Source organism: Serinus canaria, chromosome 1 (assembly GCF_022539315.1).
Source record: "Serinus canaria isolate serCan28SL12 chromosome 1, serCan2020, whole genome shotgun sequence".
Classification (NCBI taxonomy): Eukaryota; Metazoa; Chordata; class Aves; order Passeriformes; family Fringillidae; genus Serinus; species Serinus canaria.
In genome coordinates, this window is record NC_066313.1 from 100334435 (window position 1) to 100405003 (window position 70569).

Consider the following 70569-nt stretch of genomic DNA (forward strand, 5'->3'; position numbering starts at 1 on the left):
GCCTAAGAAATATCAGCTCAACACTATTCTCTTCAACAAATTTTCATAGTAGTGACAAGTAATTTAGTAGTCTTAGTGATGTGTAAACAAGAAAAGAGTCTGCCACCTACCTAACACCCAGTAACTCTCACTACACCTCTACTGTATTAAATTGTGAGGATAAAAGGAGTAAAGTTAAATCTTATCACTAAATATCAGAAAATGCAGATCTGAGTAGATTTTGAAGGGAAAAATAGTCACTTGGCATTATTTTGCAGCATATCATTGCCTTTGAATACCCTCTGGGATTCATAGCTCCATGACTTGCAGAGTCATCTGGTGAATGCATGCAGCAGATGAATTAGTAAGTAAATAAGGAGGCATATGTGCATTTCACATGATGGATTCAGTGTCTGGCAAGTTAGGGCCCTCTACATTGACACACATGGCATAAAATTATTATTTCTTGTGTATAGAGATCCAAAAGTTATAGCATAAATGCATTTATTTGAAATGTAAAATCTCAATATAGTTAAAAATAGACTTTTGTGGCATTGCTGGAAGCTTGTCTAATTAATATGCTTCCTGGCACAACTTACTAGTTTTGAAAGTGAAGTTGATGGTTAACAGAAATGTGTATGTGTCTTACTTCTCCACTGAGATATTTCACTGCATAATGTCAGAACTGTTTTTTAAAGCTGTCACTACTTAATACATTTACGTAAATGTTTTGCTTTTTGAGAAACCTCATGAGCATAGATAAAACTTCCTGAGTGTGCCAGAAGAACTTATTTTTCTATGAAGTCCACAATGTTTCAGTGCAATGCAAACAGTATAATACAGTTGAAAATGCAAGTCCACACATAAGAAGTCCCAACCTCAGCTCACCTGAAATAAGACTTCTTCAAAGTAAGAAGTTTAAAAATACATTTCTGGAGTTTTGCTTCAAATTACCATGTAGTAGCAACATATTATAGATCTTTAGAAATGCAAAACTTTGCTTCTCTGTCTTAATCTTAGCTCCATAAATTTCAGTTTATTATCAAGGAAGAGTAGTGGGCCCACAATATTTGGCTAATTAATTCCTATATTTATGTTCACTTGAATTTTTTAATGAAAAATATGCAAACTAAAGTTGCAGTGTAACTAGTATAACTGTTCTCCTCAGTCAACACACCAAAATTACTGGTCAAGATAGAAAAATAAAAACCTGCTATGAGACAGATTTATCAGAGGACTTATGCAGAGGATCCTGAAAAAACACCCAGATTCACCATCCATTTTGTAAGTCACTTAGGTTTTATTTGTAGTTTTGGGCTCTTTCCCTTAGTAAAGATGCATCCATGTAATAATGACTTGGCACATAGACTTGATGGAAGGCAGAGACTTTTAGCAATGGTACCCAGTCACATGCAGTCAGACAGAACTACAGAAATTTAAAATATATGGAGCTATCAATTTTACCAGGCATCACAAACAATTCCTATGCTTGATTTTAACAGAAAGCAACTTTGAATCATAGATTGCAGAAAGAGTATCAAACCTCAGTGATTTTTGTCAGAAAAAATATTGTTTGAGGAAGTATCATCTACTGGTTGTATATGTCTTCCCATTTTGCCCAATCTCTATTTCTTAATATCAAGAAAAAAAAAAATCAACCACTTGCTCTTGAGTTTCTACTTGTATAGTTATACCAACAACAATAACATCAAGTTATTTATATAATGAATGACATAAAATAGCATGCAAAACTGTTTGCTGTTATCTAGTAGGCAAGAAATCAATACAAAACATATCTAAATTAGCTGATTTTGTTTCCGTGGCATTTCTGGGCTACTAAATATTAATTCAACTCCTGCACACTCTCTTTCTTTTCCATAGAAAAGCATGATGATTATTATCACAGACTGTTCCATAGAGAAATAATTAGTCTTGTATTAAGGAGATGGTCTCATTAGAGGCTTGCAGTGACCTTGTTCTGAATTTCAGAATCATTAATAGTGTTGTTAGCATCATCTACCAATTTGTATTAAGTTCTGAAAACTGCCTTATGAATACAACCCATACAAATTCTAGAACATCATAGCTTTGACCACTATTACCCAAAATCCATATTCTCTGTTGCTTTGTATTGTGTAAAATTTCTAGTTATCCAAATGTTTTTGGTAATGGAAAGATGATGATGATGATGATGATGATGATGATGTACAGGTAAGAAATTTGTTTCCACTTTTCCCCTTGTAAATTTTAACCAGTATATCTGGCAAAGCTGGTAGCATAAGAAAGAGCAAGGCTAATGGCAGATTTTGAATATGAAATTTAAATTACATGCTGATTTTTGTAAACATCCTGTCTACTGTAATGATTCAGAATTATTTGGAAAAGAAACAAAAAACATGACACTGCACCATCAGATACTGTTCTCAGCAAGTGATTTTGACAAAACAGGAACTGACTAAATCACTGTTGAAACTTTCAACAAAGAGACTACTAATTGTTTTCAGAAACAGGATAATTCAAGTAAGCATGTACTATCTTTTTCAATCCCATCACGCACGTATTTGATGATGCTGATCCCCATCTGCTGATCATATCAGCTGTGCACTATTAGATCTTGTCAGATGAAGACCTTACCTGACTGCAGCAGGGAATTTTGCTGTTGACTCAGCCCAGAGAGAACTAGGTACAGATGTACCAGACGACATGGGGACTCAGCTCCACAGAAAGTACCTTATTTATCTGTTGTGATAAAGCATGACCAAATATTGAGAACAATAACTAAATTCTCCTGATTTCTCATCTGAATGGCATATTGAGAAGAAATACATGTTTGAGACATTAAAAATCTGTCTGGAAGAAAGATGTGCCCAGAACAAGTAAGATGAGGAAATGGGTTGGAGGAAACAGAATTTCAAGGACAATATAAATAAGTTAATGCCTTTAGATAAAAAGTTACCAAACTCAAGTACGACTGCACCAACCTGCTGAATTATATGTGATTTATCAGTCACTATCTTTGGTTTGTACCTGTTGGACAGAAAATAAAAGATGAAAATAGTTAAATCGTGGGTGTGAAGATTTTTAAAGTTTGAATGAGTATCAGGACACTAATCTTAGTTCTCAAGAGTCATAAGGAAAAAATCCTTACCTTTTCACACCTCCAATGTTCTGAAAAACAAAGCCATTAAGAATGAATGCTTTCCATAGTGAAGATTTGAATAAATCTACTAGTCATACCTATCTATGAAGTAGTCAAACATGATCTCCATTTAACCATAATTTTATTGAATCAAATTTACTTCAGGAACATTTTTCAATCATCTGTGGCCTCCTGCCATATAAATATTGCAATGTTCAGAGAGAAATTGCCAAAAGAATTCAGTGTTGGCACAGAAAGACAAGTCCTCCAGCTGCTCCACTGGGCAATGATGTTTTCCAACACAGTATCAGATTCTCTTAGGAAATTACACAAAGTAGTTTTTAAAATCTTCACATCTTCCTTTACACCCCTATGAATTAAGAGTTGTGGACAGGCAATATCTCCTCTACAAGGATAAAAAAAAAGCCTGGAAAAAAAAACTATATTAAGCTGTTTCACTCCATCTCCTCTGGCTGCCCAACACAAGCTCTTTAAAATACTGCTCAGTTCTCAAGATCTGGAGCTGAAAGTGATGCTTGAAAATCATTTGTCTTGGAAATTACTTTCGAAAACTGCAGACTGCTCTGTGTTTCCTGTGCCCACCAGCTACTGGTGAGATACTGAGTATACTCTGACTAGAGTATCCATGAAGATGTTCCCTGTTTTATTGCAGCCAACTCTCAAATTATTTATCTTTATTAGTAAGAAAGGAAATGCTCTTAGCTTAGGCTCCTAACACAAAGTGGTCTGTGTAAGGCAAACCCACAGTTTTGTCAAGGATAGTTCACAGGTGCTCTGGCTGACAATGGGCAGTGGATTTGTAGTACTGGGACACTGTTTAAAATTAGTTTATCCACTGTGTGAGGTGCTATGTAATCACAAAGCTGCTCCCCTCTGTCCTTGAGGTAGAACAAAGCCAGTGCTGGTTTAACTGAGTGCTGTGCTGCATGATGAAGCAATTCAGGAGCTGCTTCAGCTATCTGTGCAGTTCAAGTGAACAGATCTGGGGATATCCTCACTGGGTCATCCTGTGCAAGACATTCCTGTTGCTCAGAACAGCCAAGTATATCATATGCACAGATTAATCCAGACTGGATGGGGCCCTGAGCAACCTGGTGTAGGGCGAGGTGTGCCTGCCCATGGTGGGGGACTGGAACTAGGTGGTTTTAAGGCCCCCCCCAACCCAACCCAATCTATGCTTCTAAAAAGAGAGATATTTCAGGCTTTAACAGCCTATGAAGTTATGAACTACAGACTACTTTGTCTCAAACTCTTACCTCACTTTGACTTGCTTGTGCTAAGGGCACTTCTTTCCCTTTCCCTTCCCTAGGGTTTAAGGCTTCCCTACAGGTTTTGAGGTTCAAAGTTGATAGGTGCTATCAACGTGCATTTATTTCAGGTTACAGTAGGTATGAAACAATATCTGTTAGACTGAAACTATTCAATTTATTTCACATTCTGCAGTAGAATAGGGGATTGTGTCCATAGGAACTTCACAGGTAATTTAAAGCAAAAAAAATCCCTCAAACCTTGAAACAATTTTTTGATATTATGCCCTTTTATGGTCTACTCCTTCACTGACTAAGCCTTTTATTTCCTGTAATTTAGGTAAACTCACTTTCATGGATAGATTTTTAAAGTTGTAAAGGGCTACCAACATAAGAGCTAATGCTGAGTAGCTGTTGTCCAGTAGATTTTCCTAATGTATAACTTCTAAATTTTTATAGAGGATGCAAGCATGACTATAATCTAAAAATGGGTAGCATAAGCCTGAAACTAATATTTTTATGGAACTGTATTCTAGAATAATATTCAAGCTGCAGCTCTCAAGTTCCTCCATTTCCTTTGTTTTTCTTTGATACTTATTTCTCCTTGGAATGCAACAGCTTTGGAGGACCCTCTCTTAGATGGAACTCGAGCTGAGATTTGCCTAACAGAGTTACCACAGAGGGGTAAATGCTGCAACCTGACAGCAAGGAAGAAAAACCTATAATTTGTTTTGCCATAGATTAACACTGTGAGACAGCTGGTGAAAAAGCACGTACAACTATTATTTTTTGCATAATAATCTAGTAAAGGAATATTTCTAGGAACATTTGTGCTTTACCTATGTTTTCATGTGAATAGTGACTTAAGAACAAATTTCATTTGTTTTAAGAATCAAAATCCCACCTTTCCAGCAAGTATTTTTGGTAAGCAGGTTAAATACTGCAAACAAATCCTGAACCTTAGCAGAGTATTTTGACCTCATTTCTATTTAAATAAAGCAAGACTGTTTCATACTGTAACTGGAACATAAAAAACACCCAAACCAATAAAATAGTGTAACATCCTGCTATTATCTGTTTTAAACAGAGCAAAGATGAAAGGATATTTCTTATTTTCTTGTTTGGATTTCAGTTTAAAATATCACACATATAACCTATTTCCATAACTCCCACTACCTGAGTTACTCCCTATCTTGACATTTTTTTAAACAATAATATTAGTAAGGTAATGAAAACATATTTTTCCTTCATAACTTTCACAACCAATGCTACACGTCTCTGTAATGTGCCAGTCTCTGTATGTCTCCTTCTGTGAGTCAGATTTCTTCTTTATTCTGATCTCTTTATTTCTTCCAGAAGCAATCTCCTAACCTGCAGAAGTGCTAAATGGACCACCTTTTTAATAATTTCCCATGGATTTCTTCTTTCATGCATTCTAGTCTGTACTTTAAATTCTCAGGTAGGCTTGGAGGCTCATTCTGGAAACATTCCTGTACTCTGTGAAAGCACCCCTTCACTTTCAGTTACAGTGGCACATAAACACTTACAGAATCACATTTCATCCCAGCAGTCCTTTCCTGTCCTTAGCTCATCTCTATGCACAATAGTCTAGAGATGAAGACCACTCAGAATATATCTAAAACCCCATTTTCCTTCCCTGAGGCTCAAACACTTATCCAATCAATTCATGTTCTGATTGTATTATCTTCAAACTGGAAAAAAATCACAGCCTCTCCTCAACAAAATCAACATCTTAGCTGATTTTAGGTCTGAGCTTGTGATGAACTGCAATTGGGTACAATTTCCCTGAAGCCCTGCAAACCCCTCTAACTTAAAGAGTTTTTGATAGTGCTGTTCATACTAGTTTTACTTTTTATTATGCAACATGTCTTTTATGGTAATATCTGAATAATCACATATCTCCTTCAAGAATAGATCAAAGCTGAAGAGATTAATTATTAGACATATTATTAATTAATCTCAAGATAAACAAATTTACCATATCTAGAAAAAGATGCCTATGATATTAAATCACTAATTGAACTTGAATATCTTAATTACTATATTATTAACAGATTCTATTTGGTATTTACTTGATAAATTATATTTAATCAATAGTATTGTTTATCAGAGAATTTTTTTCCCGTCCAAGCTTTTTGCATGAACTCAGATACTCCTGTATGTCGACTGATGTTTAACCTTTTCCAACATTCTTTGGTACTTGCCCTGTTGAGGTCCAGCTGTGCCCTCCCCTGATGCACCCCTCAGCTGTGACTCCTGACACTGTGACAGCTGAGCTGCTCTGGAACAGTGTGGGGACACTGTGCACTCATGGTGACTGCAGAGCACCCTGCTCTGGCCACTGCTTCAGCTTAATACCAGCTCTAAGTAAAACCAAGCAGGGGGAAATGTGTATCAGAATCTGTGCTACCTCCTGAACCATTCTAAAGTGGAAATCTTTAATCCTGAATACCTTTACTTTAAAATGTAACCACTCCCTGTGACATGTCACAGTCCACAACATTTAACTCCATGGGAACAAGGATAAACTTTGCCTCTCTGCCATGGGCAAAACACCTGCTCTAGTTATTCAAGTCAGAACTGGGGCTGGCAGTTCACTCAGAACTCATGGAACTGTTCATCCATCTTCTGCATTTTAGAAAATTCTTGGTTTTGTTTGTTTTCTGGAGATAAACCTTCCAGCAGTAAAATACAGACTGTGTATCTTATTTTCATTCCTTTTTTAGTTGCACTTCCAATTTCCATAAAAACCTAATAAAATTCAAATCTGTATTTTTATGGTACACTGACTGAACATAGAAGCAAAAATACAATGATGTTACAAAACCTGGTCACCGACTGGTTAATTTAAACATGTCCATTTTATTTTGCTTTATTTCAGCTAGGATATAACACTAGGAAAAGTACTTGTGTTCACAACTGTTTGAATACAATTCCCCTTCACTGCTTCTGAAGACCACCACTGGTTTACAGTCTGTATATTTATATTAAATTCATGTAGGTCTATGTAACAACTTGAGTTTTCAACCAGTAAGGTGTGGAATAAACCATATTTGCACAATTTCTCAATGATTTGATAAATTTTTTAGACTGGAAACCAGTGCAGAAAAAAATCATTATCAGATCTCAATATGCTGTTACTGTTTGTAAGTCCTTTTAGATGCTGGGGACATCCCAAAGTCATCTATGTCAGCGCATAAACGCAAATTTGGTTGCATGAAGGGCTGGATACACTTCTTGTAATTCTTCAGCTTCTATGTCCAAATGAAGTTCTTTCCAACCTTCTCAAAAGGCATCAGTCAACATGGATGGCTTTCATCAAAAAGTGGAGTTGTTAGAATTATGGAAAATCTAAACGTAAGGGGTAGATAAGCCCCGAGCTGAGATGCAAGACAAAGGAATTGAGCAAACAGAACAAGTGAAAACCAGAATGCACTTCTAGCATCAGCTCCTGCTCTGTGCCCACAAATGTCAATGCTGAGAGGCTGCCCAGGGCTGTTTTCTCTCACTTGCTGTGGAAGTCAAACACTGTAAATAACAAATGCCTCCTCCTCCTTTGCTTAGGTTTTTTTTAATCTAATGCCAAATGGTATGGAATAACCCTTTTTAATTTGGGTCAGCTGTCCGGGTAGTATCCTCTTCCAGGATCTTGCCCGCTGATGCCGTGCCACACCCCGGTGTGTCACCAGCACCTTCGCAGGCACCGATGCAAAGCCGTGAGGCTGCCGAGGGAAAGTGAGCTCCGTGTCAGCCTGACCCAATACAGGCACACGGCCGCAGAATTAGCATTGACAGCGGCCTGCCAAGGTAACTGGGGGCCCAGGAAGCATCTGCTTAAAAGCCATGCTCCCAGGCAGCCGCACAGAATGATTTTGTTGTGCACCGAGGTCCGTGCTAAACTTCTGACAGAACGTCAGCGGTTAAAGGGAGCCCTATTACTCTCTCGTTACTGAAGCGCTTCTACAATGTGCTTTGATCTTGCCACCACAAACGACTTTTATTCTCCCGCGCAATCGCCTGATGGCGGCCAGCAGAGCCTCTCCGAAGAACCAACTGGAGGAGGCAGGTGAGGGAAATTTAGCCAGGAGAGAGGGAACCGGCCCGCTCGGCCCCCGGCGCCCTCAGCCCCCGGCGCCCTCAGCCCTGACGCCGCCCCTCGGCCCTCCCGCCCCACTGCGCACGCGCCCCGCCCTAACGCCCCGAGCGCTGCCCCGCGCCCCGGCCTGTGACGTCATGCCGCCACCTGCCCGCGCTCTACGCGCCGCCCGGAAGCGTCCGCCCGGGCAGCAGAGCCGGTCGTAGAAAGGTTCCGAGCAGGTTGGGTTCCGGGGCTGCCGCGCTGAGGCGCGGCGCGGCCCGCGATGATCCCGGTGCCGGTGGTGGTGACCGTGCTGGGCGGCTGGTGCGCCGTGTACCTGGCGGACACGCTGCTCAAGGTGAGGGCCGAGGGCGCAGGGCCGGACGGGGCCGGGAGGAGGCAGCGGCAGCCCCGTTCCCCCCGCGCCGGGCGGCCCAGGGCCCCGCTGCCGAGCCCGGGCTGGCGGAGCGGCCGCGCCCGGCCCGGGCCCGCTGCGCCCCGCGGGCTGAGAGGCGATCCCGGCCCCCGGCGCCCCTCCCGCCCCGCAGCCGGGCCCGCGGGCCGCACGGTCCCTGCTCCGCTTCCGCCGGTGCTGGGCTCCAAACGCCGCCCGGGAGAGTGCACGGGCTCCGGTCTGTGCTAAAGGACCGGAGCCGCGAAAAGTTGGGGGAACCAGCTTTTAATATACTGCTTAAGCCGCTCCGTGCTAGTTTAACGTGCTGTCTGGAGTTTATTATTAACTAAACATAAAATCCAGCCTTGTAAGTTTGCGGTGTAGAGTATATGCCTTATAGTGATGATTTTCCTAAAAAATGTAAAAAGCAATGCATAGTTATTTATTTTGAATGTTTTTAGTTTTACTGGAGAAAATTTGAGACTGAACTCGATGCAAATACTTTTTTAAATAAATAAAGTTTTGGTCCTCGGAGAGTATTAGGAGACTCATCCTTTTCCTCCTGATATAAAGGGGAAGTTTGAAAAAGAAAATACACTGAGACATCATTTATTGTATCTGGGATTCATCTATGGATTGCTCAAATTTCATTAAGTGGTGTGGCATTGTTTTGTGGGTTTTTTTTTAAAGATTCAGAGGTATGATTTCTATTACATGAACGAAATTGCAAGGAATGCATACAAAGTAGGCTGTGTGCTGGTTAAATATGAGGGAAAATGAAATGAGAGGTTTGATCTGTAATTCTTAATTTTACAGTCCAGGAGCTGCATCTGTTTCTGCCAAGGCAGATAAGGCTTAGTGATATGAAAGTACAAAATGTGCATTTTGTCACTCCTGTAAAATTAAGAAAGAAATACAAGAAAATTCAGGTGCTTAAAAAACTTGGAAAAGTGTCTCCCCCTGCAGCTAATTCGAGAGCAAATGTAGCTCTGTTAGTGATAAAAGCTGATAATTGCAAAATATAGTCTGTACATAATGACAATAACAAATACAGTCATTTACCTGAAGACGTCTCAAATTTTCTTGCAGCAAGTCTATGTTAAGTATTAAAAAAAAAAATTACAGCATTGTTTTGAAACACATGAGATTAGCCAGGTACTAAAAGAACATGCTCTGACTGCAGTGAGACACACCAGGAAGGTCAGCCAGGAGTCTGCTTCTCTTGGCAGCAGCTTTGTGTCTGGTGGAGACTCTTGGGCAGTGAAGCAGGAACTGAGCTCAGGTACCAGACCTGTTGTGCCATGATGCTGAGACCATTTGCATCTCTTAGATTCTGATCTCTTTCTGCATTTGACCATAAAATCATTCTCTTCTGTAATTAAGGAGAGGCACTGCCTTTCTTGCAGCAGCAAGGGAAGAAAAAAAAAAACAAACAACCCTACACTGGAGCCTACTTAATGCCTGATTTATGCTGATAAAGAAGGGGGAATGCCTAGAATTCTACAGTAAGCATGAGAATCCAGGAGTTAAATTTTAATTCTGATCTTTTAAGTAAAAGTTGACCAAGGTTAACTTAGTCAACTTTTGTCAACTAATTCCTCAGGAATTATATGGGAGCTTTTGAGTTTCAGTGAATTTACTGGTAGATCTGTTGTACATCTCAGTCATAGATTTCACTGTGAGTACCACAGTTGAAATAGAATTTGGATTAAATAACCAGATTTATATCATTAGGAAGCTCAGGTTGCTTGGTTTTGTGCTGGTACTGTAAATCTCCACCGCAGTCACAACCCAAGGCTGCCAGCAACTGCAGCAACATTGTACTGTTTAATTAATTGTACTGTTTAAATCTCAAATCACTTTCAGTGTAATTACACCAAGAGGATGTACAGAGCATGAGTGAAAAATAACATGGGAACACTTTTCCATGTGTGGTCATGTTGATATTTTTGGCAAGAGAAGGATGTGTGCTGTAACTTGCAGTTAATGTTTATTCTGTAAACCTGTTCAATGTGCAATATTTTTTGCTCAGTTTGTTCCCTTACTGGTTTTGTTCAGATTTTAAATATTTTATTTTGGCAGTCTCACTCCTAGACTACAATATAGAAAGTATATCTGTGTATAAAAGTATTTTTGCCCAGATAAATCCACATTTTATAATGTTGCTAGAACTAAAAGATACATTTGTGTCAGGAAACTAAAGCTATGCGAAATCAAGCTGGAATTTTGAATGTTAAGTCCCCCTTGTTGCTCCTTGTTGTACCACTGCCACCAATGTTTTCATTGAAGCTTGGATTCTGTAAGAGGGAATCACTCAGACCCCTAAACTCCTTCTCCCCAGCATCCTAAGTCATCACATTTCATTCTGCCTGAGAGATCAGGAACAAGTGAAGTGTAGGAGGTTGTCCCTCCTTTTGCTGTGAGAAATAAAGGTTGCATTGGACACATTCAGTCAAGGTTGGGTCTCAAGCTTTTAAGGTCAGGAAGCTGAAATTATTCAGAGCTCTTGAACAGATTTTGCCAGCAGAGAAGAATGTTAAGGACACCTGCTTGCTTGCAGATACCTGTGGAGCTCCTGTTTAGCAGGTGTCTAGCATTTTAAAGGCATCACAAATAAATAGGAGCTGCTTTTATAGTAAAACTAATCTAACAAAGATCTCTTAGATCTCAAAGAAGCAGGGCCAAGGCCTGTGTGGAAGCAGCTTGAAGTGAAGCATGCCAGGGCATGAGGGTATGTGTTTAATGTGGTGATCCCACTGGAATCAGGACAGAAGGAGCAAAACTTTGCAAAGAGCTTTTTAATATATTTTGCAAAGGTTTGCAGTCATTTGGTGATTATAAGTAATGTTTCCACAACTTGTGAGGAACATAAAAAAGGAAATTTTTTGTTACCTTTCTTTTCCACATTTGACAGCTGTATGGTCAGTGATTCCATATTCCTCATGGAAAACTTTGTACTTATTTGTCTTGCTAGGACAGTGGGGCTGTGATGTTGTTGGAATGAATTCAAAGGGATGAATTTGTGGCAATTCTAGGGAAAAAAGTGAGGTTTGCATGAGATAGAAGGAACACATTTTCAAGTGTCCAATCAATGTATCTGATTAACTTTATTAGAATAATGTATTAGGATTGTTTTGAGGGTTTTTTTGTGTGAATGAATAGGACTTTTTTTTAATTCACAAAAGACAGTTTCTCATATCAGGGGTTCTTAATGATGTATGTAATTTTGTTCTTAATTATCTGGTAGATTATGTGAGGTCTTTTTCTCTGTTTCCTTGGCTTATGTATCGCTAATTGTGTACAAGTCTAATGATCTTCATGATCTCTTCTGTTAAAATTAGCAAAAGCTGATGTGGTCGTGGAAACTATACTTAATGGTGCCATAGGAGTGAGTGGTGTTGATGGGAGTGCATTACAGTGAAAATTTCTGTTGGTGCCCTCAGCTGATGGGACAAAAATGTGGCTAAAATCAGTAAGGTGAAGAAGAAGGAAATGATACAGAAATGTATAAGCAGAAAGGATAAAGGGTGTAATGGGTGATATGTAAACAATGGCTCGAGTAAAGGGGTCTCACAGCTGAGGATATGTTATTTGAGATAAACTTTTAGTGGTCAAGATTTAATGAATTTGACAAAATGAGAAAAACTGTTAATAGAAGTGTGCAGTATGAGAACCTCAACCCCCACCACCACTGTGGTGCAGGGCAAGAGGAATGCAAGGAATTGGCAAGTTCTAAATTTGTTCAAAGGAGCACAGACAAGAGACAGAAACTTGTGGAGTTCCTTGTTGGGGAGGAGAAGGGAGCCTGTTGAATTACACATTTGGATGTCTTCAATAGGTGCTGCTGCTTGTGGGGAACCTTGGGAACAGTGCTCCAGTTCTGACAGCTCCAAAGACTTGTCTGGATTGTGTCAGACACTCCTGCCTTGGGAACTGCCCAATGTCAGAATGCTCGAACCTCATCTGTGCTTTTCCTGAGCTCTGAGTTCCTCCAAGGAAAGTATTCCTTCATCTGGGTTTCTGACACAAGCTTCCATGAAGCAAGTGACTAAAGCCTACTGAGAATGCAGGCACCAAAAAGTAAAGCTGGCAATTGGAAAAACCATGTCTATTGGTCTATAATTCAAGATAATGGTGCAGATAAGTATTCATAGGTCATATTTATAGGTCACATTTCTTATCAAGAGAAATCTTTGGAACTACTAGAAGTACCTTGAAATGCTGGGAAGTTACCACAGTGAAACTGCTAATGCAATACAGGTTGATAATTTTAAATTCCTTGTGGTTTTTGTTAGCCTGATCATATATTCCAGACCCTCTTTAGGCATAGTATTTGTTTTTGAAAAATAGACCTTGTTTTTATCCTTACGAATAGGTATCTGCAATACTGAGCCATATCTCATCTGTTTTAGAAAGTTTTTTTCAGCTGGAGACAAAAGAAGCATTTTCCATTATTGTAGTTTTTAAAATGTTTATTGGTATATAATTGCATGTTGAGAGACTACCATCAACAGTCTCTAGCCTTCTAACCAGAAAGTAGAACTACTAAAAGGGATTTAACACTAGGAAAGATGATGCAAGACCTTGTTTGTCAGATATCTCTGGATACCCAGTCTCTCTCACAAACCTACAGTTGTTGGAAATAACATCAGAACAGTGACGTAACTTTTTCACATTACATGTCACAGCTACCTATATGTCAAAACGTAAATAAGGTGTAGGACATCTACTTGAAGTTATGTATCTGTTTTTATATAAACAGATCACATTTACTGCTTGGTCACATTACAGAATCTTCCTAGAATGTTTTGGTCAAACTGGTTTTCTGTTGTTTTGCAGTCCTCCAACTCTCTGAAGGCATCGTACGAGGACTGGCTGCTGACATACGGCCTGAGCGTCTCTCCCTTCCACCTGCGCTGGCAAACCGCGCTCTTCAACCGCCAGTTCTACAACTGGGGCAGATGGAAACCCAAATTTCTCTACTTATGGTACACATCCAGCCTCCTTTTTCTTCTGTCAGAGTCAACAATTGAACCACGTTGGTGCCTTTCAACATTAGAAGGGCAGTGGGTAGACATGGATATTTTAATAGGCTAATGATTAAACCAATTGGAGTGGTTGCTCTAATTGTACTGTGCCACTATAAGTATTTAACTTCTTCTAAAAAATTCATAAATGTAATACGAGTTGCCTATTGAGATTCTATAAAACTAGAAATCCTTAAACTATTTTTATGTGTGGTTTGAAGTAGGCATAGTTCTGAAGAGTACAGGTATTATATGCAATACTGCATACAGAAGTAGGTCTGAAAGCAGCTGCTCGGATCCTAGATCATTCCCAATGCCAAGTACAGTTTACAAAGTATTCAGAGCTAGCTATGTACCTGTAGTTAATCATTGCCCAGACATTCAGCAATGATACCTGCTCAGGAGCACCTTGCTTACCTTCTGTCTTTTATCTGCCTACACCTTTCCATGCAAAGGGTGCACAGTGCTGGGAATGGGTAGATAAGTAGGGTGGTCTAATATGGGTGCTCCTGGACTGGTTAAGAAAACTATCGTTCAGTTGCAGTTCCTAGCATTACTTTGTATCTGCTCTGATAATATAAAATAAGTAAGGTTTGAATTTCTTTTCATTTCCTGTATTGCTACCCTCAGTGAGATAGTGATAAAAGAGAGGTCTGCTTCAAATTGGTTTCTCTAGTATGTAATGATTTTGTAATAATCAGTCTGAAATAGCTCTATATCAATTACAATTTTTAATGTGTATAATTTATTACAGTATAATGTTTCCACTAGTCTCTTTAATTAACATTACAAGTACATGTTGCTTAAAATAAATCTACTAATTCCCAGTGAGCTTCATTAAGGCTGATAAGAGAACAGTTGAGCTGTTATGAGAGGAGGAAAGATTGGTAGTGAGGTGTATGTGCTGGATTTGCATCATCGAAGTTTTTTTTAGTTAGAAAAAAGAGTTATCACATCCTTCAGCTATAGGACAGTGTAAAATAAGAATAATAATATTAATGCTGAATGAAAATTTGTCACTAGGTGGAGTGACATGAATTGAAATTATTTTCAACATTGATTTTAATGAAAGATTGGTGAGAAGAACAATGTAGCTTAAGAAATTGGTGTTGATGTAGTGGTCTTGCAATTGTATGTTTTAGTTATTCTTTAAAAAAGATTCAGTCACATTTATTGTTCCTGTTTGTGAGAATAATGCAAAATGTACCAAAGAAGCTTATATATATAAGTACAAAAGCTGCCCCATAATTTGATCCAGGTCTCTAAATATGTGATGCTATGGTGCAACATGGCCAATTATAAATTGTTAGTTAAGTTTCTATATTCTTATAAACATATATATTGATAGCTACAGGCAAGTTACACGTGTTGGGTAACTGAATAAAAGTATTTGAAAATTGATCAGGATATGGTTTGGATGTAAAACATTTATTAAACAAGGACAATATAAGTTTCTAGTGTATATTATTGTTGTTAGTTGCCTTTAGCATTTTTGTACTGGATTGTTGATGAATTGTGGTAGCATCAGGTAAGTTTTGCCCTGTGTTTTGTGCAGTAACTTGTGCAATAAAGCAGATATTTACATAGCCAGAGCTGATTCCCTTTTTGTCTTGTGGCTGTGTATTGCTGAACTATTTGCTTCTCTGTGCAGGTTCAGCATAGGAATGGTGTTTGGAATAGTTGCCATGTTTGGCTCTGTTATTCTTCTTGGAAAGACCCTGCTGCAAACACTGACCCAGATGCTCACCGAGGCTCCAAAAGCCCAGAATGATCGAATGCTGCAAGTTGTGGTGAGTGTTTCCTCCTCAGGTCTTTGTTTGAGAACTGTGTACAGATCTAAAACAGCTTCTTAATGGGGTATGGGATGCTAAAATACTCCTATGCAAGAATAACCCAACTCCTGATGTTCATCTACAGGAAAATGTGCTGGTTTTTTACCAGCCTTAAAAATGGGAGAGTGGGTATAGAAAAAGGAAAAATGAAGGCAAACATGTGGAAGAGTTTGTGTTAAAAATCCTCAGGAGAGGGAATTGGATAATCATTTTGCAAAGCCCTAAATTATAGTGCTAAGAATAAAATTATAGTACTAAGCATATAAAACTGAGTTAAGAACTCGCTTCCTATAAGCTGTGCAGTAGGCTCTGGTGACCTTACAGTTTGCAGAGCTCATACATAATTGACAAGAAGAGACAAGTTCTGTTTCTTTTAATACAATAGAAAACAGCAGTGGAAAAGGAAAGAAGGGCAAAAAACTTTGTGTGATAGTAGAAGCAGTGAATCATTAGTGAGGAGGTATTTTTTGATTCTTCAAGGAATTATGACTTAATTTACTATGTTAAATTTCAAGGGCTGTTTCTGGCAGTAGCAAAGTCCAATGATATATTTAATTGTTCTATGCATTTCTGGTGCTGGTCAATATATTGTATGGTTTTAGAATGGAATGTATTTCACAGGATAGGGGAGATTGCAAATACTGTCTTTTTAATCTCTTTGCAAGGCAGTAATGGAAGAACTGACATTGCCTTGCAACAGTTTTAACCTGGAAGGATTCCTAGTCATCTTTTTTATACCACGAGTGCAATGTGGCCAGAATGTATGGTCATTTTCCTGAAATTTAGAAATTTATGGGGTTGCTCTGCCTTCTGCTACATGGCTTAGAGCAGAGGTGCCCAGCCATGTTACTCTATTTAAGTACTCAGCTCTTCAAGTGACCAGATATTGAGAACTGTGTGCATACAACAGACCTTAGTAAGCACTAAACTGACTGCATGCAGCTAGACTGTCATGAGTGCAGGAAGCCTAATTTAGCATGTGCCATAAACACAGTGCCTTTGGATGGCTGGGTCTGTTTCCCACCAGCAGAGTGAATATGCAGAGTTCAGCATGTGTTGGAAAAAGCAAGCAGTGAAACCTGAGGGGGGAACCACTGTCACTGCCACTGCTGTCCCCTGTCCAGAGCCTGCTCCTGAATTACCTTCAGGGGCAGACAGGAGTGGACAGTCTGTGCATCTGGGAGGGCATGAGCTGAACATGAGACAGAAAATTTTGTAATTTACATTCCAACAGGATCTGTCCTAACTATTCTGGAGTTCCTTTACATCTTCATTTTCTGAGGTCTTTGAATGGATCCATCCACTTTTGTGACACCAGACTAAAGTGGTCATTGACAATATATTGCTCTTTGGAGAAAATAACACAGACACAACCAAAGTAAAGATGAGTCTTTGGAATTAATCTGGTGTGAACTGGAACAGCGAAAGTAGAAAAGTAGGATAGTGTTCACAATTTCAATGTGGACTTGTTTCATCAGTGACTGCTTCCTGGCAATATCACTGCATTCAAACCAAGGATTGACTGGCTCTGAAAACAGTTTAATAGATAGGGATAAAGTAATGTCATGTGTGGGGATAAGGTTGCTTCTCCTGAGTTGTGGTTCTCTTCCTTTCTTACCTCATTCCTTCATATTTGAATGGTCACAGTTGTATAATTCTGCCTTTAGCAAGTTTCAGTATTCTTTTTCAGGGGAATGTGCTAGTGTAAATTGACACCAAAAAGAGATTTATGTGGTTGCAAAGAGGTGAAGAATGACTTAGGAGGACCTTCTCATTTAAATTATTTACTTGTATTTGGCTGTCTGGAACAGAGCAAAGTGGTTTAAAAAAACCCAACAAAACCTCACTTTTTCTTTGTAAACTTAATTTTAGCCTGTGGCATAAAGCTGTTTAACCTTTACCCTCTGGGTTTGGAGAGAGGGAGAAACAGTTGTACTTACATTTTATTAAGATTTTTGTATGCTTCCTCTTTTGTTCAGTCACATAGTTGATTTAAAATACCTGTCAGACATAGGTAACTGGGCTCTTTCTCTTCAGCTGCCCCCTCTTGTGTTGGTTACCTACTGACAAAAGTAGGAAAGAGGCAGATTAGCTACAAGCAAAGGATCTTCTTTTACTAAAGGCATTTCCAGAAGGCCATAAAATACAAGACAGCATGCTTTTTAACAAAATTCTGCTATTGATTGCAGAGCCCTTCATGAGAGGTAACTTCAGTTTTAGGTGAATCTTAAAATAGCTTCTTTGACGTAAAGTCTGAAAGCATCTGGTGCTGTGTTCTAGCACGCTGTAGTCATGGTGGAATTGAGATGGCAGCTCTTGCTGTTGCCATCTGTGCTCCCACTGCAAAGGCAGCACCACTGAAGTGATGCATTAGTGCCACCAGCTGATGCTGTAATGCAAGCATAATGTTTAAGAAATGAAGCGTGGCTGTCTTTCGTGCTGTGAGGTACCACAGCTGAGCCAGTTAAGGTAAATTCCTTGGTCACCATTACACTGGACAGAATTTGTGAGGTGATTAACATTATTGAATCCTTTTGAAGGATTTAATTTAGCTAGATTGTCTCAACCAACTGTTGTAGAATTCTGCTACATGGGTAGGTAAATGCATAGAAGTGAAGAAAGTGTAGGACTGAACAAAGGTAGAATCCAGCCTACCTAGTTGGATGTGCAGCATTTTGTTTTCCATGATGCTGGGTTTTATAGAGTTCTCTAGACAGGCCAGGAGTTTTTGCCCACAGCATCTCTTTTGTGTGGCTGGATTGCAATTCATGTTGTGCTCACATCAGTTGTTAGTGAGTGTACTGAAGTGCAGCCTGCCTTGAGTAGAAAAAGCTGTAGATCTGACAGGAGAAATATCCCAGAGCAATCCCACTGCAGCCCAGCAGCTGAGGGTGATGGAACTGAGCAGGATAAAGGTCCATCAGGAGGAAGGAGGGGATGATTCCTCATGCTTTGACCAATGACCACTTTGAAGCCTGTCTGGAAGCAGTTGGTGTCTCATGACAAGCACAGTGAAGGACCTGGGAGTGGTGGGAATCCACAGCAACAGGAAAAATATGAGAGGCCTTCATATTATGTCTCAGATAAATTAAAATAGTATACTCATTTCAAGGTGGGATTTTTTTTAAGGTTAAATTGCCATGTGTAGACTACCAAAACCTGAAGAATAGATGAAAGTTACTTTTTTTTTTTTTTTTTTATGCTGTAAACTGAAATAATTTTGTGATTTGTATAGGAAGAGAGAAGGAAGAGACTGACTGTTCAGCAGTCAACTCATTTTTGAATTTTTCATGTTCATACTTTTTGGAGTGCCTTACAATTTTTATTATTTTCTTTTGAAAGGTGGATCTTTTCTATAGTTACGTGACTGGCTGCAGGAATTGTAAACTAATGCTCACAGTGCCAAGCCTGTTTCATTTGAATGGAAGTCTGTGTACGTTTTTATAAACTTCTCGAGCTTAATATAGAGTAGGACATGTTTGGTCAGAGCTGTGGGGAATATATAGGGCAGGGAGAGGGCTTTTATGCCTGGAGAGCTGTTTAACGTGCCACAAAAGAATATATATTTAATATACTTAAAAATATGCTGAATAAGTTGGTAAAAGAGGTGCAAATTGATTGTGCTGCTTTGGGAACAGCCCCTGGTCTGTCGTGGACCTGAAGAAGTGAGTGAGAGCAGCAATTTAGGAGCAGAATGATTTGTCTTTGTACCTCTTATTTTCCTCCTGTGTTTTGTTTTGTTGTCATGCCCACATCAACAGGTGCCTGGTGTCAATTTGCCCATCAGCCAGCTGACCTATTTCTTCTCTGCAATCCTCATCAGCGGTGTGATACACGAAGTCGGCCATGGGGTGGCAGCTATTCGGTAATTTCTGTTTTGCTTTTCTGCTACTCTGACAACAAAGCCAAATATGCCAGAGCAGTTACCTAGCTGTGAATGTTGTTAGCACTGCTTTGTTTTATCTAGAGAGTCTGTTTAGTCTGTAATTCATAGCTTCCTTAGATTTGAAGTTTGGAAGGGTGTACAAATTAGGGATAGAGTTTTAATACAGTGTCTGTTACACAGATCATGAGAAGGGACTTCTGCTTTGCAAATAAAGCATCAGGTTTAAGACAATTTTTTTAAAGTGGCCCTGTTTTTTACACAGCAATTTAATTTCTGCACTTGTGGCACTTGAACTCATGTGCTATTGCACAGTGATACTTTAAAATTGATTTTTAATTGGTTTGTTTAAACAGAGCTCGTGAAATATTATATGAACAGGTTGAAGCAATAACTTGGTCAAATGTGACTTGTCCCTGTTAACCTCAGTGATTTATTAGCTCTGATCAAAAATTATATTTTTAACGTCCTTAACTATGATGATAACTTCACCAAAATTATTTGACAGGTTAGTCATTACTGTTAAATGCCATTTTAGCATAAGAAGGTTAAGCAGTGATTACTGGGACTGATGATCAGGTGTCCTCCACATTTCTCCTGGGCAGCAGCATTATCTCTTCTTTGAGCATAAAGCCCTAAGTTGTTTCTCTGATTTTCCTGTGTGTAGGGAGTCATGACTGCATTTTAACCCATATACTACCTTTTTTGTAACCCCAAAGGTTGTCACTCAAAGGGATGGTTTGAGAACCTCTGGGTTTCATATGCTCTGCTTGTCTTTCAGCTTTCTTCCCTCAAATGTTCACTGGGAATTTTCTGTGGAGGATGAACCTTTTGCTTATCCCATCACAGGAAGAAGCAACACAATTTTCTTTCTAGTGCATGTTGCTGGCAGACTGCAGAGAAGCTAGGAATTACTACAGCTCTCTTTTTAAGCAGAAAGGAAGAATAATTCTTGTATCTTGATGATGTGATATCTTTATTTATGCTCTAGAGCAAAGGCTTTGAATATTAAATTTTGGGTTATATTTTTGTCAAAAAATTATTTTTCCAGCTATTTCCAGAGGAGAAATTAGTTGGTCCAATGTACATTGGCAGCCAATATTGCTGCTGCTGTTTTCTACTTGACTTTTTTATTCTCCTTCTGGCACAGGTTGCATCTATAGTGCTGTTACTGTAAATTCTCAGGGTTTCAACATCTCTAAAAAGCTGTGCTGTGGGCAAATTTTATTATTCTGGCAGGTCTTAGCCTTCCTGAAATCTAATACCTTTTTGCCAATTTCGGTTCTGGAAAGCATTAGCTGTGAACCAGAAGAACTTAAATATTTGAGCCTTAGCTTAGTCAAGGCTGGTACCAAACAAGTCTTTTTCTTCCTGCCTGTGTGTCTTCTACCCAAGTCATGAAATCCTGAACAGGCATTAAACTGCCTATTATTAATTGGTAGCATGGCATAAGTTAACTCCCCAGTAATAGTGAGAGACTTAATTCTGAATAATTTTGTATAATTGTTTGTTTTCTTTTGGTGTATATACACATGAAATAGATAAATGTAAACAAGGAAAAGTTTAGACCCAGTATATTGTCTCAGTAAAGATATGGGATTAGCTGATCTGTGCCTGGTTTGTCTGGGAACACAATTTTGCCATGCCTCTCTTAAGTCCCTTGTACAATTTCTAGCTTCAAAAAACCTTTATGTGTTTGTTCCAAAAAATTCCATTTAAAAGTAATTGCAAAACCCTTGGGGAAAAATATTATCTGCATAATAGTGTCAGCTCCTAATATATGTCAGTAGAATCATGGAGTGTTAAGGTTTGGAAGGGCATTACCATTAGCCCTTTTAACTTCTTGACTTGTTTTCATATTTTGACATTTCCCTAATTTTGACATTTTCCTCATGTTAGTTTACAACATACTCTAAGATCCATTTGGGAGAAACAGAATTAAAAATTCCAGAATTGTGGAAGTATTTCTTTAAATGGAAAGCAATTGATTCTTGCAAATATTTTTACATAGATGAGTTTGAAACTGCTTCCTACAGGCTGCAATTTTTTTACTTAAAAGAGCAATTACCCCAAATGTTGAAATATATGTTAGCATGGAAGTTAGGTAGGTTTTTAAAAAGTATTTTACGTGTTACTGTTACCAGGAGACAGAAGATGAATTTGCCCTTTGTGTTTTTACTAAACTTAAAAATGTATAGTGCTTAGAAGTGGCAACTACTGCAGAAAAAATCCTTTAGTTTATTTATCTTTCAATTACTGTAGAATAAAAAATTCATTAGTTTGATAATTAAAATTTAGTCATTCTTGTTGTCAAAAACTGTGTGCTTTGTAGAATCTCTCAGGTTTCCTTTTGTTTGTTTGCAGTTACACCAGTTCACTTTGCTTTTCTTCTTTTTAAGAGAACAAGTACGATTTAATGGATTTGGAATTTTTATCTTCATTGTCTATCCTGGAGCATTTGTTGACCTCTTCACAACTCACTTGCAGTTGATATCTCCTGTTCAGCAGTTAAGAATATTTTGTGCAGGTAATAGTTTGTGGTTTTTTATTAAATCTTTGCTTAGCACCATTCCAAGGCATCATTGTGAATCTTTGATTGAGTATTTAAAGTTTAGAATTAATAAGTACCAAAGCTTCTCTTTACCTAATGGTGATCCTTCTGTTCTGAAGCTGTGTTGGGATCTCAGAGAATCATTTGATCATTAGTGTCCGTATCGAGCTGCTTTCTGGGCTAGAGATTTCAGTTTCTAGGATCTTAAATGAGCACAAATTTCCTGCCTTGAGAAACTTTATTCTGTTCTAGATCCAATTTAGAATAGTTGTGCATAAGAAATTCCAGCTATATGGTTGGGGAAAAACTGTGGTTTCTGATATTCCTCTCATCAGAAAGGGCTCTTGCACTACGTGCAGAAGTTCCTCTGTGCAGAAGTTCCTCTGTTTTTTGTTTGTTTGTTGTTTGGGATGTTTTTCCACCTTCTCCACGGTGTGAGACCTTGGAGCACACAAGCTGGGAAACACTGAGCCAGAATGGTGCTATGAGAAAAATGACTTCCTGTCAACACAGGTCAACATCTTTGAACAATTCACTCCTGTTTTCTGCAAGAGCAATCTATTTTTCAATAGTATTATGAGTGATTTTCACTGACCTGTGAGTTGTGTTACTGTACAGGTCACTGTGTTTTGATGTTGCCATCAGGAGGAAATAAAGGTTAAAACACAAACATCCAAAGAGGGTCGTAGCTTATGGCTCCAGATAACCTCCAGATTTTTTTGAATTGATGTTTTCTGAGGTCTCTGGCTGCTGGGAAGTAGAGCCTCATTGCTGTGAGAAGTCAAACCGAGACTGTGTCATTCTGCCTGAACCACTTGTATGATTATTTCTAGAGACAAGGTGTCTCCCAAAGAACTGAAACAGAGATAGAAAAGCTATCACCTTGGTTCAGTTCTTGATGCTGGTTGTCTTTCTGTTGCAGGCAGCAGCAGCCAGCCTGTTGTAATGTTTAGTTATTAACATTGTTTCTTGAATATTGTATCTAAAATGTCATATAGAGGGTGGACATATAGAAGCCTTTAGCATGCATGTTTTCAAGCTTTCATAAATCAAGTAAATAATTACAAATATTAGCTAAGTAAATATATCTGTGTTCCAAATACCTGAATCAACAAAAATCATTCACATACAATAGGCTAACTTCTCAGAAGCCCTGTTTCTCAAATTAATCTGTTTCCATTTCCATCTACTGGGAACAGGACTTGAAGAAAAGGCATACCAAATTTCAAAATTATTTGCTTACATAGATTCCTGAGACATTATCTAGAAAAATAGAATTCTAAGCTGTAATAGAAAATAATTGTTAGCATGTTTTGATGACAATCAAACACCTGTAATAATTTGTCATGGTTCTCAGGAAACCTGAGATAGGAGAATACAAGGCAGGAGCAAACATGTTGCAAGACTGGTCAGCATGAATGGCTTACTTTCAGTCAGGTATAACAAAGAAATGCATTTTTTCACAGTTTATGACAGATATGCTTCAGAACTAGGATGTTTGATAATGATAAAATGCAATATTCAGTAAACAACCAATTTCTTTTATTTGTCAGAACAGATGAATGAACCTATTCCTGGTATTCAGAAATTTGAATTTAGGGAGACATACTCATATATTTTTGTAAAGCACCTAAGTAACACAGCTAGACTAGAGGCCAATACCAAATATTCTTTTTGTAGTCCAAGCTATAGTCTGGAGATTAAAAAATATATTTTTTGTACAGCAGATGGCATCATATGTTCAAGAATAGGAAATGAGTGTTCTTATAAGACTTGTGATATTTGTAGCATAATTCCATGCCTACTAGATAGATGAAAAGGGATTCTGTGCTGCACATTCTTGTAATTAGTTCAACTATTTTATTCCTTTTTGAGATAATTTTTAATACATTTCATCTTGTCTTTAACAGGAGTTAAATGTTTTTTGTTTTCTTTTTTAAATTAAATAATAGTTAATCAATTATTTTAAGATGTTTTAGGGTTGTGTAAAGTGTCTCTTCTCAGATGTAAGGAATTAGATGTCCAAGGATGAAGTTGTTTTAGTAAGATAAAGTTGAAGGTAGACTGAGCAGTATGCCTCTACAGGTATTCTGATTTGGAGCATGTTTATTTTTCTGTGGATCACCTGGGATGAGTTTGTAAACCTTTCTATTTTAGACTTCTTGCTGTATTCCACACAGCAAATGGTGTCAATTTTGGTAGCAAGGCCCTTTTTTCCTATCTGTTTGAAAGTATTCCTTGTCACTCTCTAGCAGTTCCATCACTTCTTTCTTATTATTTTAAGGGTTGGGATTTTTTTCAGTTTACTCTGTGTAGCAGCCACACTGTTGAAAAGAATTTTGCTTCCATTTTACTTTTTTTGTCTTTTGTTAAGCTGTTAAGCTGAAAAAATATTTTTAAGATAAAAAGGTTAAAACAATAAAGTTAAAATATTTGCTCTCTACTTCTGGATTTGTTGCAAATAAATGTGTGTATGTGAGATAAGGAAAACTGATTACAAAAACATTTCCTCTATCCAAGTGCCTTTCCATGAGATACAATTAAAATTATATGGAAAAAAATACTTTAAGAAGCATGTACCAGTGGAAATGGCAACTTACTTCAAGGACTTCAAAAATGTCTCTCATTTCTGCAGCAACAGAAGTGTAAAAGAAGGTGAGGTGAGATGTGGAGATAGACAGGGGAGATAAGTCTGCCATATATTATGATTCTGTGTTATATACACTGCAGGAAAGATAGGTTTAATACATTTGTAAATATATTTAATTGAATTCCTGTGCTGGAACTGCACTGTAAATACAGAATTGAATCAAACTGCTCACAACAGGACGAAGAACTGTAAGAAGGAAATGAAGACTGTTCAACACTGAAGTTTTCCTGCATTGTTCATACAAAACTGTTTGTCCAAGAACACAAACTAATGAGAAAATTTGTGTAGAGCTGAATGTGGAAAGTCACAAAGCTTTGAAGATGAACACCAGCTGTGTCTTATAATAGTGGCTCATTGCTTCTTATGGAGAGCCACATACTATAAAGATGGCAATTATGGTTGCAAATATGTTCCCCAAAACGTGTCAGGAAGTGCTGATTGTACTATTTGGTTTCTTGATGGGCTTTTGGGTCCATATTTTGTTGTAGAAGAAGCCTTTTTTTTTTTTTTTCTCAAATAATTTCCTAAATTCATTGGCACATATACATGTAATACTTTTAATTGAAATAATGTAAGTTACCATCATAAATACTGAATTGCAAGTAAATTTCAGACATCTTGCTCTCTAGGACAAACAGTATTTTTTCAAAAATAAGCCCATTTATTGAAATTCTTAATTTCAACAATTTAGTGTGGTAGAAGGTAATACATAATGTATTTCATTCCAGTGATTATTTTTTTTTTTTTAATATTTATGATTGAAGACAACTCTGTAGATAGAAACTGTATTTTAATAATTGATTCAGAAGCCCTGTTTCTCTTCTGGGTACACTATCTTCTCATACTTAGAAAAGTAGAGGTACATGAAATCTTAACCTGGTAGAATGACACCTTAGAAATGGACTTACTGCTCTCCTGTCTTTTTTGATAGTATAATTCTCAGGGACTTAGAGTTTTCTCTAAAACTCCCTTGCAAAGGGGCATTATAGAAGCTAAAGTTTGTAATCTATGTACTCTTCTTTTATGCCTATGTTCAAATGAACTTCATTTATTCTTGCAGTAATAATTTCAAGAAAGTTAATTAGAAGGCAGCTGTAGGATCATTTAAAAACCAGCTTTTTGTTATTAGTGTTTATTTAGAAACTTTTTTTGCCTTCTTTTTAGGAGTGTGGCATAATTTTGTGCTTGGTGTTGCCAGTTTCATGGTGTTGTTTCTGCTGCCAGCCATTCTATTTCCTTTCTATTACACGGGTGTTGGGGCACTTGTCACTGAGGTTGCAGAGGTAAGAAGGATATTTGCTGTTTCCATATTATATGCTTTGTGATCTGAAATGTACCTGTATCTCTTTATTATCACAATCAGATTTGGTCAGTGCAGCTCTTTGCAGAAGCTAATGTACTGAACTTGTTGCTTAAAGTTTTCCTTTCAGTCTCATGTATCTTAGTATTAGTAAATAAAGGAACATGGTGTGAATAATGATAGACTAATTAGCATACTGTAAAACTGTTGAGACATTTGAGATGAGTTTGCAAGTTTCTTTCTGGTTTTAACTGTTTTTCAGTATTGGCACAAAGCAAATCTACTGGAAATTGTATTATCACTCCAGTTACTGCTATCTTTTTTCAGTGTTAAAGATTATTTTGAGCTGATTTCCTTGTTTGGTCAGCTGGAAGCGAAGTAGAGATAGACTTCTGGGATTCTGGAAAGGAATGATTTTTTTTTCTGACTTAATCAAATACAGCACAGTTGAACAGCAGAGCTGAAAGGATCCAATCTTTCTTGGACCTAAAAGTCAGTTGATAAAACTCATAATGCTTTATTTTCTTTGAAAATATAGATACACCAGCTTTCTTGAAAAGTTTGGGTATTAATTTACTTGAACTTAATATGTTGTGACTTTTCTTACCTATATGAAAATAATTACTCAAATTTGAAGATGTGTCCAGGATGCCTAAAGACTTCCATTTCCCTCCCCTTCCCTCCCATTTTTTAGTGTCTTAACCTAAAGATTTCATAGTATTCAGTGAACTGTAAACTAATCCTTGTTTATCCTCCTATAGTAATATGACTGACTTCATTGTTCTTCTCAGGATTCTCCTGCCAATGGACCAAGAGGTCTTTTTGTGGGAGACCTTGTCACTAACCTACAAGACTGCCCAGTTTATAATGTGGAAGACTGGAATTCCTGTCTGGGAGATATTTCAGAGAAGTCACAGGTCGGCTACTGTGTAAGTGCAGCCACCCTACAGCAATTAAGCTTTCCAGCTAGAGGTATGACTTAAGGTGCTCTCCTCATTATTTTGTATGTTAATTAATTTATATTTTAATTTAATCATGTCTTAAAGCCTATTTTGGATTTAGAATTTGTTGTTGGAGTCAGATTTCTTGTAAGTCAAATCTACTGTCCTGTCTTAAGCAATTATCAATGTACCATGCTGTTTTGTGAAATCTGAGAGAGGGCTAGATATGGGAATTTCTCTTGTCTTTCAGTCATCTTGTACAAATATCCTGTATGATCTGAATAATAAAATTTGCTTCTTCAGGATATTGCAGAACTTGGTTCTTAGCAGTAGTACAATTATCTCCTCTGTTTTAAGTTCTGTAAAATGGATCAACTCCGTGATCTTTTGCAGATGTAAATTTCACATTATCTCATAGCTTTGATCAGCGTGACATTGCAAATTATATGATTTAACCCAATGATGTACTTTATTTTGGTCGGTTCTTCAGATATGTCTCCCTATAGGGTTTTATGTCATTGCCCATAAACTCAGTTTTGTCTGGATTGCACAGACTGCTTCTGGAAGTCAGTCTACTTCCTTCTGTTTCCTTTTATATATTAGAGTGCTTGTTGCTGTAAGGGCTTATCCCCAAGAAACCAAAAAAAAACCAAAAACCAAAAACCTGAACTAAACTAGAACAATAAACAAAAATCGAGTAGAACAAAACAGAACAGTCAAGTTAAATTGGCTGAGCTTCTTGTGACATGCCCTGAAGCTCTCTAAAGTTTCTTTCATGCAAGCATTAATGGAAACTGAATTCCAGGGGTAAGGGGCTGCTGCTGAGCAAAGCTTGTAAGATGCTATTTAGAGCTTTAAAATTGTCACTGCATTTTTCCATCATCCTGGAAATAAACAGGAGGTCAGGCAACTCGACTGTCCATGGTTTTGATGCACTATAAAACTTTCATGAGGCTGAAAAAGTTTTTCTTTTCTTTTTTTTTGATTATGCAAAGAAAGTGATGTTATAGCTGGTACTGAGATAAATATTTAAACTGGAAACTAGTGGAGTATGGGTAAGAACCTGCATTTTAGGTCTGACAGTTTGGGTTATGCCTCTGAAGAGGAGTGCAACTTTTGCCCATGCTTTCAGCTGGGCAGGGATGGCAAGAACTAATTCTCAGATGTAGGTATATATATCCTCAGATTCTGCTATTCTCTGAAGTGCAGTTTTCGAGTAATGGGTAATAAAACTGCATATTTTGCAGATGAACTAGTCCTATTTAGATTGGAATACTAGAGGCTTAGTGCTGGAGATTCAATATTGCTTCCAAGCCTGGTTGCTTTATTGTATTAGCAGCCCATTGTCCCCATTGCTGCCTTCTAATCAGACCAGTCTGTCTGCATTTTTGGAGTTATAAGCCTCCAGCAGTGAGAAATATTCCTCTGAAATTAAATGAACTCTGTTTGGTCTTGAGCAGCTGTCATTTATCAAAATCTTGACAGTTCACAACTTGACATAAATACAGAATATTGATAAAAATGTATTTAGCAAATGGACTCCATCTAGTTGACTATAAAACAAATGGAGAGTGAACTATCTGAGTATTGAAGCTAGAGAGAAAACAATGCCCTAAGGAACTTTTTGAAATTTAAAAAGAAGTGGTTTCAATGTAGTTTATAAGAATACTAATTTCATGGTCATTTGCTATTCAAATAAATATGTGGTTTCTTAGCCTCAGGGTACTTGAAAAAGGTTTGCACGGTACAGTGCTTGCACCTGTAAGCCCCAGGCAGAAAGCTCCATGGCAGTGGATTGCAGGTAATGCAGTGATAAATCAGCAGCCTGTATCACAGGCTTGATCTGCCTGGGAAGGGATTGCAGTTGCTGTGATACAGATCCTTACCGTGACCATTCTTCTGCATCTGTGTGTGTCTGTGTGTCTAAGATGGACAGCAAGGTGGGCTTAATTCATTTCAAGAGCATATGTACAAAGGTTCTTTACCAGACTAGTTAAATCTAGGTTTAAAACATCATTTGTTCACTGCTGCAGCCTTCAAGGCTTGGAAGGCTTTCATGATGTAAAAAGTATGTTTTGAGTCTTGGCCATTTCCAGAGCCAGCCCGTGAAATCAGTACAGTAGTAGCTAACAAATTTCTATGCCAAATGTTGGTGTAAGTTAGGGGCAATGGATATAAAAGTCTTTTGCATCTTTTAATACTCAAAATAATGCAGGGGTAGATTCCCAGTATCTCGAGGAGATTTATAAAGGTGAAAAAGTCAGTATTTCACGTGACTGAAATCACAGGACATTCACATGTTGGTGGTGAAGCTTTATTTGTAGCTGTGACTGAGCCTCAGCTAGACTGTGAATTAGTGTAATTCTTGAAGGCTGCAGAATAATTAATAATAGTAATAATAGTTTTACTTTATTCAGAGACTATTTTTTTCAGCAAATTATATTGATTATTTTGCTCTATGCCTATGTTCTGTAGTTTACAGAAGACTTGATGGCACAGTTGAATGTTGTAGTAACAACAGCCTCACAGACATTTGCTTTTCATACAGCAATAAGTTGGACAGCCATATGGTAAGTTACTTAAACTGCTAATTTTCTTTGGTAAATCCAATTTTTTTTTAGATTAAATTAGTAATATTTGCCCACATCTATACAGCATACTCAAGTGTTTAAGAATATCTACAGTTTGTAATAAAGGTGTGCATGTATACTGTTTTCCCAATTACAGCTTAAAAAATCACAAAGTGCTAGTCATGATTTTTCTCATAATTAAACAGGGGGTCTCTGGAAGAATCAAAAAAAAATCTTAGAGACCTCATGCCTTTAGGCAGAAAGACAGCTCAGTCATTGTCAGTATTCTGGATGCACAATACTGGTGAGAAAAAACAACTTTTGAGAAGAAGTCAAAATTGCTTATTTTGGTGTTTCAGTCTTCTAAAGTATTCAGCACTACAAGGAAAGCAAGGCCCTGGACTGTCTATTCAGTTATTTTGTCTGAAGCCAGCAGTGCGGCCCCCTAAATTTAAAAACGTGCAGCAGAAGGTCCTAGAAATTGCCCAGTTTCTCAAAATGAGGACCCATACTTAAATCTTTTTCACTATGTTGATTTTCTTGTCATGTAGAAACAAAGTTTCTCAGTAGGATTTTGCCTTACTCCCTTAGAAAAGGGTTTTGCAGCATGCCAGTGCCTACAGGGGCTACAAGAAAGCTGGGCAGAGACTTTTCACAGGGGCCTATAGTGCTAGGACAAGAGGGAATGGCTTTAAACTGAAAGAGGGCAGGTTCAGATTAGACATTAGGAAGAAATTCATTATTGCCGCTGGCACAGGGTGCCCAGAGGAGCTGTGGATGCCCCATCCCTGGAAATGTTCAAGGCCAGGCTGGATGGAGCTCTGAGTAACCTAGTCCAGGGGAAGGTCCCTGCCTGTGACTGGAGTTGGAATGGGATATCTTTAAGGTCCCTTCCAAGCCAAGCCATTCTATGATTCTATGAAAATACATCAATGTTTTTTAAAATATGTGTTCCATACTGACTGTGATGGAATATTTCTGTTGGTTCTTTACAAGCAGAAAAACACACTACTCAACTGTGTAAACTTTTCTGCACATACCAGTTTGTTATTGTTCTGACTCTAGTGATAAATATCTGAAGAAATTCAAATATTTTTTTTCCAAATCTGCTATATTTACAGTTTCTACAGTGGTAAACTTCCCACTCCAGAGTATTTAACCACTAAGAGCTGAACACATTCCAGTGGTTCATTTGAAATATGGCAGTGGCAGCAAGATTTGATAAATCACTCTTCCATTGAGCCTGGGCATTCTTAAGCTTGTAGTTGCTACTTATGAACAGGGAAGAAATAAAAGCATCAGGAAGCTTGAGACTTTGTGATTTGCAAGTGTCTTTAGACTGGCTGTGATTTTTGAACATTTTTTTAATGGTCTTTGCAGTGCTATGCAGAAGTTTTTTGAAAGTGTGTCCATTTTGAAAGTGTGTCTTCTCCTCCTTCCTCCAGAAGGAATTTGTATCAAGGTTAATGGTGGGGGTCTGACACTCACACATTATGGGGAGTGCAGTGATCAGGCTGAGAAGGTAGAAATTACTTTTGCTTTTCCTCCTAAGGCAAATAGTAGATTATGATTCCTTGCTTCTATTTTTAGAACAAAAGGATAAGTGTCACTGAGATTTTCCAAGAGACATGAAGGAGAAAACTAATTTCCTGTTCCCTTCTGCTGTACTGTCTTTGGCCCATGGGGAGCAAGAAAGGTCTGGTCTGTCAGACTTAGAGAGTGGAAGAGTGTTATAGGCAGGGGTTGGGGCACAGCAGTGCATTGAGTCCTATGTTCATCTTAGTTGAGAATGGTTTCTTAGCTACCACACACCAGGTAGGTTTGTTGGTTTATGTGCTGAAACTTCATCTTGAACAGGTAAGTCACTAGGATGTTGATATAGGCTCTGTCCATTAGGAATTACTGAGCTATGTTTAGATGCCATGATTTTTTGCTGTGGTATGTGTACTTTGCTAGAAGTAGTTTGCTTTTATTTTGGTATATGTACATACCCTCTCTTCCACACTACAAAATATGGAATGACAGGTTGAATATGAATCAGGTAGAGATTCATCAGGATTTCACAACAAAAAGCTAGGGAAAAAAATTAGATTTTACTCTTCATGGGCTTATATAAGTGAGGCATTTATTTGCTTAGAAGTATCTTTTGCTTCTTTTATTTTGATGTGCTGGAAAATAGCTTACCTTCACCTTTCATAATGATTTTGAATGCCCTTTGCAGTATGCCTGCCTGCCAGCACGAAAAGTTATTGAAGCCAGCAAAGTTTGTCGAACCAACATGGACTGCCATAAGGACCTTGTGCCAAGCTTTTGTGTGACTCCCTCTTTGGAGAACCAAACAAGGCTAATCAGGGTAAAGCATCCACCTCATATTGACATGCTCTATGTAGGACACCCCATGCATCTTCAGTATACAGGTTGGTATCATTTTTTTAAAGTTTAGCAAAAGCAATCTCTAATATGGTTTCCTTTGCCTGCCTGCTTAAACAAGGTCTTAGAGTGCTTCTCAGTTAATTTGTTTAAAGCAGAATCCATTTCTTACTATAGCCAGTGGAGAGACATGGACTACTCAGACCTAAAATAAAATGTTCACAGGGCAATGAGTTATGAAGGTAATAGAAACCATATGTGATATGTGATGGTTGTTTTTTCAGAAAACTATGAAAGGGCTATTTCTGGAACAGATCTTATTCAGGTTAGTCATAGGAACCAGGTGCATGCATTTTCCTAGCATATAAATGTCTCAGGATGCTATTGTAAAATCTCTAGGGCACCTTGCTCCAACACCTTGCCTGGAATATTAGCATAACTGCTTAAATCACACTTACATCCAAGTGTCTGTGACAGATTCCTGTGACTACTGAGCCACAAGTGTTATCACAGTATAGTTTTTTCCTGATTAATTTTTTCATTTGACTGCCCCAAATTAAGTAACATTTAAAATTTTAGTTCCTTTCTTTGAAGTTTACTGTGACTCTCCTTTGGGCATTTTATATAAATAAAAAGTAATTCCACTCCTGAAGTGAGTATGAAAAGAGTGAACAAATTCATCAACCTCAGACTTGGTAGCTTGAGTGGCATGGTGAAAATTAGCTGCAGATGGGCTTTAAGAAATTTGAAGTGTTAAGTTACTATCCCTTCCTGTGAGGAAAGTATCTGTTCCTCACAGACAGCTGAAATTCTTGAGGTGAGTTTAGATAGAAGTACTACCTTGGAAGTATCTCCTTAGGAAGGCATTGCACTTTTCTGAATAAGCACTGGAACTAGGTACAAAAGAGTTTTAGAAGCAGTGATGAAATCTGGTGGTGTAAATCAAGTAACATTCTTGGATACCATATTTTTAATTAATCTATCAGTCTTTATTTTTCCATACTGCTAATTTGATACTCTGTGTGAGGAGTTACTTATTTCAACTCTTTTTATAATATACTCTAATATAAGCCCAAAATATGATCTCTTCATTTGTTACTTCTGGCCTTATGCCATTTAAAAGGAAAACATTTTTCACTTGTGTGTTACCAACACACACTACTATATCTGATGATATTTATTTCAAATGCAGCAACATATTTTACAATAGAGTTTTATAATTATTCAGAATTCCTTTTCTTGGTCTTATACAATACAAACTATTGGTACTGAAGAACAATAGATGTTGTTCCCTTTTCAATACATTGGAGCAACGGAGTTTTCATTGGTGTGTCCCACTGTAGTAATTCTGCAGAATAATTGAACCTGCCAGTCTTTCAGAGGTCAGAAAATAATGTTATGGCATTTTAAAAGGTACTTCTTCTTTAAGAAGTTACTTTGTGAAAATACTGTTTACATACACATATAGCAGTAGAATTTCAAAGTGATGTGACCCTTGGAATTGTGCACTGAATGCATTAATTTGAAAGCTAGAAGATTAATTTTATTACCATCTTTGCTGCAAATGTAATCTATTCTCTTATGTTCCCTTTGGAAAAACGCTAGGCCAAAATGATAGGATGTTGGCTTGGGTAGCAGGCAGTCTGCTGTGCCATTGTAGAGTTTCATTCCAGTGAAACAACTTCTAAATATTTCAGGCTTAGCATTGCACTGTACAGGACAAGCTGGGGCCAACAGGTTTGGTGTGGTTGGTTTTTTTGTTTGTTTGTTTTTCCCCAAATGTGACTGATCAGAATGTGGTAACTGTTTTTTACAGGTAAAAAAAGAAAATAATTTCTTCTTCTGCTGTGAGCTTTGAAATAGGAATATGTTTTAATGAAATGCCTTATTCTTTAGCATGATCTTTCTGCCTGCAGGAAACATTACTTTTTAGAGTGGTGCTATATTTAACACACAACATAATATGGGAGTTGTAGTACTAGTGTGTACTATGACTGTACTTTCTCTAGAAATGTCACTGTTTGAATAACATTCTAAAATTATGCATGCATTATTTTCTGCTTAGGGTTGTATTGTTGTCATGGTAGTCCTGATTTATGGAAAAGCAGTAATTATTTCATATTTTCATTTGAAGGTAACTTCCAGGTGACATATCTTTAAAAAAAGCATATCTATATTAATTACTTAGAAGAAATAGTCTTTACAGTTTATTTCTATTAAATCTTTCTGCTGCCTCAAATTAAAATATCCTAGCAAAAATATTTTTGTTGATATGGAGGCTATATATACCACTTGTTTCCAGTATTTAAAAATAGCAAAATTTTAAAGATTTATAATCCTAAATGAACTTACAGGGATGGAGATTTGGCCAAAACTAAAACAGAAGGATGATTAGGAGTGCATGTTGTTGGGACAGACACATTAATGCTTTTAATTAGCATTCTTTCTGTAAAAAGTATCTAATGTTATCCAGTATAAATTCTAAATTCATACTGTTGGTTCAATATACATGGTATTAAGTCTTTTAAATGCTTCCTATTGCAGGCCAGTTATGTTCTTCCTCTCTTGGACAGTTGCTATGTAAGGTTGAAATGGAGGGCCCTGTCAGTACTGCTATGCAAATTTGCAGTGTTTCTTCTTTATTATAGATGAGGGGTTTTATTCCCTCATGTGATTTCTAATACTGCAACATTTTTGCTTCCTTCTCTGGCCCTTGTTGGTTGGGAAGAATCTGGTGACTTAAGATTTATATTAGGAATTTACACTACTTGAGGAAACATATCCCTGAATGATACTCTTACCCATCACAGACCAAAACTGTAAGATTTTCTTCACAAAAAGAAGGAACTTACCTAGAGATCATTTCCTCAAGCTTGACCAGTCTCCTACTCCTGTTGTATCCAAGTCTTTTAAAATAAAAAAGGCACTTCCTGGCTTTGGGTGTGTTTATGAGCAACAGCAATCCTTGGTGAAGGTCATTTTGGTACAGCCCGTTCTTTCAATATTTCCATGCTTGTTTACCCTTATAACTGAGGATGGTCCTTCACTGCTTTTAACCCAGGTTTAAAGGATTTATAGCTCTTCAGGAGACCACACAGAAATATCTCATGCCATGCTGTCTTTCTCCTCCTCCCTTTCCCCCATGAAGAAGTTTTGAAAAGCACTTTGGTCAACCTAGTCTCCAAGTCACTTCCAATTAAAATTGTGTCTGTTGTGAATCCTTCTCAATATTTGCCAACACCATGTAGCATGAGCCAACAAAAGAAATGTTATTTCCAGGTCAAAGAATTGTTCAATTAGAGTGGGAAAACAATGACTGTTTTCTCTCACCCGGCTCATTGCTGTTCACCTCTTCCCAGCAGTGTCTTTGAAGACAAGTCTGTAGAGCATAATTTCTGTAATTCTTTTGTTATTCTTCAGAGGACAGATTTGCCTACTACCATTAGGTTTGATTCATTGCAACCACAGAATTCATTGCTTAATATTACAGTCTCTAGAGCTCAGTCCAGCAACTTCCTGAAGAGTTTCTCTGTGTTTGGAGCTTGCTTCAGCAGCAATATTTGGAGTTTAGATTGAAGTCTAGTGGCTGTCAGGGACAACACTTTATTGTAATGAAGAGGGAAGAAGAGCAATGATCTATTCTCCATGTAGGCATAATTTCAGGTTCAGGATGGTAGTGGCCATTAGGTGTTTGTCAAGAGGCAAGCTTTGAAACTATAGTGTTTTGCAGTGTGTGTCTTTTGAAACCTTTGAATACACTGGCTGTCTCAGTCATTTTGCTATTTTGGCTCATGAACAGGAGTTTTGATCAGATGTTCTGATACCAGCCTTCAACTTGACAAGTTGTTTGCTTTGGATATCACTTGACCTGTGCATACAGACAAACTGGATAATGCGAGGCTGGAGAGCAGCCCTGCAGGAAGACATCTGAGTGTCTTGGTGAGTGGCAAGCTGAACATGAGCCAGCAGTGCCCTCGCAGCCAGGAGGGCCACGTGTGTCCTGGGAGCATCAGGGACAGCATGGCCAGCTGGGCAAGGGAGGGGATTGTGCTCTGCACTGGGGCAGCCTCACCTCAAGTGCTGGGGGCACTTTTGGGCACCACAATGTAAGAAAGATATAAAGCCATTAGAGTGCATCCGGAGGAGGGCTACGAAGGTGGTGAAGGGTCTAGACAGGAAACCATTTGAGGAGCAGCTGAGGTCACTTGGCTTCCTCAGTTTCCAGAAGTTTCCTGGAGGAAACTTCATGATGGTCTACAACCTCACGAGGGGAAGTGGAGGGGCAGGCATTGATCTCTTCCCTCTGGTGCCCAGTGACAGGACCCCAGGAAGAGGCCTGAAACTGTGCCAGAGGAGGTTTAGGTCAGATATCAGGAAAAGGTTCTTCACCCAGAGGGTGGTGAGGCAGTGGAACAAGCTCCCCAGGGAAGCAGTCACGACACCAAGCTTGAGAGAGTTCACGCAGCATTTGGACAATGCTCTCAGGTACATGGTGTGTCTCCTGGGGATGTCCTGTGCAGGGCCAGGAGTTGACTTGATGATCCTTGTGAGTTCCCCTTCCAACTCTGGATATTGTGATACTATACAAATACTTGTGTGAAGACTTTCCCTTTTATTGAGACAAAAAGCCAATCCCTGAAGCTGTTGGTTGTGCTTCTGTCAGCCCAACCCCTACCCTGGCAGGCCCACCTTCAGCTTTGTCCAGATGGCTGGGCCAGCAGGTTTGGGAGTGGAGGGGGCTGTTTCTGTTGTGGCTGGGGCTGGGCAGTTCCCACAGCTGCTTAAGGGCAGCCAAGGAGGTGCAGAGGAGCAGGGACAGCTGAGGGATCAGATGTGTGAGAGTTTCTTAGGGCTACTGCAGTGGCAGGGCAGGTTCAGGTGAACTGATCTGGCTGTCTGAGTGTGTGATCAGGCGGGCGCGTTCCTCCTGCTCTCCAAAGATACATCTGTGGAGAGAGGAGGTGGCTAAGCTGCAGGTGGGACTCAGGGACTCTCTTCCACAGCAGGGCCCAGAGCTGGCAGGGCTCACTGCTGTGAGTGGAGCTGCTGGCACACCTTGGCAGAGGCACTGCCAAGCAGGGGGACTCCTCCAGGCAGGATCACTGGTCAGCAGGAGGTGCCAATGCATCTCTTGCTTTCTAGAACAATATTACCCCTCACTCTTTCTCATCCTGATTTTTTTTTGCCTCTGCCTGTTGCTCATGCAAGCTAGTCTTGTCCAGGCAGGCTCAATTTGAGCAAACTAATTTGGCTATAGTCCAAGTAGGCTCCCCAAGAGAAGACCCAGAAAATAAGAGGCCAGTTAAAGCTGCTGACAGCTGCAAAAGCCTCAGCATAGTTTTTCAACCAACCCCTAACTTGCTGTGCAGCAGCAGCCGGACTAGAAGTGCTTTGTGGCTGTGAGCTATCTTTGGAGGAAGCAGGAGCTGTGAGGGGATTGATGACTCACCGTTTTCTCCGAAACCACCAGCAGATTGCAAGAAAACAACACACCAGTATCCCAGCTGGCAGAGCAGCCACGAGTATCGCTATGCCTACCATACAGCCTGTTCCACGACAAACACTTATGTGCTCATGGGCATTAGGATCTTGTTTGGTTGTTTCTCCAGCCTTTTCTGCAGAGCAATTCAAAGTGTTAGCCTATCTGCTGCCAGTTTTCCACTCATGAACTTACAGCATGTTTGATATCACCAGAATGTTCTCTTTTCCCCCCAGTGCTGGTCCTGGAGGCATACTCCCACCCTTTGGGGATAGGTTGTCCCTCTGAACAGAGCTCAAATGATGAGGAGTGGGGAGCACTGCTGCTTGGCCAGTCACTTCTTTAGCAAAACTCATCAGGAAGTTCCACATGCAATTCTCCCTCTCTGGGCCAGCTCCCACACCCTAAGGGGATGGAATTACGCCTTCACAGGAGACACTTGAGCCTTGCTTTCCCTGTCTGCCTTTTCCCCAGCATGTGCGCCCCCTTTCAGCCACTGCCAGGTTTCAGGATCTGTTTCCCCATAAGGGACCCCAGCAGGACTGCTCAGTACCTGAATGCCTTGGATCTTCTTGAGGAGATTGACCAGCTTTCATAGTCTCTTTTTTTTCTCCAGACTTTGGTAGAACTGCCAAAAAGCAGGTACAGGTAAAGCCTCATCATGGCACAGGCATGGAGGATGCAGGAGGATAGGGAGGTTCCCTCCAGCTTCCTTGCCCAATATACAAGTCAGAACACTAATGTGGACCTCAGCTCATGAGAGGGATCCTGTCTGGGGCTACTTTTCTGCTTTGGTCATCTAGGTACTCAGGGCAAGCTCTTGGATGGAGCTGCAGGGGAAGCTGTGTTTGTGCAGGAGTCCTGGTTTTCATTGTCTCCGCAATGGGATCCAGATATCTTGAACCTGACACACTTTCAGCTTAGTTGCTGATGTGACATCCAAGAGTAGGCACTGGGGAAAGAGCCTGCTGCCACACAGCCATTCTGTGCTGATCAGAGGACAGCAACTACCTGGCCATGCCAGAGGCTGGCATTGGCCTTGGGATGAGCAACTTGCATTTGACATGGAAGGGAGATGAAAAGGTAAATGTACTTTTTTCCAGCTAACTTACCTGTGGGATTTTGCATATGCTTGGAGGCTGGAGATTTCTGCAAGCCATCAGCCTCAACATCTAAAAGAAAATTGCTCATTAGTAAGCTATTGACACATTAGTGATAATTATTCTTGCAAAAGAAGGAATGTTTAGAACTTACGTGCTCCAAGCTCGCCCAAGGGCTCCAAACCATCTTTCTTCCAAGCTGCCAGAGAATCTGCTAAAGAATCAGCTAGAAGCAAGCACAGAGAAGTGTTTCCATTGTGTATTGGGATCTTCTACTTTTGTGTACAGAAGCACTGGATGGGGGTCAGATAACAACAGGGAGCCAGATGTCAGTGGATTGCCAGAGCTGCAGAGGACAACCTGGGGACCTCTGAGCTGGCAGTTCAACACTCTTCAAGGACAATGTGCAACACCCCTGGAAGAGAGATGAACCCTTGGGACTCTCTTAATAGGAGAGTGGTCATGCAGAAGAAACCCTCACTAAAGCACTGGAGAGAAGACTGCCCCTAGCCCATGAAAGGCTGGACCAGTGCTGGCAGCTTACCTGCTTCCTCTGATTTCTGTGCAGCATAGTTGGCAGCTCTGGAATGCAGGACCATCAAGAGAATGAGGAGGGAGAGGAAAAGACGTTGGACAAGGGCCATGGTCCCCCTTCCACCACACTGCTGCTGCTGCAGTTGGGGATGGGGGCTGAGCAGTTGGTTCAGTTGGTTCTTATGGTCAGTGCAGTGCCATGGAGTTCTGTGACCTCATGGTCTCATGCAGCCAGGGCAGGGCTGTGTGGGGATAGCACTCAGGGTGCTCATGGAGAGCTGCAGGAGCACCGTGGGGCTGTGTGACCTCATGGCCCTGGAATGAGTGGGCAGCCAGGCTGGGCCTGTGGGGGGATGGAACTCAGGGTGCTCCTGGGAAGCTGCCCTCCCAAGCAGGGGAGCCCATCCCATTGGGCAGCTCCACCCAAGGGCTGGGACACGGCCTCCCACTGCAGGATCAAGTACACCTTCTACAAGTCTGCAGACAATGCCACACCGAGTGGTGCAGTTGGCACACCTGAAGGATGGGAAGCCATCCAGAGGGACCTGAACAAAATTGAAAAGAGCCCTCATGAGGTTCAATAAGACCAAGTTCAAGGTCCTGTACCTGCACTGGGGCAATCCTCTGTATCATGCTGCAGAAGGCTGTAGTGTCTGCTTGGTTAACCAACGTAATTTTTAAAATAAGACTAAAAGAGTATTTTAATAAAATATTGCATTTAGTTGAGTAATTCTGTGTGTAGAATAGATACAAGAGGAAAAAAATTGTATCTTCGGGGCTTTTTTGTAGTTCAACTATTTTTTCACCGTAATGCCTTGGTACTAAAAACTGCTCGAAAAACACATAGAATGTTTCAAAGAACTTCCCAGTTGTATCTCTGATAATCTGTGGTTTATCATAGAGGCTTTCTTCTAGAAAGAGATTAGATACAATGAAGAAATTCTTCACTAAACACGGTGAGGCACTGAAACATTGCCCATAGAAATGGTGGCTGCCCCATCCCTGGTAGTGTTCAAGGCAAGGCTGGATGGGGTTTTGAGCAACCTGGTCTAGTAGAAGATGTTCCTGCCTGTGCCAGGAGGTTGGAACAGAATGATGTTTAAGGTTCCTTCCCACCCACATCATTCTGTGATTCTGTGATTGACTTGACTTTCTGAGCTGGGTGGTATCCAGGATTTCTGTCTGATGTGGTCTTCACTCAGTCATCCAACAGATTTTTTTCTCTCAGTTCCCCCAAATCAAAGGTAATTTTTAAGCTTTAAGCAAAAACATAACTTTCAAGCACACTGGCAATTTTGATACTGAATAGCTCTCTACTTGTTGCCACACCAAACCCATTCTTTTTTTGGTTCTCCTTGCTGTCCGTATCTTTCCAACCCATAGTGTCTTTGTTGGTTGGACTTCTCAGAAGGTCATCTATTAACAGAAGAAAATGTCTTTATGTGGTTGAATGGACCAGTTCTCTGTCTTATGTGACTTTAGAACTACTTTCCCATGCCTTTGTTACTGTGTCCTTGAATTCTTTAGTGAACCTGAAGAAATCTGATCTCATTCTGAAGTAAGATATACTTAGCACTACTTTTGGTATGTTATGTTCCAGTGTTCTCTTAGCCTGTGGTTGAAATTTCTCCAAGGGTGAGTTAAACTGTGCCTTTCCCAAGGAGTGTTTGTATTGAGTGGGATTTGAAGTCTTGCCTTCAAATATCTCTGTGGAGGTATTTCTTATGGCTATAGCTATTCTCCACATAGGTAGGGAAAATTTAGGCCATTTAGGCCATTGGCAACTCCCATCTAAAGTTGTTCTTTAAAGAGAGAGAGTATTGGTGGTACTATGCAAGTTTATTCTCAAGGTGGTTTTCTAATTCTGCATTAATTTACCCTAACCTCTTCTTCTAGGGATAAGAGCCTACTGTACCTTCCTTTTAACAGCAAAGTTGTTTTTCTTGCAGCTGTCACAGAATGGTTCCCAAACAGTCCCTGGTGCTGGGAGACCCAGAATGCTACCCAGGTGGAACATCCCTGTACTAACATAGTGCCTTCTGGCAGGTCTCAAACTACTGCACCTGCCTTGAAGAATCTCTTAGAAACATTTGACATGCAGTCTACTGAAGGTTCATGTACACTGTCAAAGAACAGTGTGTACAGTAATAAAGTATTCAAGATCTTGTGGTCCTTGACCCTGCAATTTTCCAGTCACTATTTTTAAGGATGCCAAGTCCCACCTCCCAGGTTTTTGAGTTGCACCAAACTATATCTTGAAGTCACTTATCATCTGAACACAGAAGAGAAGCTACTTATGTACTGACTATGATGCCTTGTAAAGGCTGACCTAGAACAGAGGCTAGACAGAGTTAAAGAATAAAGTAGGGATTTATTAAAAGGCCTATGGATACACCTTGGGCAGCACAAGAGCCCAGCCAGGGTTATACCCAAGATGAACCCAGAATGGTCACAAAATGGACAAATGGTTATGGGGTCTCTCACTTTTATATGTTCTGGTCCATTTGCATATGGGAGTTAGTTGTCCAGTTATAGTTTTAGGTTGTGAAGTCCCATCCTGCTTGTTTTTATCTCTTCATTCCACCAGTGTTTCTGCTCTTGGGCCTGAGATTTGGGTAATTTGTCCTTGGTCCCCAGCTAGAGAAGGAATTGTTTTGTCTACCTACTCTGTGAAGAGATCTTACTATCCCCTAATATGAAGCTCACAACTACACACTGAAGCAGTACAGAATCTGAAAAATATAAAAAAACCCCTGAGGCATCAGCTAACTGGTACTGTGTGATGCAACTGTGCATCCCCTTGTAGCCTTTGTTTTCTCAGAGGGACTCCAGAATTCTGCTCCCTATCTCCTCCTCTCCTGTTCACCATGACCTCAGCCTCAGTTTAGGGGGATCTGCTGCAGGTACTGCCAGAGAAAATTTTTTCTGGCCTTCAGAAAAAATACATGTGTGCACCCACTGTGTGCATGTGGACTGCATATGTTGAAAAAGTCTGGTAACTATAATCTCTTTTCTTTGAAAAATACTGGAATCATACAGTGGAGTCTTTATGACTAAAGATGCCTCTGAAAATTTGTATTTTAGATCTAGTTTTACTGAAATGCTAATTGTGCTTTGTGTAGTGACTTTACTGTGATAGTGGCCATGTTTAAGAAAAATATAATAGCTGCACTCTTGTAAAAACAAAAATACCCAATCAAACCCTTATAGAGATTGATTATTTGTCCTGGAAGAGGGTCATTTCACATGTTATTTTTCTGCAAAATTATGATCTAAAATTCATAATGTTATAACTCTGGAATGACTTTTCATGCTTTGTGTATTTTCATTTCAGTAAGTCTCAGCAGTTTTGTACCACGACAAAACTTTCTAAGTATCAATCTGCCTGTGGTGATAGAGACATTTTGCAAGTATCCTTTGAAGTATGTTTGTTCTTTTAAGGTAAGAAAAGAACTGTTCGGAATTAAGTGACCTACAAAACTTCAGTTGGATGTCATTTTAGACAGGATACCCTAAAATATTTCTGTAGAGATTTGACATCTTTATCCCATCTCTGCATTGATTATTGTCCATGTGCCAAGCTAAAAATGAAATCTCTCACTTTCTTGTGTTTAAGAGCATATTTTTGGTCAGTGCTTCTTTTAACTCTTGAGGGTGAGCCTTAACAGATGTGACAAGAAAGCCAAAGTAAGCCTGAATTTAAGTCAGGAAAAATTAGCTGTTCTTGCTAGTTTTGCAATATCACAGTTTTGTTATTTTTGTGTCATTATACTGAACTAAATAACAGGATATGGTAGTTTTCTTTCTGTTTTTTTTTTCTTCAAAAGAAAATGAAATAGCTGTTCAAAAACAGGATAATTCAATTAACTCTAGCTTATTAATAAACAAGATTATATATATCCACATACTTAGAGATTAATAGACTTGAATGTGAGCAATCTAGGGATCCTTAGCCTTAGGAAGTAAAATGTTTATGCGTGGCCATAGAGTAACTAAACTGTGTAGTTCAGTTTAATAACAAGTCCATAGAACCAGAGGAAAGGTAGCACATCAAGGTTCACACTGCCCCAGCTGCTTTCTGACTGTGTCTTCTTGCCAGGCCATTCAGGATGGAGGCAGGTACTGCAGTTAGCAAGCCTTTAACCAGCAGTGGAATTTACCTGCCCGTGCCTCATTCTCACGTGCACACACATGTACAGAAATCCACTCAGCTTTTCTGGCTAACAGGTAAGTAGGAGAGATAGGTCAGATTTCTGATTAAATTCTAGTCATTTACTAGGGTGTGTTTTGGAAAATATTCCTAATTATGATTTCATACTTGGGTCTAGAATACCTTCTTAGTTCAGGCATGGTGTCAGAGCTACAACCGTTCTCCAAAACCACACAAAGCAAGCAAAGAAGATGGTGGTTTTGCTGTTTCCTGCTTTCACTCGAGTTGAGTGGACTTCAGGTTTAAGTATTCAAACTTAGCTCTTAAAAAATAAAAATCTGTAAAGGCAGTTGCCTGAGTGGGTATGTTATGGCATAAAACTAATTTTACTCATATAATTTCTGTGAAACAGAATGGTAGCTAGAAAAACAACCTTTGTATGTCTCTCTCTGCATGCTCGAAATACAATACATATATCTTTATTTTTTATTACTTTTTTTTTTTAACATTTTCTCAGATACTTTCAATGAACCTTAACTACATTCAACCAGGTACCTCATCTCACTATCAGGAGCACTGGCAGTTATCAACGCTGTACCCTGCTTCGCTTTGGATGGTCAGTGGATATTAAATTCCTTCCTGGAAGCCACACTGAGCTCCCTGATTGTAGAAAAACAAAACAGAGAGCTTGTTGGCTTTTTGATTTTGCTTGCTGGTAGTGCACTTTTGGCTGCCAATGTTGCACTGGGGCTTTGGATGGTGACAGCACGATAGAACATCGGATATTCTTCCATCAGTTCTCAAAGTACACAGAAATAATGCATACATTACATTTTAAAATTTGTCCAGTACTGAGATTGAAATAATTCCCTTAATATGACACTGAAAGAACAATCAACTGGTGGTTGCTGTTTTAATTTAAAACTTTATAACACCATGCCTGTGGTCATGGGAAATCTAATAGGAAATGTAGGGGCCTTTTTATTTACTCTTTAAGCACTGTATTCCTTCTGAAGAAATTGCATTTTAAGATTTCATAGGAAAAATCAGACTTCATTAATTCAGATCTCAAAATAAGGGAATTATTTTGCCTCAAACATTTGTAAAGTGGGAGAAAGAAAACAGTTTTATTTTATAATTTAAATAATTGTCTGCGTGGGCTCTGATAATTTCTCAATCACCATAGTCTTCAGTGACTTGTTTTGGTTTTGGTTTTTTTAGTCTGGTATTCTACCAAACTGGATTTTAAGAAGCCCTAAGTCTGGTCTCAAAATGGGGAAAAGCTAGGTAAATGCTTACCATGTGTTAATGGGGAGAAAGCAGCCATTTGGGTTAGTGGCTTTCCTTTCCACCTGGCCAAATGACTGGAGGAATGTTGTCCTCAGGATGTAGATGAGAAGTGCCAAAGTCTGCTAAAAATGAAGCATATGGGAGGATAACAAAGCCCACATGTTTGTGTTGCTTACACTTTCAGTTGTATGTTATCAGACACAGCTGAAGTTTTTTTTAAAGGCAATATTTGTCAGCAATAGCTACAAGATAACTGAAATTTAGTTTCTGAGTGCTGAAGTATGCTGTGCACAGTTTTCCTAAGTGATGTGTAATGTTTGTGGTGTTTTACTCAGAAAATAATACTGTATTCTACCTGTTCACAATTGAAAGTGAAACCTATTGTTTTTATGGTGTCTATCTTCTAATGCTATGCATGCAATATGTACAGTAACTCACTGATGGTTTTCTGTATTTCAAAGGGTAATTTTCCTTTACTATTATTCATTCTGTTCAAAGATAGCTAACAAAGATATTTAGCTTGTCTTTGATATGAATTATTTAGAGGAAGAATATGATTGTGACTTGAACTATTTAAACATTTGGCTTTGCTTCCTGAGATGAATACAGACCATATCCTTGTTCTTAAATAAACAGTGGGAGGACAGTCAGTGTTTTACTGACTGGAGGATGTCTGATGTGCTTTGGAGCTCTTTAGGTTTGTAATGTTTTGTACCCTACAGGATTATATATTTCATGTATTTTCCTCCTGTGATATATTGCCTAGTTTATCTAAACCAGGTTCAGTCAGAGCCTTGCCTCAATATAGGCTGATATTTAAACAAAAATGCTCTGGTTTGGGAGCCTAAATATTTGAAATAGAACATTTTTGAAAAATGCCCTGCAACTTCTGCCTCATCCAGTGTTCCCCATAGGAGCTGCAGCAGCTCAGATTCCTTTACAGAAATGGCCTTTCGACCGGGAACTGAAATGGAACCTAAGCTCACAGATCCTGGCCTGCAGGGAGTACTGAAACATCCAGGACCAGGTAAAATAGATTGTTTTGGCACTTGAGGTGAAAGCCTGGCTAATTTCAAAGTGGGGCTGAGCCCAGTTCCTGCACAGATTCATAACTCTGTGATGTTTACATTTGCCCACTGATGTGTACTTTTGCACAGTAGCTTTCACGCTTAAGATGCACTCCTTTCTTACAATGATGCAAGCAGTAATGAGAAACCATGTTTATTTATTTGCTGTTGGCTAGTTTACATCCCCTTCCAGTGCTGCCACAGGCTGGGTGAGCCCTTGAAGTTCACCTCTGTGGGGTGGCTGGCCTGTGCCTCTCCTTTTCAGTCATTTCAACCCAGGCAAATTGGGACAGGTCCTGGTAGGAGAGGGTCAATCAGTCCAGTGTGAGCTGGCCCCTTTGGGGACCATTAAAAGTAAAACAAAGTGCAAGAAAGGAAAAGCAAACTGCACCCTGTAAGTCTAATTTGTCATCACTCCTGGAAACACAGAGAGTTTTCAGAGTAGCAGTTCTGGTCACTCTGCCATCCCTCAGTGGGCAGGAGGACAGGAGCAGCCTGGTCCTTGCATAAGGCCTGCCTCTGAGACTCTGTTCCAGACTGCTCTCTCACCTCAGTGGCTGTTTACTGATTTGAGCTCTTCCTTCCAGTGGATCTATAACACTTTCCTCTGTCTTATCCAATCTACAGTGCAAAAATTTAATTTGGACTTATAAGGTTTAATGTAGTTTAGTAAGACAGGATATTTACTTTCAAAACATGTCAAATTTGATATTTATTTATTCATGTTGACTACAATGGCTTGGGACAATCCTTTAGCATAGTGCCTCACATGGAAATGTAGGCAACAAATTTGGGAAAACCCAAAGCTTCTGAATTGGCATGCACAAATTTCATCTGCTATAATGAGGCTGGATGGCTGTTCCTGGTTATTTAGTGTGCTACCAAAACATGAAGTTTTATCAAATGAAGCTAAAGCCACTGTACTTTACACATTCAGTGAAAGCCACAGTTCTACTAAGTAGAGCTTCAGTGTGTGTCTGATCTCATAAGGAAGAAGAGGCTGGAGAAGACATTGGTCATGGCTTTGGCAAAACAGACACACTAGTGCAATGTACAGACCTTAGATATCATGAAAAGTACTAGAAGTGCTTAAAAATAATTCATGAGTCCATTTCTCCACATGCTAAAATTTGACTGAGTAAGGGTTGATTTAGGTATGTACAGGTTCTTTAGATCAAGACTTTAGGCAAACTGAGTATGAATGGTGACCCAGCACATCTTCGATCAGGATAGACAAAGGTAATAGTCAGGTTGGACTCCTCTCTTAAGAAGAAGTTGTTCAGTGGGTTAATTTCTCTCTCTATAATCCTGACATATGGATTACATTCTGATAAGCATGTGCCATACATATACTTCCTGGGATGATTTTTCCTTGGGTTTTGGTCATTTATTTAGCAAGAGAAAACACAAAAGTACAGAGTGATTTTTGTGTGTTGGATTTTTACATCAGTATTTCTGATATGTGTTTTGTTTTAGTAAAACTAGGAAGTCTTTAAATTAAATCCTTCTCATTCTAATTAACCCCTCAGAATCTTTAGTATGGAATCCATCAATATAATTTTTAGGCATAGTGACTGGACTATAAAACACAGCACTCTTAAAGATGGGATGGCTGCTATTATTTATGTATATACTATGCATTTTAAATCTGTATCAGATGGAAAAAGTAATGTCTAATATTCAGAAATGTTATACTTAGCTTTTGTTTGAAAATTTCCAGAAGAATTCCATAATTATAGTCATTGTTCTACTTTTTTTAAAAATGAAGTTGTTTTTTATATCAGCAGATATTTACATAGCATGTTCTGATAGTGCATGATATGACATGAAAATGGCAAACTCCTTAGCATGGGGGATGTTACATGCTCTTTGCTAGCTTAGGAATTTGAAACCAGCTTGCTTCTGTACAAATTAAATGAAAGAGGCTTCAGTAGAAAAAGTATAGACAAACTTGCAGATTAGTCATCCCAAATTATGAGCCACAGTGGAAAATTTGTTAACTCATCCTTTTTATTTAGAAACTATTAACCATGTTAATAGTTTCTGTGACAACCATGTTAATAGCTAGTGTGATAATTCTGCATTTGTGGATATGTGTGTATACATACATTTGTATAACAGATACATACATAGCCATAGGATGGATTAGTGCTTTTTTAGGGATAGCTTGCAGCAATCCTCCATATCCTGCAATGTAGGCTTTTGTTTTTCTTTTTCCTCCTCTCTGTGAATTCTCTCTATGGTTTTCTCTGGATTTGAAAAGAGAGACTTAAGTTTTCTTCCCAAAAGCAATTCTTAACTTCTTTATTAACAGAAGACAAGTGATGGGGACATGATGTAACCACGGCTACATGAGTTATGTTCAGCTGATGTTTAAAACATGTTTCTTATTTCTGTGAAACCTCAGCTACAAGGACAGTAAACACAGCTTTTTCAGGGCAATTAAATAAGGTCAGCCTTCACTCTTTGGTGCTGCTGTTTGTGCTGTTCTGGAGAACTGCAATGAAGGAGGCTCTGTAGAGCATAGTGATGAAATAAAGTTTTCAAGACAGAACTCTCCATGGCAGCCAGGGTGTTTCAGCTTTCTTTTAACAAGGATATGTTTTGTTCAGTTTAGCACATCAGCTATCCCAGCACTCCCATAGCTCCCCATACATTTTACATGATGTCAAAGGGTGACCTGTAGGAATATTTTTTAAATAAATTATGGATGTCCTAAAAATTCAGAGCTTTCATACAGATCTGGATATCATTAGTGACAGGTGAAGAAGGCTTATAAACGTTTATATAGCCTAATCTGTATTTAATTGTTTTTAAAATATGTGAATTAAACTCTAGATATAAGTAGTTATTTGTAAAATATGCTTTCTGTACACCTGCATTCAGACCAGTTTCCACAACCAGTCTTGTCTCAGCTTTGTTCTTGTAATTTTGTGAGTAAGGAATCTTGAATCTTAACACAGGTAAGACCCAATATTGGACCCTCTTGATCCTGAATTTCATGTGACCCATTGTTTTGATTAGTTATTAATGTGACTGAGATACCTGGGATACACACCCTGCGCAATGCAGCATTTGGGAACATTGCACTGGGGGCTGCCACAGAACAGCAGCTCTGTCACTCCTGGTCCTTGAGCTCATCCACTCCATCATGTGAAGAGCAGATGGCAGCGTTTGAGGGCAGTGAAGGACTTCAGTTCATGGCAGCTTTATGAAACTTTCACACTGCTGTCCTGGTGTGAAAGGACAGGAACAAAGAGCAGGATATGACACTGCAATTCCTTTCATTCCGTTTACATTGTCATGAAACCTGAAAAGAACTTGTATTTAACATTTCAGAGCAGGAAGATATATTTTCCAGCCCTTCACTAATTCATTCAGTGACTGGTGGTCAAACTTTTTTTCTTAACACTTTGTCATTCCTTCAATAAATATGTGCTGAATAAGTAGCATGGGTAGTTGAAGCATATTTTGTAAAATGGACTTGGGTATTTTCTCACCTCTGGATGTTCATCCTGGGATGGTTTTTGCAGCATTGTAGTGTAATTGATCTTCATTGATACTGGTTGAAAGTTTGGAAGCTATTTCCAAGCCTATTTGGAAAATCTATTTCCAAGTTATTTGTTAATATTTTAAATTCATCTTTTCCTTACATTACTTTGTTTTTAGATTTCGTATACTCAGTTGATCTTATCTGAAGCCTGTCAATGGAATATGTATTGTTTAGAAATTCACTGTGGCATTTTTTTCCCTCTACATGGCCTTATTTTTCACACTGACTCACAGCTGTGGAATGTTAGATTTCTAGACCCTTTGTTCCCACTATGCATTGTTCATGATCATGGGTTTTTTAAAAAACAGGAAAAAAAGAAAGCTTCATTTTGAAAATGTCAGCTAACAAATATATGGAACACTGAATAATGTATTGTGGTTTTGTTTTGCTTTTTTCTCTATTTAATTAACCAAACAATAAGTATTGTTTTCTATGTATGATAAATGTATCCTGCAAATAAATTCATTGTCTGATTGTTGATGTGCTTAAGTCTGTTTTTAAAAATAAGGTAGAGTGACAAAAATAAGGTAGAGTGATAAATTCCTTATTAGTGGCAATTGCCATATTCTGTCATATATTCAGATTCATATGTGATTCATATATTCTCTCTGGGTACCAACAAGATACACCATCCTTTTCAGTATCTGACCACCTAAAAATAATAATAACTATAACTGAACTTTCCCTTATTTATCAGCTTATCACAGTAAGTAGTAGTTGAAATATTGGACGCTGGATGTCATCATCAAGGTAAGCAAAAACCTTACTGCTGCTGCTCTGGCCCAGTCCTGTGTGAGGAACTTAGAATGTCAGCTCTTCAAAGGTGAACTCACATATGACAACCTTAGATTTGTTTATCCAGGCCAGCCCAGAGCTGGGCACATCCCCTGGCTGGGTCTGGACAGGTTTCCTTGGGTATCCAGGTGGTGTCTGGGCTGTGCTAGACCCAGCTCTGTGTGGGAGGGAAGTGTTGTTGCTGTTCCTTGAGCAGCTCATCTGGAGCCAGCCAGGTTATTTGTTCTGAGAACTGAGCCAGCCTTTGTTGCCTTTTGGACACGCTGTTACTTTATACAAGCAGAGCTGTTTCAGTAATTGTGGCTTTGTTCCCAGATAAAAGATTGCCATGAGAAATGGACACAAAGCACAGATTGGACACATTGGTAGGATTTCCCAGATAGGTTGCTATGCAGTTTTTGCAATTTTCTGAATTGCATTTTTCTGGCATGATGAGATGAGATGCCTTTTTTTTAATCTCTTACCCATGGTAAAGGTAGATAAAATAGCACGTTTCTTTCTGGAGCATGTAAGCTTTTAGGAGAGTTCTGAGGTTTTTCAGTTGTTTTTGAAAGTCTTATCCTTTACTGTGATGAGGTATGTTCCTCATAATCTGAAAAAACAATCAGTTATATCCTAATGTCATCCTGAGGAATGTTGCCTTATTCACTATCGTAAGTTCAGGGTAAAATTTAAAAGGAAACCTTGTATCTATAAGTCTTATTGCTGGTAACTTTATAAAGAAAGCAAAATACAATTCTTCCTGTGATCCTACCAGTTTGAACCACCAAGCATTCCTAAATATCTACAGCAGATCTGTATGCACTAAACTCACTTAAATATTTTTAAAGTATTTTTATGATCTTCTGATGTGACCTACACAACAAAATAAAATTTAAGGTTTGATTCTAATCTTATGGTGGTAAACTGAGAGAATTCACAACATTTATGAGGACTAAGCTGATAAATGTCTTGTAGCTGGACTAAAATTTTCCCCTTTTTTTACCTCAGAGAGATGTGGGTCTGGTGTTTGCTTTCATACTTTTAAGTATGGTGTTGTTGAAATATAATTGGATATTCTTACCAATTATGTATCATATTATTTACATTTATGATTAGGTCTATCTCTTTTTCGTTCTTTGCAAGTATATTAGTGGCTGAATACTATGTCACTGCCACTTCTGCCTGTCTTGCCACATGGTCCTACATCCTTTTTTATTTCCCCCTCAAAGGAATCTCTCAAACTGAAAATAAATACTTTTTTCCTTTTTTCTTTTTAATGTCCCTGTAATTTGTTAATGCATTACAAAAGTTCCTGTCCTTTTTACCTTTTATGGCTCTTTGAGGACATCTATTAAAATATTACCAGATAGTTTATTTAATTTTCCCAGACCAATTGAATTTTATTCAGTTGCCCACGCAGGCATCTGGTGTAGTCTGAGATATCCTAAGGTGTTCTTAGGTTAAAAATCTGACTTGAAAGAACATTTTGAAACTCATCCCCCACTTGTCTCCTTTTGTCTCCTGGTGGATGAGTCCCAGGGTTTCTGAGACCTACACATGGGGCTTCCAGATGTGGGTGAGACCCTACTGGAGATCAAAGACATTCTGGACCAGCTGCTGGATACTTGGAAAGGTACCTGAGGGTATTTTGTATCACACCAGATGCTTGCACGTGGGCATCAATTCAAGCCAAACAGATTCCTTCCTTTCCTTGCATTTTTTCTTTTTGGCTCATGAATTACAGTAGACTATGAGGCTTTTTGAGTAAGTATATCTGACATTAAACATCTAAACTTTTCTGTTTATGCAGAATAGTGAGATCCAGACTGGTAGAAAAGCCAGGCTAGCAGAATACATTCACTCTCCTCATGCACTGACCTCAGGCCTGGAAGCAGCAGAAATTAGTGGTGCTGCCTGACCTGCAGCAAGAATAAGGAAGGCTGATGTTATGAGGAAAATCCTATCAGTCTCTGCCTGGAGGCACCAGGTAGAGACAAGGCATGTGAGGGGTCTCTGATCATCTCTGCCAAGTGCCACAACTGTGCATTTGACTGGATTTAATTTGCAGGAGAAAAAAAATGAGACTTACAGTTAAGCATGGGATAAAGTCAGGGAAGGCAGTGATAGAGAGAGGTGGTTTGTTCATTTACAGAATCTTAATAACTCCACAGTAAGCATTTTTACTGCTTTTTTTTTTTTTTTCCATTAAAGCATTCATGGAGCTGACCTGCAACTAGAACTAACAAACTTCAGTCATTGCTAAAAACACATTGGTAGCAAGATCAGAGGGGCAATAAAAGCCTGTCCTGACAGCAGTTCAGGGTGCTCAGACTTCAGAGTTTTGTCCCTCTCCCTGACTGAGGATCAGGATCAATCTTTCCCTTAGTCTGGATGCAAAGTCAGAACTTTTCTCCTCCTGTTCCCACAGTCCCCCTTCAGCATGAGTTAACCTTACAAATGCAATTATTAAGAAAATAATTTTTTTAATGTTTTGCCCCTTAGCTTTGTTTTCATTCCTGTAGCTATTTGAATAATTAGCATATACTTGGCCAAACCACCTGTATCTCTACTATTGCTGCAAAATCAACAAAGATTATGAATATGCATTATAAACCATGAGTTCCTGGGTACTTGCCACTGGTTATACCAACAAATTTTTTTTTCCTTCACTTTGACTGTTTATTGCTCTTTCTTAGATGCTTGAATTTATTCCCTGGAAATGTTCTGGCACTTGCAGTGCTAAAAGTGCTGTAGTGCTGAAGGAAGGAAAAAATAGGGAACCCAAACTTGCATAGTGTGCTTTTGACAATAAAATTCACTGTTTTCTTTAGTGAACCAACACAGATAAGATTATTTTATCATAGATAAAAGTTCTGGTTATTTTTCCAGCATTTATATTCAAAGGTATACCCAAGGAGAGCATTTCAGTAGTTGACCTAACTGTCCTCTGTGTACCACTGACCTCTGCAATTAAATGGAGCTGAACCAGAAGTTAGACCAGAAGTTAAAATATTACTGTTATTGTTGTGAAAACTTCAGCATATTATCAAGTGGTAATTTTTCATCAAAATGCAGAAATCTATTGTTCAGTTGAGATTTTAACTAACTGGAACTGCACAATTTTTTAACCACTTTTTCTTTTTTCATATTTAATGAAAAATATCAAAAGCCATTCTGAAGAGAATATTTTCGCTTTCACTTACAGGGTTACTTTAGAGGGGTCTTTTAACATGTGCAAATGTTGGTGTAAAAATAAAAGTGCATAATTTAACAAAGTGATGCTAAATGTGATGCTAAATGTATACATCACTATTCTCATATATGTGGTCATGAAACAAAACCTGTCATGTTCTGATGCAAAATAGCAAAAATAATCCAGAAAATTAATGGCCATGCAAGTTTAAAAACAAATTATTTTTATTATTAATTACATGTAAGTAAATAAATTGAGGGGGAAAGCCCCTTAAATGAAGGCATTCTTCTAGATCAAAAAGGAGTTAAAAGGCAAAATGAACCATGGGTTTGTACATACACAGAATTGTGAGTTTGATAAGCACTTGGTTAGCTTCTGCTGGCCTGCACTAGCATCAGCTGAGATAAAAGTAACGATTGTTGGTGTCCTCAGAAGGCTGGGAACCATACAGGCTGTGGCTGCAGTGAAGTGGCACTCTCAGATCCATAAAACACAACTTGCAGTGAAGAAAAGTGGTCGAGCAGCTCTGTCTGGGCCTGGGATGCGAGGCCACCCTGCAGGACTGGAGTCCATCCCGCTGTGCTCCCCTGGGTGACCTGCAGCCCCCGCCAGGGCCAGCCCCAGAAAGGCACCTGCACTCCTTAGCTGGGACTTAGGACAGTACATCTCACTAAGCTCTGCCATTATGACCTTGCTTGCCCTGAGGTCAACAACCCTCCAGAACTAGCTCAGGTTTTTACCCAAAATAGCCCCAAGCTGTTCTGCACATGCCCAGCCCTGGCGGGAGAAGAGCTCACATACAACATCCAGGCTGAGGTCTGGCAATGACACTGCTGCTTCTCTTGCTTGAGGCTCAGCATAGCACTCGGTCTCAGTGTGAAATTTTATAATCCAGCATCCCTCAAAATGCAGCAGGGGTTAGTTCTGTCTTTGTAAATCCTGTGGTGTGCAGGGGTGGGAGCAGGATAGAGCAGATGGGAAACAGCCTGGATACAATCCAGTGTCTGTTTAGTGAACATTACAGCTTATGTAATACTGTAGGTGAGTTCAGTATCCTGAGTGGCCAGAACCTACTTAAAATCTCTGGGACAGAGCCACAAAGTTTCCAGGAGTGTTTTAAATTATGTATTGGTTGTTGTTTTTTTTTTTTTTAATCTTTGCTATATCTGCAGATGCATACAAACCATGTAAGAATCAGGTGTTTTCTTGCTGGAGAGGAGTGTTAAAGAGATGCTGCCAATTTTAACCTTTGGGGGAAAAGCTTGTATTTTAAAGAATAAAATTGCTCTGATATTTGAAAAGCTGTTCTGCTTTTCTACAGAATATACTGAAATACCTTTTCAATGATTAAAAAAATATTTTAATTTTCTTCAGTCTAGGGAGTGTGCAGCTTGAGCCATGGAAGCTTATGAACAAAGGAGCTTTGAAATGGGCTGTCTCCTCTTCAACTACTCCAAATGTTGTATCAGCACCAAAAACTTGCTGTTGTGTAGCTGTAAGGCAAGTCAGCTGTCTTAAGAACAGCTTAACTTATTAGTCAGTTAGGCATCTGAAAGTAGAAATTTTTGCTTTTGCATCCCAGGCTTTGGAATGCTGTCCTATGAAATCTAACACTGCAGCCAGACAATTCGACCTGATACCAGGAAATTGTAGGTCCAAATTAAATTGAGTTCTTGAACTAGACCCTGAATATGATATGCATGTGAAAACAGAGCTATATTGTGCATGAGCAGTAAGACTCTTATCAATATGGAAATGTGAAGGAATCCTTCCTTCCATGCCCATTCACCACAGACATGGTCTGGCTGCACTGACCTTAGTGGAAAACATCCTGGCCCTATATGGAGGGGAGTATGGAGTGTTAAAGTGATAGCAGAGTAAGGTGGCTAAAGAACAGGGTCAGAACTGAACCTACTGAAGGAGGAAAACAGTTGCTTCAATGTACAGAATGAAGCAAGGGGCTTCTCTTGTAGTTAATGCTCTGTGCAAAGCTCTTCACTTCTGTAGTGTAAAACATAGCCCTATTTTTCAAGCACATCTTGTAAAAGTTATTTTGTATTGAAGCATAAGGATGTAGCAATCAAATGGAATTTGGAAGGTTTTTTGCTTTGGGCTGTAACAAGCTTTCAAGGCTGCTTGTTTGATTAAACACGCTGCTGCTGTGAGGGGAGGAATTCAGGGACTGAACCCCACCTAGCTTGAGTCACTTGCTTTAGGCATTTGGAAAGCCACCCTAGCCTCTCTCTAGAGTTAACAAATACAGACATACCACCATAGATAAGCCATGTGAGGAGCACCAGGCTCTGGGGCTGCTTCTCAACCAACATACTGCAGACCCAGCCTGGGTGAGCAGCTAGGGCACAGCCTGCTCCACAGCCATGTTGCAGAAGGACTACATTAATGGATAGGATTGCTCAGAGCACCTACACAGGCTGTATAGAGTCAAACAGGACAATGAGTGTTGGTTCCTACACTGCCTTATTTCCTCTTTCTTTCTTTGTCAGATTTATGAATAAAAAGTTTTGTGTGAATAAACACTTGTTTTTGGCTGATTACCATGCTCGAAAGGTCTTTATTCATGTGCACCACATTCTTCCAGAGAATGTTTTAGAACATGTTCTAAAACTTGTAAGTATTGGTCCTAATAATTTATAATTTTAAAATATTTTAGTATAGTAACACAATATCCCTTCTTACATATGTGTGCATCTTTAAGATCATTGAAACATGATGATGAATAATTTCTCATTGCTAGGTATCTGTAGCTAACAATCTCTTCTTATTTTTTAAAGTAACAATTACAATAAAAAGAGTTGAAAAAGTAAACAATAATGCTTAAAAGTACTAATGATGAAGATAGTGATTTAGAAATCAACCTGTCTAGAACAGGCTTAGGAATAAGAAAAATGTATGCCTGAAGACAGGCATTCTCAATTGCATGTGTGGCCTCATGTCATCCCTGTCCACCTCCCCCACCATACATCTCTGCTGTAGTTGTAAATAATCACCTTTTACTTTCAGAATTGCTCACTAGCCTTTTCTCTGTCTTTCTGCCAAGATCAAGTTTGAAGGCTGGAAAGCCAATTAGAGATACAAACTTCCCTGTCACAGCTGACTGCTCATTCATTCAGTGAAGACTTTTCACAAGGGTGCACGTGACAGGACAAGGGGGAAAGAGCTTAAGTTGCAAATGGGCACATTTAGGTTGTGTATTCGGAAGGAATTCTCTACTGTGAAGGTGGTGAGGCACTGGAACAGGCTGTCCAGGTTGGGGATGTCTCTGGAAGTGTTCCAGGCCAGATTAGATGGGGCTTTGAGCAACCTGGTTTAGTGGGAGGTGTTCCTGTCTATGGCAGGGGGGTTGGGATGAGAGGATTTTTAAGGTCCCTTCAAATCCAAACCATTCTGTGATTCTATTATCGGTTTGACACTGAATTCACAACCTGTATTTCTTTTGCCTCCTGCCTTTCCCAGCACCTCACCCACCTCCTCACTTTGATTTCACTTTCTCACTAACCAATCCAGAACCTCATTGCTGAGTTATTAGTATCTGCCTGCCTTTGTTTTGTCAGTAATACTTGATTTTTACATGAAAAAGTGATATTTTTCAACAAGATGTTCGTATGCAGCCAGGAGGAAGCAAAGGAGGAACATGGCATCTGTGTTTTACTCTTGATTTAGCTGGGGACTTAATTAGCAAATGTATTTGTCAGACTTTCTGGTTTTTACATGTCTTTAAAAGAAATGACTGTGCTGATATGATTGACAAGGACTGCTTAGAGAATTATGACTCCCTATGTAATTATGTGCAGTTTGCCAGCTGTGGCAACTATTTGAAAGGCTGCACTTCTGGCCAGAGATTATTAGCTTTTATATCCCAGGTTACATACTTTCATACAATCTATTGCTTAATGCTTCATCTCCCTTGAGGTCATTAGCAATATTAGGCAAAAACCTGGATTCATGCTGAAGGATGATTTGCTTTAGGAAGAAAAATGTTTTTACAGTGAATAAGCATTACATGCATTGTGTAAAGATCCAGTGAAGATTCTGGAAAGCAACGACTGAACCTGGGTATATTTCTAGAATTCTCAGTCTAAAGGATTTATTTTTCCAATGCAATAGAACAGAAAATGAAGTCTTCTTAGAAGAGCCAGCTTGCACACCAGGACCATTGCTGACCATACACTAACATTTGTGTTTGTGTGACTCTGATTTACTTCCCACTGAAAGAAAAAATGAAATGGTTGGAAAAACTGAAGACAGGTGCTAGTAAGGGCACTAACCATATTATCACACACAATCACACTAGTTTCCTGGACAGCTGAAATAACAGCAGCCTGGTTTAGTGCCTTGGACCGGTTTCTACTGGATGACTGTACTTCACAGTAAAGGCTGCAATACATCTGTCATCAAAATTGACAGCACCTTAAATGTGATGCTGAGTGACTATGGCAGGTGCTAAGAAAATCTCCACATCTGCCCAGGCATGGCTTTACTTCTTGGAGAACCAGGGAGATGATGGTTTCAGTAGCAGAGTATTTCCACCATTAACAAACTGGACTAGGTTTTACAAGACCTGAATTAAACTTTCAGCTCAGCCCACGTAAAAGAAGAACAATAATGTTTTTGTGTTTTGCTAATCCCTTTTATTTTCAGTATTTGAATCATAAATTCTTTGTGTAGAAACTCCCTTTTCTGAGTGCAATGATGTGAGGATATAACTCTCTTTGGAAAGAGGGGCTCCAAGTACTGATAGGAAGATGGTTTGAAAGTAGTGTGCACTGGAAAAATTGTTTTTTAGAAAACAGATACTAGGTCTTAAACATGATCCCTGTCACACAGTCCAAACCCCAACAGCAGCATGCATTTTGAAAATTAATTCAGTCAAGAAGTCAGCAACAGTGCAGGCAGAGCAAGAAAAAGCAGTTGTAAACAGCAGGGAAATCAGAAACTGAGGGAATGAACATCCTACAAAGGACTCAGCAGGAGAGAATGCAAATGATGGTATCAAACAGAATAAAAGATGGTTTAGGAGAAGAAGAAAGGAAGAAGCAGTGAGAACAAACAGTGCTGCATTCAGAACAGGTTGGGCAAAAGTGGTTTGAATGGGAACATGGAGAAAACTGCTGATTTCAAAATAACAGATCAAGATGCTGAGATAAATGAAAGATATTAAGGTAAATTAAGTACCAAAGAGCTATAGACAGAAGAAGAGCTGGAGTAGCATGCAGCAAATGAAAAATCAAGTTACTGGAGGGGAAATAGTTGGGAGAGTATTGAAATATGAGGCCTCCAGTCAGCAAAGATTTAAAGTGATGATCACAGGAAAGAAAGAAGAGAGAATGGAACTAAGGGACATAAAGTTGAAAGGGGGAATGGGAGAGATGACTGGGACTTGAAACTGCAGAAAGAGTGTAAGGATTAAAGAGAGGTCATATAGATAGTCACTGTTTCTCCCTCATTCTGAGGTATTTTGTGTTTTTTTATTATTTCCTTGTCTACTTACTCATGCAGCACTTTTTGCATTTAAACCACAGTTGCACTACACATTTTTAAGATTCGTTATTTCAAGCAGCCTGCAATATGACCTTAGGGGAGGTTTAAGGTTTTATAGCAACCTTTTACCTATCCACCCCCTCTTCTCAGGAAATTTCCAGTTCATTCCTGCCATGACTGAAATGCTGCATGATAGCATCTTTGCAAAGCCTTCAGAAACAGCACCAGGCCAAAAGCATCTTATTGCTTCTCAGCAATCTCTCAAAGTCAGTTTAATCCCATATATTTAGTGCTGCAAGCAAGCAATTTCAGAAAATTAAACTGGAATTTCCCTGTGTGTTTATAACATGGCAGTAATGATAGATTTTTATTTGTAGTTAAATATTATCCTGCAGTGTTTACCAATTAAACATTCAAGGCACACAGGGAAAGTGATTGTGGGCTTGACTGAAAGCCAGATGAAGGGAGAAAATGTCATTGATTCAGCCGTGGTTTAAAATTGATAAAACAAGCCCAGAGAATGATTTGTGAATAAATGTGGTCATTTCACTAATACATTGGAAGTGGAAATGCTTGCTTTTAAGGGCTGGAACACTTATGAGGCATTTAACTCCTAAACAGTTTATAAATAGAGCTCTGTGTTGTTTTCAGCAGAAGGATATACTGTAAATGTGTTCCTGGAGGCTACCATTCAGACAGACTGCACATGATCCAAGCAATGGAATATGCCATACCTGATGGATGTCATATGAAAACAGGACTACTCTGGCAATAACACATGCACTATCCCTTCAAGTTTAGCTCCATTAATTATTATAAAGGTATAAGTGAGGCTTACTAACAGACGTAAGCCTAAGGCTAATGCTACTTACAAGATACAGTTTGACCAGAATTGCCTACAAGCAGAGAATTATGGTCTCTTTCCCATCAAAAAGTACCATTCACATTTTGAACAAAACACAGGAAAACAAATTTCATGTGCTTTTATCTTGCTATTATTAATGAATGAGAAAGGAAAACAATAGGAAAACAATAGAGTTGTTAAGGCTGAAAAAGACCTTTGAGATCCTCAAGTCCAACCATCAACCCAGTCCTACCACCACGTTCAGCATTAAACCATGTCATCCAGTGCCCTATCCACACGTTTTTTGAACACTTCCAGGGATGGTGACTCCAACAGCTCCCTGGCTAGCCTGTTTCAATGCCTTATAATGCTTTCAGTGAATAATTTTTTTGTAATATCCAATCTAAACCACCCCTGATGCAACTCAAAACCATTTCATCTTGTCCTGTCAATTGTTACTTGGGAGAAGAGACTGACCCCCACCTGGCTACAGCCTCCTTTCAGGTAGTTCAAGTGAGTGGTAAGGTCTCCCCAGAGACTCTTTCTTTCCAGGCTAGAAAACCCCAGGTCTCTCAGATGCTCATCATAAGACCTGTGCTCCAGACCCTTCACTAGCTCTGTCCCTTCTTTGGACTTGCTCCAGCACTTCAAATAAATCTAACTGAAAGTAAAGCAAATTTGTTGCCAAGTGGTCAGTAGTCTAAACAGTCCTATATGCATAGTAATAATGGGCTTGTTCTCTTGTTCAGAAATCAAAGAAATGTTTCAGAGTCCCTTGGGTTTACCCTGCAAAACCACAATCATGTGGTCTCATAACTAGAAGGGATCCAACAGTAGAAATGCTGGCAAGAAGGGAAGGAGAATACTTGAAGAGTAAGGTGCTTGCTAGTATTTCCTCTGACCATCTTGGCTTCCTCCTGCAGGTGTATCGCAGCCCCTCCCGAGTGATCCCATGGATTTGTTTCCATACCACTAGGAAGCATTACAGGAAGTACCATGCCTGGGGATCAGAGGGACCCCAGCATCAGTCCTCAAGCCTGGCTTATGACAGGATAAGCTGTTATCCTCTAGGGCCAAGTCTTTTAATCCATCTACAGAGTTCCAACGCAGGACAATGAGTAGGAAAGCAGGACTGGGTGCTGCCTCTGTACTCCTGCAGTGCTGCAGCCAGCAAAGGCTCCACACAAAGTCTGGTTGCACTATTGCTGCCCATAACACAAAGGAAAACTGGCCCAATTGACCAGGAGAGCATCCTTGTGTCAGTGACTCTCAGTGCCACAGTGTAACCATGTCACAGTGCAATAAAATCTGTGGAAAAGTTTTCTGCAAGAATGGGGTCAGGCAACTGCATAATTTGTTCCAAGAAGTCTGCATGACATATTGTCTAAGTTTTACAGCTTTGTTTGACATACCCAGAAGTGGCTGTTGCACTGAAAATGTATCTTGTCTTTTCCTGAGCCATTTTTGTTGCAAAATCTGTTATTCAGCATTTGTTGGTCAAAAATTAATTCATACACTTTGTCATTAGTTCCTGCATACTTCCTAAGCAAACAGTAAAAGTTAAAGGCTGGCAGTTCTGTATTGTTTATTGTTACATGGGGCTCTGTCAGTTTGAATATGTGATGAAGAGAAATACAATAGTGCACAATTTAAAACAGGAATCAGGAAGAAAATATAATCCAAGAGTTTCATTTCAGCATTCTCAAATATCTTTTTGAATCGGTGTCTTTTGGCATTGACGAGACACCAGTTTGAGCTCTTTTGGCACAATGAAACACAGTGTCATTGATTATGACAGATGAAGCCCTTGAAAAGAGGGCAAAACAGAAAAAAGGTCAGGAAGTAGTGAGCACTCAGAATACAGCAGCTTGAATTCATCAGAGTACAAAAACAAGGCCACCATATCACTGCCTAGATCAGAAGAGAAACCTAACCAGGATTTCTAGTACCCTGCAGGTAGGACAATACATTCTTTTCTTCTGACAGATTAACCCCTGCATAGTAGCAATCCCAAAACACTGAAAGCATAAGAGCCAGATCAAACTAAATTACCCACGATTTGCTTTAGGTCATAAAAGCAACCCTTCTGTCAAGTTTTAATTGAAAAGTTAAAATGTTTCCACACCAGAAATTCTAATGGCATTACCTATTCACTTATGTTTTTAATTTTGCATGTCATGCTGGTCTAGTTGGGATTGGGAAATGACAGGAAACAAAATAGCTACTTGCTTTCTTTTCCAGGATTCATGCACTCGCAAGAGTAAGACCCTGAATTTATAAACTTTAAAATAAAGAAAATACAATTGCATGTTATTCCACAAGATACTTGAAGCTCTTAAACTACAGAACCCTGTATGAATAGCCTTCCTTCGTGTAGCTGAACAATCTTTGTCTATTGAAGCAGCTGGCATCTTCAGTGCCTATGCTTTGACATAATTCTCATCAAGGGAGTTTCTTGCTTCCTATTTTGTCCAGACAGATATTAACGACGATTTGAATTCTGTATGAGAAATTCTTTTGCTGTCTTTTTCCAAGTCTGCATTTCTTTCACCATTTTCAGCCCAAAAGTCAAAATAGATACAGTACTCAAGAGACCCGCCTTTGAAAATTATCCTCAGGTGTTACCAGTAGCTGCAGGTTCTATTGGAAATCCCCTCAAAAATTTGAAAATCTTTCCTCTCAAGATTTTCACCTCTCACCTCTTTGAAGAAAACCTTCCAGAATTCTGATGCTGGGAAGAAAAAAAACCAACCCACCTACATTTGAACTTTGCATATGGTAAGTATTCCTATCTGATTACTTTTCTGATTTTCTTGTATTTGAGGTTAAGTTGCTGGCAATAATAGTCATTATATAAGTTTTGCAGCCAAAAGCTCTAAGCAAACTACATGTTATCTTTTGAACAACTGCTTGCTCATTGACAATATCTTTACATGCCATTTTGTGTTCAGCAGGAGTTTTTTCAGTTTAAAATTAATAGAGCAAAGAAGAAAACCTAAATAAGAAATCTAAACTAACCTGTTAAATAACTGGAGAATATATTAAAGACTGTGTAAGGCATCATTCAGATAATATAAGGCAAGTAATAACTTAAGGCAAGTAATAAAGAACCATTAAGGAAAATTTGTGTAGAATACCATATACATAATTCACAGGACGAATTTAGAGCTACCTGTTGAATTTGTATTTTTTAAAATGTCACAGCTGAAATGGTTTTCATCCTCATGAGTGTACAAACTAACAGAGAAAGAAAGTACTGTTACCACCACTTTTTGGGTGGAATAATCATTAGCAATTTAAGAATGAAAAGACCGATCTCCTGACTCCCAACCTACTGCTCTAGTTTCTCTCAAAGTATCAGCTGAGACATTTTAGTAAAGACCCAGCTGGTACCAGTGGGGACTAACTTCTGCAATCAGTATATCTTACCTGACAAACTTCTGAGTTGCAAGGATATATAAATTTTCTGATGTTTACAACAGGCTGTTTCAGACTGAAAATTTTTATGTCATTTCCAAAAGGCACTTCGCTGTAATTACTGCCAATAACTTCTTTATCAAGTTCTGGTGGAATTTTGCTAATAGATTGAAACACATTAATATTGTATCACCTTGTTAATGGGGTCAGTATTTTTCCATAGTTTTGGAGGATTAACTACTAGACTTTTGTCTGTTTCCCCAAATTTGGTTTATCTGTGTTAGCTCTAATTGTGAAAGTACTCAGATGAGCTATAAAATCAAAAACTTTGAATTATATTCTTGACTCTAAATTTTGATCTACATTGTATTTAAAAAACATACAAAATTATGATCAGATGTTACCTGACAACTAATTATAGGAACTGACTGTGCAAAACCACAGTCTTTCACAAAGCCCTTTCAACTTTTTTTCTGTGATGTTATTTAATGAACTCAAAGATGGTCTGACAGCAAATAAAATGAGACCATGGCCAGCCGAGTTGATCAGTATTATCTTACTGTATTGTTTTTTCCCCTAGGAAACTCATCTCCCTTTCCTAAGCACATGCTGTTTCTTATTTACAAGAGAAAATGGACAAGTTGGTACAAAAGTTTCTGCTAAGGAGAAAACTTGGGGAAAAGTACTCATGGCTCTCATCCCCACATGACAATTCTTATTTCATGTTGACAGTGTCGCTGAATAGAAGGAAATTAATTCAATCTGTTCAAAGCACTCCAAAAATGTGGAATTCACCTGAACGGTTCATAGGCAACAGATAGGAGCAGAACACATTTTATCTGATCTGGTTTAAACTGCAGATGAGATGAACTACATCTTAAAATTGGCTCTCTGCTGTTTCTGAATGCAGTCAAGACAGCCAGATCAAATACAAGCTTCTGGATTGTAGACATGTGAGTTGGAGGAGATAAGTTTCATGAACAGGCTGCACAGGAGAACCTGATGTGCAACAGCTGTTCTGCACTGGCATGTTGGCCTATTTAGACATTATTTCTTTCTTTAATCTGGAAATCCCTTTGCAGAAGAGACCATTTTCTGACTTGGAATTCTTATTGCACTTGCAATCAAAAGGTTCACTCATGACAGCCATAATGGTAATACCTTGTCTCACAGTAGGAAAGCTGAACTCATCAATACAGTAATACTCCTTATAGAGTTCTGAGGGGTTGGGTTGAGTTTATGACTTAATTGTACCTAGTATGAGCTACTGGCATGTATTTAAGCATTTTGTTCATTCTCCTTGGTTTTATATTTTGAATGCTGTTACATACAATTCTGCCTGAAAAGTCAATGACCAGGTAAAAAAGAGGATTGGTCTAACCTTGTCTGCAGTGCACCAGACAAATACTGACATTCTGGCTCCCTTGAAGGTAGCATTAAGTCTGTCTTTGACTTCAGTGGCAACAGAATTTCATGTAAGAAGCCCTGAATCCAGTATACAATACAGATGTGAGAATAAAATTCACACTATAATTTATCAGCATTTCTCACAGAGTGCACGCTGAGGCATCATCACTCAAAAGAGAATTGGAAAATGTAACTAAAAGGAACAACTTCATGAAAAATAATATTGTAAAACATGCATATAAAGTACATATTACTGATGTCTAGTTAAGGTAAAACATCTTTTCTATTGTATTATTTTTTACACTCTCTCTCTTTTGCTCATTTGTTCTACTGCCTCCATGCTGTCTGGATGAATTCAATACTCTAATTTTAATCTATTTACCATCCATTCTTCTCTGTGCAGGGATTCCCTCCCTCCCTAAAAAACCACTTTGATCAGAAAGAATATTATTTTCTTCATGTCATGAGAGTCTAGGATTACAAATTATCCCCCCATGTATATTTTTCCCTAATATAAAGATTTTTACAAGGGATAAAATAAATTATTTCACCCTGGTCAGGTATTTTATAATATTTACTTTGTTTCAACTGTAGCTGCAGAAAGGAGAATGGTGTCCACTGGATACAGAGTGTTGTGATGAAAAAAGAGGGGATTTACCTATTCAGTGTGTTTTCTGAAATCTAGGGGTAACCTCTTCCTGAAGTCACCTGCATACCATGGGAAATTATAGACAGGATGCTGTAACTTGAAGGGATTGGGAAAACCTGCATTACTGCTTTTGTGACAGTAATTATTAGGACATATAAACAAAACAGAAGCAGAACAGAAAGAAAAAGCAACCCCAAGAAAACAACCAGAACCAGCTTAATGTAATAGACAAATTATTCTCTTTTATTGCTGCTGGAAACAAGGGCTATCCTAAAGTCCCAACCATGTCACACACAGTCACCCCTATCACTGGTTATCTGACCTCACCTGAGCTTGCCATCATTCTGCTTTGTGTGGGGGAAATGAAACATCAGAATCCAATTTTTTTCAGTCATATTTTTTTTGATTATGAACCACAGGTCCTGTCCTGTACTCTGTAAGTCACCACTTGGGAGTGGTTTAGATATTCTAACAAGCTGATGCAGCCATCAGACATAACTTCTATAGCTTAGGTCATAAAGGAAGACTCGTGCTGGCAGGCCCTATCGATGCCTGAGGAGGTGCATCCAGACAATGTGACAGGCATAACAGGAGGTGGGCAAGCCAGACAAGCCCTTTGGTTGCTATCCAAGAGGTTGTTACCCATAGCTGCCCATGGGATCTGATGTGTTACTGGGAATCACCTGATGAGCTGCCCATGGGATCAGATGATAATTGGGGACCAAGAGCGAATAGGGGAGATTATCTGATAGGAGTTATAAAAAAGATTCCTCAAAGGCTATTTTCAAACACCAAGAGGGACTTCTTATAGGCTGTTATTGTTCTCAGAGATGACACAGATGTTAAAGAAAAGCTTGATCAAATTTTGCTGCATCATGTGGTAAGTTCACAGGCAAGACTGTGGTTGGGATGGAAAAGCAGTGTTCATCTAGCCTTTCCTTGTATTTTGTTTGGGGTGTGGAAATACTCATTAGGATTCTGGTGAATTCTATTGAATAGTCAAACATCTATAGAGAAACCCAGAAAGGAACTCTGTCAGGTCTGTGGCATTTTGGCAGTTAGGAAAAAACCCCAACCCCAAACCTCCCAGTATGTGCAGGTTGGAGGTACAACATGGGGTAAGCTTAGAGGATGCAAAGGGAAGGCAAAGGTAAGGAAGGGTCTGTAAGTGGCTTCTGTGGCAACTTCTCAGTGTTATCAAAATAATTCATTAGTTTCTGTCAAGATTGAAACCTGATTGGTGAATGTTTTAAGGCAAGTAAAGTGTCCCTGAAGAAGATGAGCAGGATGACCAGGATCCTGGGATGACTGCACTTGAGGTCTCACCTCCATGGTAAATAACATCTGCCCAAAGGGAACAGACCAGAGTCTATCTGGACCAAAGGAAATCCCAAGGGTTCACACACAGCACTCTGGCAAAAATCCAGCACAGGGTTCTCTAAAAGCAGGGAGTATAATAGCTGCTATAATTTATGGTAGCACTTATTTAAGTAATTAACTCTTATCTGAGTTTGCTAACTTCCTGAAATTGTTCTCTTGTTCTGTGAGAGGTCTTACATCCTATGATATAATTTGACTCTCCAGGGTCTTTCTTTGCAGAATTAAAAAAAAAAAAAAAAAAAAAAAAAAAAGGACTCTTTATTCATCTTGTAATCTACCTAAGTTTCCTATTGAACTCAATATACTTGTTTTTAAAGTTAGAGATTTTTCTCATAGTTTCCAGTAAGATGTAGACTCCAAACTGCCTAAATTTAATTTGAAATTGACAGTTTACTCTCTTTTTTTTAAGCCTCTAGAGCTATGCCCCAACAAGCCTACATATTAGATAGAAAGCATCCAAGAGAGGGGGGATAAACTGTATTTGTTTTAGTAAACAGTAACATGCTCAGGCAAAAAAGTAGAAATAAGAATTAAAGAAGTAAATTCATTACAATAATCAGTTCTCATTTTCTTAGCTGTATTAAACAGTTGCTCGCCTCTAGAAAACACAAATTTCATCTTGTATAATAAGAGAATCCTGTTTTGCAAAGTGGTGAATTTCATGTTTGGTCTCAATTGTGATACTACATTGTCACCTCAAATAATTTCTAAAACAACCATTAACTTACAAGACCCTCTCCCATCCCACCCCACCAATATTTTTCTAAAATGAAGTATTATCTTCCCTCTCCTACCTCTCAAAATTTACCATGACTTCTGTCAAAGATAAGCAAATACTTAAGAACTAGAGCTGTGTTCAAAAAAAGAAAATTCCTGGGGAAAAACTGATCCAGATGCACAAACAATGAACATGATGAAAGCACTTTCAGGGATTTGTACCACGTTCTACCCCTCTTCTGTTTGCAGCCCCTGCTTTTCCCATTTTAGTAACATCTTCTAGCAGGCACTTCAGCTTGAGGTAATATGTTTGCACATGTTATTCTGCTTATTTAATTGTATTGTCTTGCATTAATGTTTAACAATACTTTGAATATACAGAACCAGGCATGGAGAGAGAACTCATTTGTATCTATTTTAGATAGATGTGTTTAATTTCAAGGTTTCAATTAGCATTGTGAGATGGCCACATTTTTCCCAAGTGATAATGCCATGAGACATACAAGTGTTTCTAAACAAGGGTGAACACAACCTTTGTGAACTCCTGTCTTAAATGTGCCATCACTTTAGAAACTTTTAGCCATTCAGGAGAAAAAGTCTACTGTTGTTAAACAACCCTAGTGAGCTGGACTCAGAAGGACCAGAAGTTAATGAATTTCCAAACAGGTTATAAGCATGAGGAAAAAGAATCTTTTTCTTAAAGGATGTTTCTTAGCTATGTATGAGAATAAGTTTGTTTATCTTTCCATTCCTGAGGTGAATATAGGATTGTGCAGTTGTAGGTGAAATATCTTCAGAACAATGAACAGAGATGGATGTAGTCAGAGAGGATGAACAGGGAACGTGTGGTTAAAAATTACACCCTGCTTGAAAACACCCAAGACTTGAAACACTTGGTATTTCAGTCCTGCATGGAGAACAAAGGTTATGCAGGCTAAACCACACATCTAGTGCAGGTTACTCCATACTGTGCAAAGCCTTTGTCCCAGCTATTTGCCAGTGCAAGATTGTTCCCATCAGCTGGTGTCTTTTATCTGACCTATCCAATCTACCTGTAGAGGGTATGGTCTCTGCCCTTGATTTTCAGCACAAAGCTTTTCAAACATTGGTGCCTCAACCTTTTTCCCCCACTTTTGCAGTTTCTACTAGTTTCAAAATACACAGGTAACCTCACACTGAATAAACTCTTTCCAAACAGTCTGTGCTAATCTTAACAACGTGATGTCATCCAAACTCCACAGCATTTGTGAAACATGTTTTAATATTCCAGATCTTTTGATCTTGTCTCATAAATCAATCCCTTCATCTCTTTAATTATTTTAATTGCTCTTTTTTAAATTCCCTTCAGTGTAATTTTCTAACAGGAAGATTCCCAAAAATATCCCAGGCATGACCTAGTTAAGTAGTATGCACACAGTAGTCACACCAAAGAAGTGGTAGAGAATGGTGTTAGTTCCTTCCTCAGCAATGGGATCCTTCACAAGGAGGCTTAAATTCTGTGGGCTTTGTTTTTATGCTTTTCTGTAAAACCATAGGTAATTTACTGTTTGTTTTCACTCCTACATACTGATATTGTAGGTTTCTTCCTCTTGTTGGATGTTTTCCTACAGCTCTACCAAAGTTTCTAAAATAAACCTTTTCTTTTTCTTCTTTTCCACTGTGTATTGAATTTGTTCATGCTGTTTTGCCAGCTTTCCCAGTTCCACCTAACCCAATGAGCAGCTGCAAAAGCCATTTATGCATAGGAGCTATCCTTTAAGTCAAAGTTTAAGAAAGAAAGACTTCATACTGTTCTTTGTAATAATTCATTAACCTTTTCAGCTTTTCAGCCCACTAAAAAATCATAAAATAGGACACAGTAAAACCAGTGCTCTTTTTTCCATGGCAAATTTAATTAAAAGATGATGTTTCAACTTTCCCTAAGTGCCAGTCTGAAATGATTGGCTTCAACTGCAAAACTAATGCCAGGAAAAGATTTGGATGACATATTGATGTTCCATTTTTTTTCCCTTCCCTGTAAATGCAGGAAAGTTGTTCATGTGTATGTAAGGGCATAATTTAGCAAGGCACTTAGCACGTATGAACAAATACATTTGAATGCACTTAGGTGGCAACATCATTATTACCTTCTTCCAAATATTCCACAATGGATAGACAATGTAATAGGTTGAACAGAACATAAGGTGTTTCTCCCACTGAAGAGAGTAAAAATCAATCCAGTAAGCTCCTTTATGGAATGAGGTAACTGAAACCACTGCAGCAGCCACAAGAAAAGGTGAGAGATGTATGAGATTTTAAAGAGCAGGGATTTTAATGGCTGTCTTGTGGCAGTTGCATGTCTGGAAAAAAAAAAAAGTGGAGAGATTGAAGTTGGCAGCAAGGAAGAATTGATTTTGGTTAAAAAAAAAGAAAAAAGAGAGATAGCATTAAGAAAAATTGTAATTCCTGATGTAATGGCAACAAGGATACACAAGCCACACAAACAGAACTATGTAACCCCCTACAGCATCCAGGACTGGATCAAAGATATTGAATAGGAGCATGCAAAGCTGTTTATTTTAGGTAATTAATCATAAAATCCCCCAGCCTCTCATGCATGAGTTGTGTCAAATGAAGACCATCTGAAGAAAGTATAGTTAAGTACAGACCTGAAGATGTCTGTGTGTCTTCTGATGCACATTTCCAGTGAATGTTTCTGCTTTGCTCAGGGTGCTTGTGGGGAACTGTAACTGTTCAAAACAGGGATACTGTAAATTTGCCCTGAAAAAACCTTATGGAAAGTTATGGAAATAATCACGGTAGCACATTAGACTAGCAACAAGTAACACACTAGCAGTTACTTGTAAATATCTTAATTTAATTGTGGAATCATGTAAAACCATTGATGCCATGACATTGTGCAAATCCACTCTCATTCATGCAATAAAACTAAAGGAATTTGCCAGCTGGCATAGCTCCTAGTGACTGACACAGCCAAACATCTTCCCCTGTTCTCAACACTGGTGAGGCCACACCTGGACTCCTGTGCCCAGTTCTGGGCCCCTCAGTTCAGGAAGGATGTTGAGGGGCTGGAGCATGTCCAGAGAAGGACAACGGAGCTGGGGAAGGGTCTGGAGCACAAGTCTGATGAGGAGCAACAGAGGAAGCTGGGGTTGTTAGGCCTGGAGAAAAGGAGACAGAGATGACCTTCTCCTCTCTACAATTCCCTGAAAGGAGACTGTAGACAGATGGGGCTCGTTCTCTTCTGCCAGGCAGCCTGCGACAGGAGGAGAGGACACAGTCTTTATCTGCACCTGGGGAGATTTAGATTGGACATTAGGAGGAATTGCTTCGCAGAAAGGTTAATGGAATGGGCTGCCCAGAGGGGTGGTGGAGTCACCGTCCCTGGATGTTTTTAAGGAAAGACTGGACGTGGCACTCATTGCCGTGGTCTAGCTGACACAGTGGTGGTCGGTCCCAGGTTGGATTCGATACCTCAGACGTCTTTACCAACCTAATTGATTCTGTGAT

At 38.9% G+C, this 70569-nt stretch overlaps 1 protein-coding gene across 4 annotated transcripts; it reads left to right on the top strand.

Annotated features, from left to right (window-relative positions):
- Positions 1-8652: 8652 nt before the first annotated feature.
- Positions 8653-49654, top strand: MBTPS2 (membrane bound transcription factor peptidase, site 2). 4 transcript variants are annotated; one of them, XR_007777312.1, is made up of 12 exons: positions 8653-8843; positions 13719-13867; positions 15558-15696; positions 19500-19603; positions 22021-22148; positions 25987-26105; positions 26914-27094; positions 29539-29633; positions 31855-32050; positions 42451-42557; positions 43216-43343; positions 43784-43911. XR_007777312.1 is itself a non-coding variant. In XM_050972987.1 (11 exons), exons 1-11 carry the CDS (start codon positions 8769-8771, stop codon positions 43246-43248), a joined length of 1326 nt encoding a protein of 441 aa, XP_050828944.1. In that variant the 5' UTR covers positions 8653-8768; the 3' UTR covers positions 43249-43809. The 4 variants fall into 4 exon arrangements, 2 of the variants coding, with proteins under 2 accessions (XP_050828944.1, XP_030090278.1); XR_007777314.1 differs by lacking the exon at positions 43216-43343 and adding an exon at positions 35803-35942 and having other exon boundaries at positions 42451-42526; positions 43818-43855; XM_050972987.1 differs by having other exon boundaries at positions 43216-43809.
- Positions 49655-70569: the final 20915 nt, after the last annotated feature.

What these genes read in the sequence shown, in the direction of transcription:
- MBTPS2 (XM_030234418.2), top strand. Translation starts at nt 8,769, where the DNA reads ATGATCCCGGTGCCGGTGGTGGTGACCGTGCTGGGCGGCTGGTGCGCC. An exon ending in TGGCGGACACGCTGCTCAAG is followed by an intron (nt 8,844 to 13,718) that starts GTGAGGGCCGAG and finishes GTTGTTTTGCAG; the next exon opens with TCCTCCAACTCTCTGAAGGC. An exon ending in CATGCATCTTCAGTATACAG is followed by an intron (nt 32,051 to 42,450) that starts GTTGGTATCATT and finishes TTTTCATTTCAG; the next exon opens with TAAGTCTCAGCAGTTTTGTA.